The sequence below is a fragment of the Panicum virgatum genome, chromosome 5N (assembly GCF_016808335.1).
Source record: "Panicum virgatum strain AP13 chromosome 5N, P.virgatum_v5, whole genome shotgun sequence".
In the NCBI taxonomy this organism is placed as follows: Eukaryota; Viridiplantae; Streptophyta; class Magnoliopsida; order Poales; family Poaceae; genus Panicum; species Panicum virgatum.
The window spans coordinates 57954393-58024015 of record NC_053149.1 but is presented as its reverse complement, the minus strand read 5'-3'; the positions used below and the strand labels follow the sequence as shown (position 1 = coordinate 58024015).

Genomic DNA, 69623 nt, shown 5'->3' with positions numbered 1-69623 from the left:
TCCAGTAAAACCGATCCGGTATAGCAGAACCGGAGCCCGCCGTAATCGCTTGCGTCTCCGCCTGTCGCCCTCTCCGGTAGTCCGGTCCCGGGCGAGTAGAAAAAAAGAACTGGAACACCGAAAAGGAAGCATCTAGACGTGCGGGGTAGTTGACCAACGGGGCTGCCGCTGCCGCGGCTGCACCGCCACCAACTGGCAACCCACCCGCTCCCACTCCACTCAACAGCCACACCCGCGGCGGCCGCTGCGCCCTCCCAGCCGGTCGCGCGCCTATTAAACGGGGGCCAGGCCCAGAGCGCCACTTTGGGCAGAGAGAGAGAGAGAATCACAGCCAAGGAAGAAGAACCGAGGGGAGGGTCGGAGGGGAAAGGTTCGGTCTCGGAAGGGAGAGAGATCATGGCTCCGATGAAGCTGTACGGCCCGAAGCTGTCGTGGAACGTGACGAGGAGCGCGCTGGTGCTGGAGGAGGCCGGCGCAGAGTACGAGATCGTGCCCATCAACTTCGCCACCGGCGAGCACAAGAGCCCCGAGCACCTCGCCCGCAACGTACGTACCACCCCCCCTCTTTTTTTCCCGCCTGGCAAATACAAGGGCAGTCCTCTGTTCGCGTGCTGATGGCGCTACGGTCGTTATCGTCGATGGGTGATCTGAGAGAAATTTTCCCTCTCGCGCCTAGCCTCTCGTAGTCTCGTCGGGGTTTTAGGATTCAAGGCTAGGGTTTGGGTGGTGGAGTAGGGGATTCAAGATTTAGGAGATCTACCTGATTCCGAAGTTGGAGGACCATAGTATGTGTACTAGGCTACCCATTCCCGCCGCGGTGCGATTTACCGAATTCTTCGGTCTTCAATTCCAGCACCTACCACCGACGCCACTCACCTCTCACCATGGGGTGTAAGTATGTGCGCAGATGTAACTTTTACACTCTTGACCATAGCCAAGATTTGGGCCGTACGAAGTAGATTGAAATTCCTTGCACTCGATTAGGACTAATAAGAATGTCAAAATTATTCGCTGCTCGTCTAGTTCGCCCCTCCTTATCCTGGTCCAATTGTTCTTCGCTTGGTTTTGACTTACGTGCTGGATTGTTGTTCATATGATTTGATCAAGTGCTAGCAAGGGAGGGAGAGGACAATGGGAATTTCAGATCTGAGGGGCTTAGAGCTGAGAAATTGATGACTATTTTGGATAGGTCAACGAACTGGTAACTGGTTTGACACGCAGGATGACTAAAATCCTGCAATTCTGAAATTTTGTTGGGTGCACAATTGTGCATTCTCTTTAAACCGTTTCAAGAAGTAAACTAGTACATGCCAACAACTCCTTTTGTGTACTTCTCAACAATTATACTTCTGACATAAAACTAAAATCTTTTGAATATATGTATGTTTTGAGCTTGTTGATGCATGTATGACCTATCTGAAATTTAACATGATGTACACAATCATAAGCTAATTGGAAATTTTAACTGGCGAGGATGTAATGTATTAGAACATCTGATTTTTGGAACTCTGTCCTGACTCTTAACACAATTATATGTTCCTATGCAGCCATTTGGTCAGGTTCCAGCTTTGCAAGATGGTGACTTGTACGTCTGGGGTATGATTCTATCTCTTGGCGATCCTTTTGAGTTGTTTCTAGTATGTTCCTGTCGCCGCTATTTCATTTATTGTTGGTAATTTTACCCGTTTCATAACATATGGCGAGATTAGCAACAAAAGCTGTTCAGCCATGTGGACATCAGCTGAGGCGCCGCTATCTCAGCTTTTCCTAGAATCACATCAGCTGTTCAGAGTCCTGCACTAAAGGAAATCAACAACTCTCTCACATTTGTAATACGGCATGATGAAAAAAATTCTGCCTGATTGCAAAATGTCATGGTGCGGTAGGAACTACTTAGGTAGTTTGCTTATCTTGTGCTTCATTTTTTTCACACCAGTCCAATGATGATGTTTTTACATTTATATGTTCCCTATAAAAATTAAATTGAAAGGGACCAACACCTTTAAGTGACTTGTTCTGGTTCACCTTGTCCAATGAACGAAGTGATATAATTTTCTTTCTACTCATCACTTTCTGAGAGGGTTTATACTGTCGGATGCTCCTGTAGAATCCTTTTGTATCTGCCAATGATGTTTATTTTTTTTTCTAATTTTGCTATTATTTTCTCCTCTATTAGAATCGCGTGCAATTTGCAAGTATGCAGCCCGTAAACACAAGCCGGAGCTGTTGAAGGAAGGCAATCTTGAGGAGTCAGCAATGGTGGATGTCTGGATGGAGGTGGAGGCCAACCAGTACACCTCTGTGCTGGAGCCCATCCTCTTACAGTGCCTCGTCAGACCTATGTTTGGGGGATCCACTGACCAGAAGGTTGTTGAGGAGAATCTTGAGAAGCTGAAGAAGGTGCTGGAGGTGTACGAGGCGCGCCTGACCAAGTACAAGTACCTGGCTGGAGACTTCCTCAGCCTTGCTGACCTTAACCATGTCTCTGCCACCCTGTGCTTGTTTGCAACGCCCCATGCCTCGGTGCTTGATGGGTACCCCCATGTGAAGGCCTGGTGGTCTAGCCTGATGGAGAGGCCATCTGTTCAGAAGGTTGCAGCTCTGATGACGCCATATGCTTGAAGTGGTTGCTTCGGTGGTTTGCTTGTTCAGGTTCTGTGCTGTTATGATGTGCCATCTATGTGTAAATTGTTCCTGCTTTGTGCTAGGATGCTTGTGATCCGCTGTTGGATTGTACTGAAATGAGCATTCGTCTGCTCTTCTCAGGGGAACGTTATGATAATAAACTCTGCCTGGAGCTAGAGGATTTCTCATTTGTGTCTTCAGTGATGGTCACTGGTCAGGTTTGCAGTTTGCTGCAATCATGTCAAATCCGTTGTTGTGCATGGTCCATTTGGTACCAGCTCCGGATGCTTAGCGGGAACATATCAGATGCAAACCAATCTTTCCGTGCAAATCATGCAAACTCTAATTTGGGCTACTGGATCAACAGCTAGCTTGGCCGTCCTCCGTCCCTCTCGGCGACAGTCCTCCCTCCCTCCTCGCCAAGCCTGAGCCCCCTCCTCCCTCTCCTCGGCCGGCTGCGGCGGCTCCCCTTCGAGTGCCGGCCGCTGCGGGGCGGACCGGCGGCCGTGGCGCGCGGTATGACGCGCGCGGCACGGGCGAGCGGCGGCGTGCGGGACGGCGCGCGCGGCGCGGGCCGCGAGCATCGGGGGCGGCGGAGGTCGAGCTCCATGGTGCTGCGGCGAGCGGCGGGGGGTGGAGCGTCGTCGGCGATCGCGTGAAGCAGCAGCTCTGTAACACCAGGGTGTTTAATGTCTCATGATGGCCATTATGTTGTTAAGTAAGGTATTTGACGATGAATGAGTCATTATGAGCTAAATGTCGTTTTTGGGATCAAAGTTGACCAAGTCAATGTTTAAGGTTCTGAAAGTTGGAAAATTCAATAAAAATATTTGATGGAAATTTTGAAGTATTTATAAGTTAGTGGAAGCAACTTTGGAATCGAATCCAAGTTGTAAGTGCCTCAAAAGAAAAGACAAAAGAGGAGAAATTGGAGTGTGATGTTTGTGGTCTGAAAATTTGAAGTCTGAAAACAGCAGTGATTAACTAAGTTTGGATCCACTTTCTGAATAAATCTATATGCAAACTTTGAGATGTGGTAGAATGAAAATAAAATTGGAGTACCAAGGATTATTTTAGTCAAGTAGTTCACTAGAAAATCTGAAGAATCATATTTTTAATTAAAGCTCCAAGTTGCAATGTTGGGCTGTTTCTGAATTCAAGTGCTAGCTGAAATTGGCTAAGTCTGAATTGCTGAAAGACAGTGATAACTGGCTGAGTTTAGGAGTGAATAAAATGATATTTTATGTAGCAACTTAGTTCAAAAAGTACTAAAATTCAAATTGGGATGTTCAGGATTCACATTGGTACTATTTTTTATATTTAAAATGGCAGAAATCCATTTAAATTGGAATGCAAAAACTGGTAAATGGAATAAGTTTACAGAATTTCTGAAGCTCGTTTGAACCAGCCATGTTTAGAGCAAATTTTGACTATCTTAGAAGCCGAACTTGAGGAGTTTCCTTAAAGTAAAAATGTAGCCTAATGTTAGGGATACAACTTTTGTTTTGGGAGATTTCAATTTACAGTGGAAAGTTTTGGAGATATGTGCACTACAAGAATCAGGTTCAGAAGAGTTTAGTCTGAAATTGATATATTCAGTGATGCTCAGGGCTGATTTTGTGTGTGATTAAGGCTGAACCAAGGAGAATGCATATGGAGAAAAATGTTAAGGAATGTCCCAGCAGCTAGCATGCAAGCATGAGGTGGAGGACCGGAAGGTGGTAAGAATTTGAATAAATACTTCCTCCCGCTCACTTTTTCCCCCAACTCGAGCTCTCTAATCTTCACTAAAATTCGTCGTCCACGTTCGTTCTTGGTTCAATTCCTCGTCACCACAGCACCATCAGCCCTCCCTTGACCGATTTGAGTGGTTTTTAGCCCCTTCCGCCAACCACCGCCGCTGCAGCGCCGTCGCCGTTCCCGTCTGTCCGCCGTCGAGCTGAGAGGTCGGGTCGCCGGTGAGCTCTATGTTGCCGGCGTTTTGGGTCGTTTTTGGGTTGTCCAGGAGGTATTTTAGTGGTCGTGGATCGTGTAGCAATCGCGTTCTGGCCGTTTCGTGGTCGCGGGCGGCCGGAACGCGCGCGCGACGCCGTGGGCGGACGCGGCCGCCGGGGTTGCCGTGGAGCCCTGTGCTACGGCCATCTTGGGGCCCTATTGAGGACAGGGATAGCTTCAAGGCATAGAGGTAATGCTCCTAGGCCCGGGAATTGGGCCGGGGAAGGCCGGGTGTGGCCGGCCGCCGGCGCCCGAGCTCAAGCTCGGTGCCGGCCATGGCGGGCGGCTGCAGGCAAGAAGAAGAGGGGGTTACTGGGGGCTCGGGGGCGCAAGTTATAGGAGGGCTAGGGGCGCGTGCCTGAGCGCGCCTCCGGCCTCCGGCCAGGCCGCTGCCGGCAGGTCGCCGGGGCAGCTGCCCCCTGCCGTGCGCCTGGCCAAGAAACAGAGGAAGCAGGGACCCGATTGAAGAAGAAAAGAAGAGTGGAGGGGGGCTAAGTGAATAAGAGAGGGGGCTGGTTGAGGGAAATAAAAAATTAAAGAAGGGGGTTTCGTGCAAATGATAGTTTTAATTTTGTTTTTAGTGCTAAAAATTGTTTTCGTATCCAAAAATTATGAAATAAATTTTGTTAGAAATAATTAGGAATAATAATAAATAGGTAATTAGGATTTTCTTAGTATAGAATAATTCAAGTTAACCTTAAATAATTGTTAAAATTTTGCTTAGGCTTAATTAATTAGGATTAAATTGTGGTAAGAGTTTTTAAGTGTGTGTTAGGTGTTGAATTACAACTTTATAGGGGTGTAAAGTTGTATTTCCATTCTTCCAAATGGCTTGCATTCATGCACAGACACTGCATATCATCACGATCAAAATTCGATCGAGGTCGTCCGAGCCGAGTTCGTCAAGTCGTTGCCCGAGGCTTCAAAAGAGGAGAAAGAAAGTTAATCAGGATAAAGCTTGTGCAAGAACTTCAAGTTGAAGCTTCACCTTCCGAATCCGACCAAGGCAAGCACCGGAGCATCTACGCCTACTAATTTTTTTAACTTATGTTATTATCTTATGTATTGCATCTGAATGCTTAAGTCTAGGAGTTGTTTGAATACCCATGTTATGCATGTTTAACTTCCTTGACTTAAGGACACGTATGCCACCTTTTCAACTAGTTTAGATTAAACCAAGTGTCTAAAAGTGTCCTACTTTAAAAGCAATAATAGTAAAAGATACTAGCAAAAGGTTCACTCCATTCAATCAAGGAAATACAAGACAGGTATGGTGGTCGTTGAGTGCAGAACAGAAGAGGAGTTCTGATTCTGTAGTTCTGATTCTGTCCTCACTTCCAAAGAAAGAAATAAGGAATTATGGCATGTTTAACCATGATCAAGTATTGAACATACTGATTCGCATGCCGGCTGAATGGGACCGGTAAGCCGATGTAACTTGGTTGACCTAGATTCTTGAATCGAGTATTACCCCACTCGAAGTGGGAAGTTGGCGGGGACGTAGCCTGAAACCCGTGTTGAGATGAGGCCTGACGAGGGGTCCTTCACGGGGGTGCGAACCCGGGTCTGGGTAAGCTCGGTTCAAGGTCTAGTTCTTCCTTGCCAAAGGTTGCCACGTACGGTCCACCCCGGGAACGCGTACGTGACGTGTGATCAGGGATCCCCTACAAGGTGTATAATCGATTCGAATCGCCACACTTCTCGGTTATGAATACCGCTTGATCTCGCTTAAACATCGTAAAGTAAGTATGATGCAACCTTGATAAAAGATATGGTTTGCTGAACCTAGAAGTATCTTGATGAATGTGATAACTAAAGTTTATCTTTCTCTTTAATTAGTAATTGGATCTGTTTGAATAAAAGTTAGTATTTAGTAAGTCCAAATGTTTCCACCAAATAAACCCGTCCACTCAACAAGCCTTTGCATATCCTTGAAACCTATATATTTATACTGGTTAGTCGGGTCAGTCTTACTGAGTACCTTTTGTACTCAGTGTTTGTGCTTTTTTGTGTTCAGCTGCTACAGGAGGAGTCCGAAAGTCAAGATTTCAAGACCTCAAGACCCGGAGTGTATGTTGAGTCCATACACCTCCAGATGCTTTTATAAACTCATGTGAAACAAGGCCTGCATGTTAACCAACCCTACGACCGTAGGATCTACGTGTTTGAAACTCTATAGTTCTAGCATGCATTAAGGCTTGTGCTTGTTATGTTATAACTCTTATCTTGTTTTATGATCTATATGGAACGTCTGTGTGTAATATCTGATACTCCAATGCAAAACGATCCTGTCAGCATGTCAGCGTAATGGGAATAGGGGTCCCCATAAACCTGGACTCATGCGCGATTAAGGAGGACGGGGCCTGCCTGCCGCGTCAGCCGGCAAAGTCATGGGCCCCACCACGAATGTCCACACGCAGGGTGTGGGCACCCACCGAAAGCGGGCCGGGCCTAGCCCGGTGCGCGAGACCCGGGGGAGATTTCCTTCCCCTCGAAGACACCCGCTTGGTAAAAATATCTTTACGACGCCTCACCGCCGGACTCTATGCAGAACCCAAGGGGTGCGCGGCTAGCCCGTGAGCATCATGATTACAAGGGTGCCGAGCGCTCAGAAGATAAGGCGATAGGCGGCGGACAACTTATCTCTGTGCTGCCCATCCCATCGACTTGAAGATGGACGGTGGTTGGGACCCACCTCTGTTTACCGCGCCCCCACCGCGGTAAGAGTCGGAGCCACCCCAGGCGAGCCCCCGGGGTTGACCAGGTCACCCCGGACCAGGAGGGTCCACCGGACAACCTCGGAGGCCACCACGTGGCCACACTCTCGCCACCCCGGGCCCCCCGAGGATGCCTCGGGGTGCTCGGATCAAGCGGACTACCCCGGGGCACCCCGGGATGAAGGCCCATCGGCCAGTGACAACGGCCACCCCGGGGCCTCCCGGGGTGACCCCGGACGGCTCTGACGCCGGTGGGGCCCCAGGTAGCTGCTACAGCAGGCCCGACAAGACGCCTGCCCGCCTAAAAAGGGCAGGGCAGACTGAAAGGCGGCAGTCACCATGCAAAGGGCGTGTTCACATTAGTTAGAGAGCAACAGAGAAGGTAGATGTAGTCTATAAATAGAAAGATCCCAGGACATGTAAGGGGACCTATCTTTTCGGGACCTAACTAGCTCACTAGTTTCAGGCTTGGACTTTCCAACTCGGGATCATCTAAGAGCCAATCTACACACACAGGACGTAGGGTATTACGCCTCCGGGCGGCCTGAACCTATCTAAATCCACCATCTCAAACTCGCTTCCTTAGGGGAGATCCTTGCGCAGTGTATACCCCTGACCAAATCTCTAAACGGGGGTTACCAGTAATCCCTACTAGCGATAATCTTACACCGTCAGCTGGCGCGTAAGGTAGGGGGTATCGTGCGTAAGATTTCCTTTCCACGAAGCTCCACCTCGTAGAGATCCATGGCGAATCACTCTGACCGTTCTGACGGTGAGAGCGGCAACAAACACAGGCTCTCCAGCGCTCCTCCTCGTCTGGGAGCTGAGGGCTCTTCGACCACGATCACGCCCATCCGTCGGGCGGTATCGCACGTTACTGTGCCGCCGCGGCTCGACGCCCCCGCGGCCGAGTCCGGTGGGACGACATCAGCAACGCCCGCATCACCCATTTCCGTGCAGAGGCACGGGGCCGATCCTTGGCTCGTAGCCGCCTCAGCCGCGGAAGCATTCCCCCTAGGGAAGCGCTCACCGCAGCGCGTTTTTTGCTTCGCCACCCTCTGCTGAGGGCGGGAGCAGGCATCCCTGAGGGGGAATGGCTCGACGAGCTGGCCAGCCTGGTGCGGAAGGCTGCACCAGGCCCCAAGGCGCAAAGCTCTAGCGCCACTCATGGGGGACACATGGCGCAGCCCCAACGATCGGCTACCTGCGCCGGGGGAACCCCTGATCTTCGCTCTCACCTCAACGCGGTGTGAGCCAGCGAGGATGCCCGCATCGCTCTGGAAAGAGCGAGGGAGAGGCGGTGCCAAACCCCGACGAGCACACATCATCAGGCGTACCCACGAGCAACGACACCGCCTCCGACAACGACACCGGCCCGTACGGGGCCGGCTGCCGGACATTCAAGGCGAACTTGAGGCGGGTCAACTAGCCCACCAAGTTCCGACCGGACCTGCCCAAGAAGTACGACGGAACCATCGACCCAGAGGAATTCCTCCAGATCTACACCACCGCCATCCAGGCAGCTGGGGGAGGCCCTCAGGTCATGGCAAACTACTTCCATGTCGCCCTCCGGGGCACTGCTCGCTCGTGGCTGATGAACCTCCCGCTGGGTTCCGTCGGGTCCTAAAGGGGGGAGGAGTTATGCGAGCAGTTCATCACCAACTTCTCTAGGTCATTCACCTGACCCGGAACCCGGCGCCAAGGGGAACAAGCGGAAGGCTGCCGCCATCCTGGCCTCGGAGGGGCGCCCAAGCCAGCCGCCTAGAGGAAACCCCGCGGGTGGCGACAGGAAGCCTGCTCCTCCCCGTCGGGACGGCGACAAATGGTGCGAGCTCCACTCCACCAATCGGCACGACCTCACCGAGTGCCGACTCATCAAGGACCTCGCGGCCTGGCACCAGCGGGGCCGTGATGATCGTCGGCCCGACGATTGCGATGATCAAGAGGACCATGACCGAGCTGGCACAGGCGGTGCTGGTTTGGGCATCCAGGAGCCACAGCACGCGGTCACCACCATCTTCGGCGGGGCGAGTGCACCACTGTCCCGGAGGAGGGCCAAGCTCCTCTGGAGGGAGGTTTACGCGGCGTCCCCAATGCCTGGGGGCTCCCAACCTCTCAAGTGGTCGAGCACTCCCATCACCTTCGACCGGAGCGACCACCCCTCTAACACGATGGGCGTGGGCCTCCTCCCGGTCGTCGTGACGCCCACCATCTACAACATCGGGGTCGGGAGGACCCTGGTGGACGGCGGAGCAGGCCTCAACCTGCTATCGCCAGAAGTTTTCCACAGGATGCAGATTGGGGAGCGCAAGCTCACCCCCTCTGCCGCTTTCAGTGGCGTGACTGATGGGAAGACCACCCCGCTGGGGCAGGTCGAGCTGCCTGTCACGTTCGGCAGAAGGGACATCTTCCGCACGGAAAATGTCACATTTGACGTGGCACACTTTGACCTCCCCTACAACACCATACTTAGGCGCCCAGCGCTTGCCAAGTTCATGGCAGCGGTCCACTACGCCTACAACACCCTCAAGCTCCCCGGCCCGGCCGGGGCCATCTCCATCAAGGCCGACGTAAAAGGCTCGGTCCACTGCGCCGAGCGGCTTTACGAGGCGGTGGTGACCGCGTCCTCCGACGACGTGGAGCACCCCAAGTTGTCTGCACCTCCATTGACGAAGCAGTGCCTATCTCCCGACAACTCTACCCTCATCGAAAAAACCGCCTCGGCAGGGGTAGAGCCGGGGGACAAATAGGGAGGTGCACTCTTCACCTTCCTCCTGGAGAAAGTCAACGGGTTCGCATGGGACCCGCCGTTCCCCAGGGTTCCCGAGAAGGTGATCGAGCACAGCCTCACCGTGCACTACGGTGCGCGGTCGGTTCGAGGAAAGACCCGGTGCCGAGCCCCAAAGGGGCAGAGTTTCGTCCATATGCCCTTCGGGCTCAAGAATGCTGGCTCGGTGTTCCGACGGGCCATGCACATCAAACTACGAGACTCTCGGTCCCACAATGTCGAAACATACTGTTGGTGAAAAATATCCTTCGGGGCGAAGAGATCATATCGCAACAGCCCGGTTCGACGAGGGCGAAGCCTCGAGAAACAAGTGTCAACCAATGTAACAGCATGAAAATTAACACACTGGCATAACTGCTTTGTATTCAATGTCCCATCACATAGTTACAGGGGATATTTATAGCCCAACGGCTCACCTACTTATTGACCTAAAAGCCCCTAAATGCCTCTTAACTGCCAGCATCTAAGAATATTCCAGGGGTAATCTAGTAATGTTACAAAACCGACAATGTGTAGTGGATTACAGCTGGACTCAACACTCCATACAATTTCCTGACAGTGGGCCTGCTTCGTTTCGCGCCCCTTTGTCGCTGGAGCCTTCGACAGCTTTATCCGACTCCACCGAAGGGAGGTCCGACTCCACCGGCAGCCGGCTATCTTCGGCGAAGGTGGCTTCCCGAACACATACGTTGGTAACATCGAGGAGGAGGAGTGGCAGGTGCCCTCCCCGCGGGATCTGTCGGAAGTCTTCAGTAACCTATGCATCACCCCGTGACGGTGACGTAGCACAGCATGCTACCGCGCCCCTCCTTGTCCGCCTTTGTCACCGGAGACCGTGTTCATGTCCTTTGGAGTCTTAGGTTGTTCGGCCTGATGCGACTTCGCTCGGTCGCGATTGCGCGACTGTTGACGGTCCTTAACTGCAGAATTAGACCGTCAACTTCTGCAACATTTCATAGCTTTCCATTCACCAAACTTAGTTGTAGGGCTTATAGCTAATCAATTCCACGAGTTTTGGTGAATTGTGACTTGCAGACACCCACAAGTGGATTACAAGGAAAAACACAAATGAACGCAGAAGAAACGCACAGAGGAACCTGTTCTGCGTTACACATCCAAAAGACACACCATTCAAGAGTAGGAGTAGTGCCACATTGTAAAGGCGACGCGCTAGTTCACTAGTGCTAGAATAAAGGAGGAGAGTGAGGAGTAGTTCGGGGAAGCGTTGGGCCTGTCGGTGTTCTTCTCCAAGCTGTACCTCTATGGATATCGGCTTCTTTCTAGTAAAGTAAGTTAGTATTTGTGATTCTCTGTTCTTGCATAGTACTTATCTTTGAGTGAGATTAGTTCTCTTACTCGCGGGTTCGTCGCTCTGTATTTGTACAGAGTGCCGTAGTTTGCTACGGGGTACCAAACATAGTTAGACTATGGTAGTAATCAGTGGTTTAGATGTGGTGTCTAGGCTAAGGGTTACCTTCGTTTGCCTTATATCCCACGGTCTGTGAGGTAGTCCACAGGTGATGACAGCCCTGTTGGTCCTTAGTAGCCCTCCATGCTTGGATATAGCGTAGAGTCATTGGCCGGAGTCTCCTGACCATTTCAGGGGTAAGCCGGTGCCCAAAGCGAGTATCTAGCCCGAGAGATCGACCTTAACTCATCTTTAGTACTACCTCAGGAATCCTCTCTATCCTCGCCACTTATCTTGGTGTGTCCTTGGACCGACTCTGTAGAAGTTAGTACACACACGTTCCCTGAGGATACGATAACCCTTGAATACTCACGGGTGAAAGCTACAACGGTATCCGTGCGCTTGCGGATTTATTCGTAGTCGTTAAAATACCCAACAAGCTTTCTGGCACCGTTGCCGGGGAACGGTTGCTGTATCTCTCTTCGAACCTAGTTGGTCCTCGTATCTTATCTTTTCAAAACAAAAAAACTCTTTTCTTTTGTTTTTCCTTATCTTCTATCCTCATCCCCGATATCATGGAGCAGCCATCTATCCTAAGCTTCTCTGCTCCTAAGGGCAAGCTCCTAGAGGCTCCGCAATCTGAGCACCCAATTCTTGCATCTAGCTATGAGCTCCGCCCCGACCTTATCGCTATGATTCAGAAACTATCCTTCTCCGGGTTAGATAGTGAAAACCCTTACCATCATCTGCGGGAGTTTGAGCAAGTGTGTTCATGTCGCGCCATCGCAGGCATGTCACATGACATTCTCAAGTGGAAGTTGTTTCCCTTTTCTCTTGTTGAGAGGGTGAAACAATGGTACACACATACCGTAGGAAGCATGAACGGAAGCTGGGATGAACTGAGAGACAAGTTTTGTCTTTCATTTTTCCCCCAGTCCCGTATCGTCGCTTTAAGAAGGGATATACTCTGCTTTCAGCAGAATGAGAAGGAATCCATAGGTACGGCCTGGGCCAGGTTTTCACTCCTTGTAATATCTGGCCCGAACCTATCGATATCCGATCATGTGTTGCTTCAATATTTTTACATCGGGCTCGATACGGAATCCGCCCTTTACCTTGACATTGCCACTGGAGGATCCTTTTCCCATAAAACTCCATCCGAAGGAAGGGAAATCCTAGATCGTATCACAGAAAATACCTCCTTTATTGCTAACACCGGATCCTCCCAAGAAGAGCATACGTCAAGCCATGAGGACATTCTAGCAGCCGAATCAAATCTTTCACCTCCCACAACCCAAGATTCAGCTCTAGAACCCTCTTCTGAACCACAAGCTCCGGAGGAAGAAGAAATTCAACCTTCAGAGCTCCCTTTCGAGTTGAAGGATGATCTTTTTGAAGATTTCAGAAACACCTCGAACTATCTCTACACGAGGAAGCCACCGGTTCCCATCCCATCCACAGATCCTATAGAAGCCACATTTCTTAGGGAAAACGTCAAGAAGGTAACGGCCATCATGGCCGGCAAATGGTCAAGAGAGACGGAGCTGTCGCCAGAAGTTCTCCGGATCAACTGCCCTCCGTCAACCATTCCTTGTACGATAACAGGAACCTCGGTAGACATCCTCTACAGTCCCACTATCGGAGCCAACATCATCTCTAGCGAATGTGCTTTTCAACTCTTGGGAGATGAGCCGTTGGTACAAACCGACAAAACCTTCCAGACTTCCTCTAGAAAAATTCTAGAAGGAATTGGGATTTTACAGAATGTGACTGTCAAGCATGAAAATGTCGATGTGATCCTTGATTTTCATGTTTTCGATGTCCAAGACTTCGATCTCATGATCGAGCACCCCATTGAGCAATTGCTTATGGATGCCCCGACTTAAGGTAAACTTGATGTCCGTCTTGGGAAGGAAACCTTTTCGGTCCAAATCTCCAGAGCCGCAAACTCTTTGGCCGAACCTTCCATTGACTCTGAAACGATCATGGAGGTGACGGGAATTCTCCCTTTTGACTCACCAGAATCCCTCCTTGAAAAAGATGCTGAAAAATTCATCGAGGAGGTTGATGATCCCAATGAACCCGTAGACATATCCGAGTTCGAGTCTCCCCCTAGACCTCCGATCGAGTTGAAACCTTTACCCGCAGGCCTCCGTTACGCCTTCCTCCACGGTGATCCTCAGTCTCCCGTAATCATTAGTGACAAACTTTCAGAAAAGGAATCTGCAAGACTAATCACCATCCTAGAGAAACATAGAACCGTTCTGGGATATTCCCTCGAAGATCTAAAGGGAATTAGCCCAACTCTTTGTACCCATCGCATCCCCTTGGATCCAGCTTTCACACCTTCTAGGGAACCTCAAAGGAGGTTGAACAATGCGATGAGAGAAGTCGTTAAGAAGGAGGTCCTGAAACTCCTACATGCCGGGGTTATCTACCACGTGACGTATAGCGAGTGGGTTAGCCCCGTTCAGGTTGTGCCTAAGAAGGGAGGGTTGACGGTTGTTCCTAATGAGAAGAATGAGTTGATCGCTCAACGTCTCCCCACCGGGTGGAGGATGTGCATAGATTATAGGAAACTCAACAAGGCTACAAAGAAGGATCATTTCCCGCTGCCCTTCATTGATGAAATGTTGGAGCGGCTTGCAAACCATTCCTTCTTCTGTTTCCTTGATGGGTATTCTGGTTATCACCAAATCCCCATCCACCCTGATGACCAAAGTAAGACCACGTTCACATGCCCTTATGGAATGTACGCCTATCGTAGGATGTCGTTCGGATTGTGTAATGCACCCACTTCGTTCCAAAGGTGCATGATGTCTATTTTCTCAGACATGATTGAGCAGATCATGGAAGTTTTCATGGACGACTTCACCGTCTATGGGAAAACCTTTGATCATTGTCTTGAGAATTTAGATAAGGTCTTACAACGATGCGCGGAGAAAGACTTGGTGCTTAATTGGGAAAAGTGCCATTTCATGGTCCGCGAGAGCATTGTCTTAGGGCACCATGTTTCTGAACGTGGGATAGAGGTGGATCGAGCCAAGTTTGAAGTTATAGAAAAGCTCCCACCTCCTGTTAATGTCAAGGGAATCCGTAGCTTTCTAGGCCATGCTGGGTTCTACCGCCGTTTCATCAAAGACTTTTCTCACATCGCTAGACCCCTCACGAGCCTCTTAGCTAAGGATTCACCCTTTGACTTTACAGATGAGTGCCTTGACGCCTTTCACACTCTCAAGAAGGCACTCATATCAGCGCCAATCATCCAGCCCCTAGATTGGACGCTCCCCTTTGAAATCATGTGTGCTGCTAGTGACTACGCCGTAGGGGCCGTCCTCGGCCAAACTAAGGATAAGAAGCATCACGCGATCGCTTATGCTAGCAAGACTTTGACAGGAGCTCAACTAAAATATGCTACCACTGAAAAAGAGCTCCTTGCCATTGTCTTCGCTATCGACAAGTTTAGATCTTACTTAGTAGGAGCAAAGATTGTTGTTTACACTGATCATGCTACTTTGAAATATTTGCTCACTAAGAAAGATGCTAAACCTCGCTTGATACGTTGGATCCTTCTACTCCAAGAATTTGATATTGAAATAAAAGATAAAAAGGGAGTAGAAAACTCTGTTGCAGATCATTTGTCGCGTATGCATTTCACTAACATGCAGGAGCTACCGATAAATGACTTCCTCCGGGATGACATGCTCTTGAAGGTAACGAACATCACACCCTGGTATGCAGATATTGTGAATTTTATGGTTGCAGGGTATGTACCACCAGGGGAAAACAAGAAGAAGCTGGTCTACAAAAGTAGACGCCACCTGTGGGATGATCCGTACCTCTACAGAGTTTGTGCTGATGGCTTGCTAAGGAGATGTGTACCCACAGCCGAAGGAATGAGAATCATTGAGAAATGTCATGCGGCACCATATGGGGGACACTATGGTGTATATCATACTCAGGCCAAGATTTGGCAAAGTGGATTCTTTTGGCCAACCATGTACGAAGACACCAAAGACTTCATCCGGAAATGCCGAAGTTGCCAGCACCATGGAGGAATCACTGCAAGAGATGCAATGCCCCTACAGAACAACCTTCAAGTAGAATTATTTGACGTTTGGGGGCATTGACTTCATGGGATCATTCCCAAAGTCCTATGACAGCGAATACATCCTGGTGGCAGTCGACTATGTGTCAAAGTGGGTAGAAGCAATGCCATGCCGTGCTGCCGATGCCAAGCATGCTCGAAGGATGTTCCACGCGATCATCTTTCCTCGTTTTGGAACACCAAGGATGGTGATAAGTGACAGAGGGTCTCACTTCATTGATATGACCTTCCGAAACTTACTGAAAGAGCTTGGTGCAGAGCACAACATTGCAACTCCATATCACCCCCAAACCAATGGTCAAGCAGAAACATCAAATAAACAAATCAAGAACATTCTGCAAAAGACAATACATGAGATTGGCAAATCATGGAAGACGAAGCTACCCGATGCGCTTTGGGCATATCGGACTGCATACAAAACACCATTGGGCATGTCACCCTATCAGCTAGTATATGGAAAAACATGCCACTTGCCTGTTGAGCTAGAACACAGGGCACACTGGGCAATTCAGAAATTCAACATGGACTTTAAGAAAGCCGGAATGATCAGAAAGCAACAGCTATCAGAGTTAGAAGAATGGAAGGACAAAGCATACCACAGTGCCAAAATCTACAAAGAGAAGACAAAGAAGTGGCACGACAAAAGGATCAAGCACAAGGAGTTCAAGCCAGGAGATAAGGTATTGCTCTTTAATTCCAGGGTTAAGCTATTCGGACATGGCAAGCTTCGTAGCAAATGGGAAGGACCGTACACCGTCGTCCACGTTGCGTCACATGGAGCAATCACTCTCCAAGATGATGGAGGTAGGACTTTCAAGGTAAATGGCCATCATCTGAAAATCTTCCTAGAACCCGACAGTAAAGAGTATGATGTGATCAACTTCATTGAAGAAACCTAGCCGTAAAAAAATATAAATAAATAAATAAAATTGGCTAGACAACCCTTATCCTCCTAGGTTCCTTTTGTTTTGCTTTGTCCCCTAATAAAATGCAGGCAAAAGAACAAGTGTGGGGGGTCACCTGACCCCCAGATCGTCTACACAGGACGAAGGTATGCAACCAAAAGCCTCACACTCCTTGGCTCCTGAGTTTGAATGAGTTTTAAAAACTGATCATTTAAATCAAGCTCAAATAAAATGAATCAACATGACCCTCTTGCTCTACATACTTTCTATGGTTGGCTTGCATATGTTTTATTCCTTACTTATCACCTTGATGCTTGTGAACAAATATCTTTAGGATCACATGCTCATCTAAGTAGTTGATGTGTGTGATATGGCTTGATGACATGATCTTCACTCTTAATGTTTATGTACTTGGGAAAAATTATTTGAAAATAATAATAATAATAATAATAATAATAATAATAATAATAATAATAATAATAAAAGACTTGCAAAGCTCCTCTTTGATTTGCCAAAGTCCTACCAGAGCCATATAATTAATTATTTTGAAAATCCCTGCATAGTTGCTGCATGTCTTTGCATTGAGCATTGTCAAATTGTTGTGACCCTTGGAAGAATTCTTTTCATGCTTTCATGATCAAGATTTACGTGACACCATATACCCCCTTGCTATGCTTCCATGAGAAGTTAGCATTGTACCACATTTTACATCCCACAAAATAAAAACTCCATATTATGTGATCGAGGTCTCTCTATCCATCTTTTTTTACAAAAGAGACATGGGCTATAAAAAAAAGAAGTGAAAAAATGGACACATGAAGGTCCAAGCATACAAAAAAAAAGGGTTGGACACATGAAGGTCCATGAAAAAAAATAGACAAGAAAGAAAGATAGCCATGTTCTCAAAATGAGTATACAAATGGAGAGAGACCACACACAAGGAGTTTCCATCCACCATATACCATCCACTATATCCATACACGTGCACATCTTGATCTGATTGCATGACTAGTTTTTCTCTTTGGATCCGGTTTTTGACTTTGCAATATATGTGATGCAAGTATGCCTTTTCCTTCATACCTACGTTAAAGCTCCACATATGGCCATCATTAGAAGTAGGATGAAGAATTAGGGCAAGTCAAAATGCCTTGGTGAGGACTTATACACCTTGAGTGATCCGAGAGTATCAAATGAGGAGCTAAGCAAGGTTTGTTTTTGAAAACTCTTTGAAAAATCCCAAGCTACTTAGCATGTAGAGTTGAGGTGACTTGATTCATGACCGTTCCACTCCTCAACTACCCAAGATGGCATGATAGACACTTTAATGTTCACAAGTGCAAGGTGAGGTTCGGAATATCTCTTATGCTCGCTTCATACCTTTGGAAGTTATGTTTCACCTTAGCCCTTTCTCCTTCACTCGAGGACGAGCAAAGGCTAAGTGTGGGGGTGTTGTTGACGGTCCTTAACTGCAGAATTAGACCATCAACTTCTGCAGCATTTCATAACTTTCCATTCACCAAACTTAGTTGTAGGGCTTATAGCTAATCAATTCCATGAGTTTTGGTGAATTGTGACTTGCAGACACCCACGAGTGAATTACAAGGGAAAACACAAATGAACACAGAAGAAACGCATAGAGGATCATGTTCTGCGTTACACATCCAAAAGACACACCATTCAAGAGTAGGAGTAGTGCCACATTGTAAAGGTGACACGCTAGTTCGCTAGTGCTAGAATAAAAGAGGAGAGCGAGGAGTAGTTTGGGGAAGCGCCGGGCCTGTCGGTGTTCTTCTCCAAGCTGTACCTCTACAGATATCGGCTTCTTTCTAGTAAAGTAAGTTGGTATTTGTGATTCTCTGTTCTTACATAGTACTTATCTTTGAGTGAGATCAATTCTCTTACTCGCGGATTTGTTGCTCTGTATTTGTACAGAGTGTCGTAGTTTGCTACGGGGTACCAAACGTAGTTAGACTGTGGTAGTAATCAGTGGTTTAGACGTAGTGTCTATGCTAAGGGTTACCTTCGTTTGCCTTATATCCCACGGTCTGTGAGGTAGTCCACAGGTGGTGACAACCCTGTTGGTCCTTAGTAGCCCTCCATGTTCGGATATAGCGTAGAGCCATTGGCCGGAGTCTCCTGACCATTTCAGGGGTAAACCGGTGCCCGAAGCGAGTATCTAGCCTGAGAGATCGACCTTAACTCATCTTTAGTACTACCTCAGTAATCCTCTCTATCCTCGCCACTTATCTTGGTGTGTCCTTGGACCGACTCTGTAGAAGTTTGTACACACACGTTCCCTGTGGATATAATAACCCTTGAATACTCACGGGTGAAAGCTACAACGGTATCCATCCGCTTGCGAATTTATTCGCAGTCGTTAAAATACCCAGCAACGACCTCTTCTCATTCATCTCTTCGATTCTTCGGCGCATACCCTTGTCAGAAATGCAATATTCTTGCATAATCTCGAAGAGCCTGTTAAGGGTCTTCGGCTTGTGGCGCTCGAGGTATTCCCCGCATGGGCCGAGGCTTAAGCCCGCGATGGCATCTTCGATGATGGTCTTCTCCACTACGTCCGGAGCCCTTGCGGGGAGCCTGACGAGGCGGTGTAGGTACTCTTGCAGAGTAGATCCTGCTTGCTTCAAGTTGTGGAAGTCACATGAGTTGACTTCGTCGAACTTCGGCGCTCGGAACGCTGCGGTAAGCTCCGCTCGCAGCTGATCCCAAGTGTGGATGTGGCCGCTTGGGAGGTTGGAGTACCAATGTTGAGCGAGGTCCTTCAATGAAAGAATGAATGCTTTGACCTTGCAGGCTGGACCGCCTCCGGTTGCTTCGATGGCTGCTTCGTAATTGAGAAGGAATTCTTTTGGGTAGGAGTCTCCGTCATATTGCGGGAGGATAGCTGGGTTGAAGCGTGGAGGCCACTGGAGCTCTTCGAATTCTGCCAAAATAGGAGTGCCAAGGCCTTGTTGTGGTCCATGCTGATGTGGAATTACATACTCGCCTTCCTCTTTGTCAGAGTACAGCTCTTCCTCGATGAGAATGGGTTGTTGGCGAAGCCTTTGGGGCTGAGGTGCCTGCGGCACAGGCTTCGGGGCCTGGCGAGGTGGTTGATTCTGCTGCATCATCGCCAGATGATCACAGATGGTTTGCCGCATGGCCTTGCAGTGAAGCTCTTCTTCTCTGAGCTTGTTGAGTTGCTCTTCCAGCTCATGCGTGGTCAGTTCCCGCTCCTTGCCCTTCGATCTTATTGTTATTGGTGCATTCGATGTGCCAGCCTGGGTTGCTTGCTGCGCGTGACGCATATGCTCGGAGAGGCGTGCGTTGATTCTCTTCATGGCCCATACGTCTTCGGTGGTAATGCCCAAGTCGAGGAGGTCGACCTCGAACTCTCCTTCGGCGAGGTCTTCGACCGAGATGTCTTCGCTGTGGTCTTCTTCATTGTTGTTGTTGCCATTGTTCGTCGTGATGAGGGCGTTGTTCGTCGAAGGCCGGGCTTCAATCAATGCGTTGGCCTCCTCCGAAGTGCCGGGGTTGGGTTTCTTCTTTGCTGCCATGTGTTCGCTTCGGAACGAACCGCGTGTGGGCACCAAAACTGTTGGTGAAAGATATCCTTCGGGGCGAAGAGATCATATTACAATAGCCCGGTTCGATGAGGGCGAAGCCTCGAGAAACAAGTGTCAACCAATGTAACAGCCAGTGGCGAAGCCAGCCCAAGAAATGACATAGGGCAGAGTTCTACATTAAAAATTTTGCACAGCCAAAATGAGGTACCGAGGATTGCTGCCCGGCTGCAGGCGCCCATGGCAGTGGTGCACGGGATCCGCTGACGCGACTGGCGAGTGTCGAGGCAGGGTTGCAGGTCGAACGGACGCGGAGTGCCATCGCGCAATGATAGCAACGCGTCGGCGTGAGTGCCTGAGCAGGACTGCAGGCGGAGGGGGGTGGATGGTGAACTGCCAAAGACGGAGCGTTGGGCTGAGGCTAGGCTGAACCTCTTAAGAGGTTGCAGCCCACTCGACTAGACGGCCCACGAGATCACGAAGTCCTCTGGCCCAGTGCTCCAATGGCCCAATCTGAGTCTCGCGACTCTCGGCAGTAGAGGACAGTCGTCCTCTAGTTCGGGGGAGGGGGCGCCATCGCACCATCATGAGCCCCGACCGAAGTTGAGAATGGGGGATATTGTCAGCATTCATGAACTGGAGAAAGCATCTACTACTATAGGCCGCCGCACCAGAAAGCCTAGTGTTATTTTTGGTGGCAGCGGATGGGTTTGCTGGATGTGCATGCGCGCACGTATCAAGCCCAGCCCATATAAATGCAAGAGAGTCGCTGATTAAAATACTAAGTGCATACGAGGAGGAAGGGTATCGAACAACTTGTATGAACTCTTACTCCTTACTCAAGTAATCTGTCCTCTGAAAGCTAATTCTTTGTTCTCCCCTGTTCTTTCTATGTTCCTCAAATCCATCCTACTTTTTGTTCCCCGCTACCTTTGCTGTTAACAGTATGCTCTGGACCTCGCCTAGAAGGACCTAGGGCGGCTGCCTAGGCTTGCCCTAGGGGTGGCTCCGCCACTGGTAACAGCATGAAAATTAACGCATTGGTGTAACTGCTTTGTATTCAATGTCCCATCACATAGTTACAGGGGGTATTTATAGCCCAACGGCTCACCTACTCATTGACCTAAAAGCCCCTAAATGTCCCTTAACTGCCAGCATCTAAGAATATTCTAGGGGTAATCTAGTAATGTTACAAAACCGACAATGTGTAGTAGATTACAGCTGGACTCAACACTCCGTACAATTTCCTGACAGTGGGCCCGCTTCGCTTCGCGCCCCTTTGTCGCTGGAGCCTTCGACAGCTTTATCTGACTCCACCGAAGGGAGGTCCGAAGAAATTGCTTTGCTTCGCTTTCCGTCTTCGTCGAGAACTCCGTCCATTCGACGGTCTTCGGTCACCTTCACTCTAGGGTCTGCGGACGAGTCCCCCTTCGACTCCCTTCGACTCCGACACTAACTTTGCCAGACTGGATCCCTTCGTCTTGCCGGCAGTCGGCTATCTTTGGCGACAGGTGAAGGTGGCTTCCCGAACACATACGTTGGTAACATCGAGGAGGAGGAGTGGCAGGTGCCCTCCCCGCGGGATCTGTCGGAAGTCTTCAGTAACCTATGCATCACTCCGTGACGGTGATGCAGCACAGCATGCTACCGCGCCCCTCCTTTTCGGGAACTCGGCACGGCGCCAATTCCAATCACGCGAAGGGATGAACAAAATTCCCACCCGCATGGGAAAGAAAATCCCCTTTCGTGTGACGGAGAAAAACCGGCCCGGCGTGCCCAAAGCCACCGACAAGGGTGGGTGCGAGAGCCCAGCGCCGGGAACAAACCGAGCACCCCTATAAGTCCTGTATGCAGGTCGGGAAGAGTCTCCATGCTCTGGCATAAGGACCAAGTGTAACACCCGGTTTATAAAAGAACATAAACCGAGCAATCATATACGTGCCAGGATCAAGTCACACGTATATACAACAGAATGAACAGTATATCATAGCACGTATCACGTAAAAAGATATAATAAAGCGAATACGAATGTTATTTATTACAATAGTGACAAAATGTCTGATACAGCGGAAGCGAAGTACAAAATACGATAAAAGCTCTCCGAAGCTGAAGCAGGGCGCCACAGGGACGTCGACTGGGAGACGAACACCTAGAAGTCCTCGTAGTCCTGGTAGCGCTGGACGAACTCCCTCGTGTCGGCAGGAACTGAGCAGCAGTAGCGTAGCCAAGAGGAAAAAGTAGAGAAGAGGCAAGAGTGAGTACACATCTTGTACTCAACAAGTATAACACAAACTATGAGGCTCTAAGGTTGGCTGACTCAACTGCATTAGCTTTTAAGTGTTGGCAAATTTTTATTAAAGATATTTACTACGAGTTGATGAGTTACCATTAACCCAGTTACATAGTAATTAATCAGAATTAATTATACCACTACTGAGAACCAAACCACGACCAAGCCACCAAGGTAACCCCGAGAAGCACCTCCCTCGTCGGAAGGAGATAACTTCACTAATCAAAAGGAGGATCTGGGCCGCTCATAACCGTGAGCACGGCTAGTATACCAGTTTTACACTCTGCAGAGGTTGCACATCTTTACCCACAAGTCGTGAGCTACGCCAGTTGTTCATCACACTTCCTTAGGTGAGATGACTAGCAAACTCACTACGAGGCCGTTACAAAGGACACATTGGCAAGGTGTAACCGCTAAGGAATCAGGCTCCGCAACGATGGTAACCACCTCGAGGGGGTACAAGACACACAGACCAGCCTCGTAGCCTGGCCACCATTGAAGCTCACCACCCCCCATGCCCCGTCGGTAAGTTACTCCCGAACCAAAATGGCCTAATTAGTAAGCCAAGACCGTCCCATTCCAGTCTTGTGGTAGCGCTGTTGTCCCAGGTTGTCACTCTATGAACCGGTCCTTATGGAGAGTGGCCAACCAAGCACTAAGCACCGTGCTGGCCCCCTAAACCATGTTTCTAACAAAAGCCAATTTTAACGAGACGTGAGCCACTCAAGCCACACAGAGTGCCACTCTCAGAATTAAGTTCAAGTAAACCATTAGTCAAATTAATTAAAAAGGACCAGAGTGTGTTATAGCGCAGCAACCTAGCACAACTAACCAAAATGCAACCCAAGGGTATATTTAAAGGATATAAACTGGCTAGGAAATCCTTAAAGGCATACAGTATTAAAATGCAGTATGAAATTGTATTTAAAGATGATAGGTTGTTCATGTTATACTTGCCTTCCTCGTACTGCTCCTGCTGCTGCTCAAAGTGCTCCGAAGACGGCTGCTCCGGGTACTGGTACTGGGGCTCCTCAGATGGATCAACGTCTACTCACGAACACATGGCCAAAACAATGCACAAAAAAAAATAAGCATACAAGCAAACACTGGCAAAAACTAAGAAACAGTACAACAACACATGAAAACAGCGCACAAAACTATTCTAGAACTATTCTACACGTTACAACGATCGCGTGGACATAAAGAACGCTAAAATCGGAGCTAAAACGCATTTTCTGGGCTAAAAACAAGTCCTAGGGGCTTATCTGCGAGAAAAACTAAGTTTCAGGGGGTTTTCTGCAAAAACCGAGGGCCTAAATGTAATTAAACCTTAGTTCTAGGGTCTAACTCGCAAAAATGCCAGGGCTGGACCGCGTGTTCAAAATTTAAAGAGTTCAGGGGGCTGGGCGCTAATTCCTGGACTAATCTGCAAATACTTTTAACTAGAGGTAGACTGCGGGTTGATTTCTAACAAAAGGAGGGGCTCTTTAGAAAGATTGTCAGCCGAAACGGTATCTTTGATTCAGGTCCGCTGGATCGCGATCTGACGGCCCAGATCCGATCGATGGGGGTTCTAATCTCCTGCGTTCATTTTAGATCTAACGGCCTAGGGCCATCGGGCGTGGGGGTGGCGGCGCTGACCGCCGGAGACCAAGCTCCGTGGCGGCGCTGCGCGGGAGCTCGCCGGACCTGGCCAAACGTGGCCGTCCGGGGGTCAAATCGACCCGTTTTTGGGTCTGCGACGATCTACGAGGCACGCGTGGTCCACCTGTATCTAAGTAGAGGGTTGACGGGGCTCGGAGCGGCGATTCCAACCGCGGCGGCGGATCCGTGCGGCTACACTCGCCGGCGTGGGGCGTTCTAACTGCGGGAGCGGCTACCGGCTCCGAGAACTTGCCCAAAAGGAAGAGGGTCACGAGAGGTATCTTACCACGGCTAGAATTGGCCGGTGATGCCGCGCAGAGAGGCCACCGGTGAGGTCGTGCGACGCCGAGGCGGAGGCAAATCGCGGAGGCGACGGAGAAGGACACCTCGGGGCTTCTGGACCCGATGGTCGGACGCAGCAACCTCGGGCGGTGCTGGAGGACTGGGCAGCGCAGCCGGAGTGACACGGGCGGTGGGGAATTGAGGCGGCGGAGCACCTCTGCTCGTCGGGGCGATGGCGGAGCAAGATGTGGCGCGGTGGCCAGGGTTTCGGGGTGGCGGCGGGGTGGATGGGGAGTGCGGAGCCCAGGGAGGTGCGGGGCGAGTTAAGAAGGCGGCGGGGGTCGAACTTGGGCAAGCGTGCCGAGCGCGGAGGTCACGGCCGAGAATCCCGGCCGGAGTTGCGTGGCGCAGCGGGGAAGGCGGAACTGACGAGCGGGGCCGCGCTGTCAGACACAGGACGGGGCAACAGGCGCGAGCGAACGCAGGCGAGAGCGGGCAGAGCGCGCGTGCGGTTGGAGTGCCTGTCGGGCGGGCCCGTCTTGTCAGCGTCGCGGAAGAAAGAAGCGCGTGTGGGCTTGGGCGTTAGCTGGAGCGGTCCGGGCGCGGTGGAGTGCTGGGCCGCAGGGTGGGACGGGGTGACGACGCGCGGACGCTAGGAGGGCTGGGCCGAGTCGAACGCGGGAGAGAGAGGGCGAGCGGGATGCGGGCCCGGCTGGGAAGCGAAGTGGTGAGCGCGGAACCGTGAGCGGAGAGGTAGCGCCGAGCGGACCGGGCCGCGTGGCGCGGGGCAGGCCGGGGAGCGGCGGGGCAGGCCGCGCGCGCGGTGAAGCGGGGGCGTGCTCTGCTGGCAGCGGGTCCGTGCGGGGCGTCGCGCGCGAGCTGAGGTAGCGGGGCTAGCGGGGTTGGTGCGGGAGGAGGGGAAAAGGAGGCTGGGCCGCTACTGGGCTGGGGCGGTAGCGGGCTGAGCGGGAGATGGTGTCACGGGCCAGACGCGGGAGAGTAGGGAGAGGGCTGGGCCAGCTGGCGAGATTTGGTTTGGGTTTCCAGGGCGGTTTGGGCTGGGCCAGGTTGGGGTTTTGGGTTCCTTTCTTCTTTCTTCTTTTCTTTTCAAACCACACTCAACTAATTTGAATTCAAATTCAAATTTGAATTCAACCCTAACACTCAATCAAATAAAAATTATGCACCAGCATGAATGCAGCAACAAAGTTTTAATCTAGGAAAATTTTAATTAATTTAGGAACCAAAAATTAGATTAAATGCAAGTCTAATCACCAAAAACCTTAGAAATTTAATTAAAACCAATTAAATTTATTATTCAAGCTGAAAATTTGAATTAGGGTGTTACAAATCCTACCCCCTTACAGGAATCTCGTCCCGAGATTCTGGGCTGGCTAGCAAAGAGATCAGGATAGGTCTTCATCAACCTCTCTTCCTTCTTCTGATAAGTTTTCCGGAAAGACATCCGGGCATTCAGCTACGCGAATATCATCCGTGGGTCTAGCCTCCATCTGATGAAGAAAACCATAAGGCTCTGTAGCACTGACTGTCATCTCTTGGCCATCAGATGCTGACAAGTGAACTGTCCGCTGAGCACAATCAATACGGACTCCCCATCTGGTAAGGGTCTCCATGCCCAAAATCACATCTATCTCTGAGGAATCAATGACGATCAAACCAGTGCAGAATTCTGCCCTCCTTATAACAATTCTAACTCTGGAGCATATAGAGCATGTGTGTATCTGGCCCCCAGGTGAAGTAACTATCATAGCTGTCCTCATACAAGAAATTGGTATACGATGCTGCTCGGCAAATGACTTGGAAATGAAAGAATGGGTAGCACTGGTATCGAAAAGCACCATAGCTGGATAAGAGTTGACCATGAATGTACCAATAACCACATTAGGAGCCTCAGCAGCTGACTTGGCCGTCACGTGGTTCACCTTCCCCTGTCGTGGTGCCCTGGGTTGGGCTGGGCGCCCCTGCTGTCCTGCCTGCCGTGGGGCCTGAGGTGCTGGACAACTTTTAGCATAATGACCTTTCTGCCCGCATTTGTAGCACATGCGGTGGCGGTGAATGGCGCGACTTCGTTGACCTCCCTGTGAACTTATCTTCACATCTTGCATTATTTCTGCTGCTTGCTCTTTGGACTCCTTGCGACCGCGTGGCTGGATCACATTCATAGTGATAGTCAACCCATCAACATAATCATAGAGTGCTTGGTTCTCGACCTGTGTATCTCTAGAGCACTTAGGATCCTTTCTCTTTGGCATGGTCTGTAGCTCTCCGACCGATGGACCGTCAAGGAAAAGGGAATCCTCCGCTAGCTGCCCTTGATGAGACCTCTTTCTCTTTGTACTGGAGAACAATCTCTGGTTCCCCCTAGTTGTGGCTTCATCTTCAGTCGCACGAACTTGACGACAAGGAACACCATAGAATTGGCAACACTGGCAAGTTTTCTCACCATCTCCCATTGCACTGTCTCCAAGGTCTTTTTGTTCTGCCGACATCTGAGCTGGGATAAAAGGAAACACAGATGGGTAAGGTCAAGGAAGAGAGAAAAACTCCATTATTTAAGGTTCTATCCTATTTAGATAACACTGCTCAGGCATTACTGCTGATAACTCCAGATAAATGTCACATAAATCCGGGAACTAGGAACTAGAGCATAACTCTTCGGTTTGGTCTGAGAGATTCTCAACTTCCCTTGTACTAGTTGTAGGCCGGGGTGTCACATCCCCTACCCCCTTACAGAAACCGACGTCCTCGTCGGTGACGTCCTTGTCGGTGATCCCTGGATATCACATCCTTTTCGCACTATCCTTCTTCTCAACAAGTAAGACAGAAGAAACCCAAGGCAGGATAAGGTAGAGAGGATAGAGTGGATGGTTTTACCCCCAACGATCTAACTCATTTTATTAATTAGTTAACTTTAACATAAAAGTGATTTTCTTTAAACAAATTTAAACTACTAGACTATGCAATTCAGTCAAAAATCCAAATCAAACACGTAGCATAATAACAAGCAGACAATTTTCACAACTTAGCCGAGTTTAGCAAAAAGACTCGACTAACACCACGCGTCGCAGAGCGGGCTATCGTATTATTATAAAAGGGTCACCTAGCTAATACTCATGGTGGTCAGATAACTGATTCAGGCCAAAAACTACGAAATCTATTCTTCAGAGAGGGAAATCAAGGCAAGACGGGTAAAAAGTCAAGGAAGTCAAGGGGTATAATAGTAAAATAGTTGCAGCAGGCAAGGATTAGAGAGAAGAAGTCCTAAAACTCGACCAGTTCTATCTAGGCTTCGTCCTACAGTCGATACGGCTCTGATACCACTCTGTAACACCCGGTTTATAAAAGAACATAAACCGAGCAATCATATACGTGCCAGGATCAAGTCACACGTATATACAACAGAATGAACAGTATATCATAGCACGTATCACGTAAAAAGATATAATAAAGCGAATACGAATGTTATTTATTACAATAGTGACAAAATGTCTGATACAGCGGAAGCGAAGTACAAAATACGATAAAAGCTCTCCGAAGCTGAAGCAGGGCGCCACAGGGACGTCGACTGGGAGACGAACACCTAGAAGTCCTCGTAGTCCTGGTAGCGCTGGACGAACTCCCTCGTGTCGGCAGGAACTGAGCAGCAGTAGCGTAGCCAAGAGGAAAAAGTAGAGAAGAGGCAAGAGTGAGTACACATCTTGTACTCAACAAGTATAACACAAACTATGAGGCTCTAAGGTTGGCTGACTCAACTGCATTAGCTTTTAAGTGTTGGCAAATTTTTATTAAAGATATTTACTACGAGTTGATGAGTTACCATTAACCCAGTTACATAGTAATTAATCAGAATTAATTATACCACTACTGAGAACCAAACCACGACCAAGCCACCAAGGTAACCCCGAGAAGCACCTCCCTCGTCGGAAGGAGATAACTTCACTAATCAAAAGGAGGATCTGGGCCGCTCATAACCGTGAGCACGGCTAGTATACCAGTTTTACACTCTGCAGAGGTTGCACATCTTTACCCACAAGTCGTGAGCTACGCCAGTTGTTCATCACACTTCCTTAGGTGAGATGACTAGCAAACTCACTACGAGGCCGTTACAAAGGACACATTGGCAAGGTGTAACCGCTAAGGAATCAGGCTCCGCAACGATGGTAACCACCTCGAGGGGGTACAAGACACACAGACCAGCCTCGTAGCCTGGCCACCATTGAAGCTCACCACCCCCCATGCCCCGTCGGTAAGTTACTCCCGAACCAAAATGGCCTAATTAGTAAGCCAAGACCGTCCCATTCCAGTCTTGTGGTAGCGCTGTTGTCCCAGGTTGTCACTCTATGAACCGGTCCTTATGGAGAGTGGCCAACCAAGCACTAAGCACCGTGCTGGCCCCCTAAACCATGTTTCTAACAAAAGCCAATTTTAACGAGACGTGAGCCACTCAAGCCACACAGAGTGCCACTCTCAGAATTAAGTTCAAGTAAACCATTAGTCAAATTAATTAAAAAGGACCAGAGTGTGTTATAGCGCAGCAACCTAGCACAACTAACCAAAATGCAACCCAAGGGTATATTTAAAGGATATAAACTGGCTAGGAAATCCTTAAAGGCATACAGTATTAAAATGCAGTATGAAATTGTATTTAAAGATGATAGGTTGTTCATGTTATACTTGCCTTCCTCGTACTGCTCCTGCTGCTGCTCAAAGTGCTCCGAAGACGGCTGCTCCGGGTACTGGTACTGGGGCTCCTCAGATGGATCAACGTCTACTCACGAACACATGGCCAAAACAATGCACAAAAAAAAAATAAGCATACAAGCAAACACTGGCAAAAACTAAGAAACAGTACAACAACACATGAAAACAGCGCACAAAACTATTCTAGAACTATTCTACACGTTACAACGATCGCGTGGACATAAAGAACGCTAAAATCGGAGCTAAAACACATTTTCTGGGCTAAAAACAAGTCCTAGGGGCTTATCTGCGAGAAAAACTAAGTTTCAGGGGGTTTTCTGCAAAAACCGAGGGCCTAAATGTAATTAAACCTTAGTTCTAGGGTCTAACTCGCAAAAATGCCAGGGCTGGACCGTGTGTTCAAAATTTAAAGAGTTCAGGGGGCTGGGCGCTAATTCCTGGACTAATCTGCAAATACTTTTAACTAGAGGTAGACTGCGGGTTGATTTCTAACAAAAGGAGGGGCTCTTTAGAAAGATTGTCAGCCGAAACGGTATCTTTGATTCAGGTCCGCTGGATCGCGATCTGACGGCCCAGATCCGATCGATGGGGGTTCTAATCTCCTGCGTTCATTTTAGATCTAACGGCCTAGGGCCATCGGGCGTGGGGGGTGGCGGCGCTGACCGCCGGAGACCAAGCTCCGTGGCGGCGCTGCGCGGGAGCTCGCCGGACCTGGCCAAACGTGGCCGTCCGGGGGTCAAATCGACCCGTTTTTGGGTCTGCGACGATCTACGAGGCACGCGTGGTCCACCTGTATCTAAGTAGAGGGTTGACGGGGCTCGGAGCGGCGATTCCAACCGCGGCGGCGGATCCGTGCGGCTACACTCGCCGGCGTGGGGCGTTCTAACTGCGGGAGCGGCTACCGGCTCCGAGAACTTGCCCAAAAGGAAGAGGGTCACGAGAGGTATCTTACCACGGCTAGAATTGGCCGGTGATGCCGCGCAGAGAGGCCACCGGTGAGGTCGTGCGACGCCGAGGCGGAGGCAAATCGCGGAGGCGACGGAGAAGGACACCTCGGGGCTTCTGGACCCGATGGTCGGATGCAGCGACCTCGGGCGGTGCTGGAGGACTGGGCAGCGCAGCCGGAGTGACACGGGCGGTGGGGAATTGAGGCGGCGGAGCACCTCTGCTCGTCGGGGCGATGGCGGAGCAAGATGTGGCGCGGTGGCCAGGGTTTCGGGGTGGCGGCGGGGTGGATGGGGAGTGCGGAGCCCAGGGAGGTGCGGGGCGAGTTAAGAAGGCGGCGGGGGTCGAACTTGGGCAAGCGTGCCGAGCGCGGAGGTCACGGCCGAGAATCCCGGCCGGAGTTGCGTGGCGCAGCGGGGAAGGCGGAACTGACGAGCGGGGCCGCGCTGTCAGACACAGGACGGGGCAACAGGCGCGAGCGAACGCAGGCGAGAGCGGGCAGAGCGCGCGTGCGGTTGGAGTGCCTGTCGGGCGGGCCCGTCTTGTCAGCGTCGCGGAAGAAAGAAGCGCGTGTGGGCTTGGGCGTTAGCTGGAGCGGTCCGGGCGCGGTGGAGTGCTGGGCCGCAGGGTGGGACGGGGTGACGACGCGCGGACGCTAGGAGGGCTGGGCCGAGTCGAACGCGGGAGAGAGAGGGCGAGCGGGATGCGGGCCCGGCTGGGAAGCGAAGTGGTGAGCGCGGAACCGTGAGCGGAGAGGTAGCGCCGAGCGGACCGGGCCGCGTGGCGCGGGGCAGGCCGGGGAGCGGCGGGGCAGGCCGCGCGCGCGGTGAAGCGGGGGGCGTGCTCTGCTGGCAGCGGGTCCGTGCGAGGCGTCGCGCGCGAGCTGAGGTAGCGGGGCTAGCGGGGTTGGTGCGGGAGGAGGGGAAAAGGAGGCTGGGCCGCTACTGGGCTGGGGCGGTAGCGGGCTGAGCGGGAGATGGTGTCACGGGCCAGACGCGGGAGAGTAGGGAGAGGGCTGGGCCAGCTGGCGAGATTTGGTTTGGGTTTCCAGGGCGGTTTGGGCTGGGCCAGGTTGGGGTTTTGGGTTCCTTTCTTCTTTCTTCTTTTCTTTTCAAACCACACTCAACTAATTTGAATTCAAATTCAAATTTGAATTCAACCCTAACACTCAATCAAATAAAAATTATGCACCAGCATGAATGCAGCAACAAAGTTTTAATCTAGGAAAATTTTAATTAATTTAGGAACCAAAAATTAGATTAAATGCAAGTCTAATCACCAAAAACCTTAGAAATTTAATTAAAACCAATTAAATTTATTATTCAAGCTGAAAATTTGAATTAGGGTGTTACACCAAGCAACCAAAGGCAACCTCGAGAGGCTTGGCCCAGGGGCTCCTTCCTACCTATGTATCGGTTTGCTTCATAAACATGTTTTGAATTCCTTGCAAATTCAAAAACTTTATGTGCCTCGGTGTGTGGGGCGCCCAGTATCATGAAAAAGGACAGCCTCGGCCAGGTCGGCACGCTGGTCGCGAGGCCCACAGGCTCTTCCCGGCCAACTTCGACTCCTTGCTTGGTCTCCGGACTCTGGGATCAGTTGCCTGTTGGGAACCCTACACCCCCACCAACTCCTCGCACTGAGAAGCTCCGGAGTAGTGATACAAGCAAACCACCCCGAAACATAGAATCTTTTCGCATAAAGAACAAATTTCCATGAATAAAGTTTTCCACAAACAAGAAAGGTCGAAGCCGACCGGGATCTCACGATCCCAAGAAAGGAAAAACTTTATTACTTTTTTTGGCGTATACCCATGCGCAGGACATAAGCTCGGACAGGCAAAACAGTAATGGTACATCTCCTACCATCATCAGGCACCAACGGAAGTGAAAAGCTCTACACTCCGGCATAAGGACCAAACAACTCGAGGCCACCTCGAGAAGCTTGGCCCGGGGGCTCCCTCCTACCTAGGTACCACTTTGGTTCCCAGCTATGATAAACATGTTTTGAATTTCCAGCAAATTCAAAAAAAATTGTGTCTTGGCATGTGAGACGCCTAGCATCATGAAAGAAGGACACTCTCGGCCGGGTCGGCATGCTGCTTGCGGGGCTCACAGGCTCTTCTTGGCCAACTCCGACTCCCTGCTTGGTCTCCGGACCCCGGGATCAGTTGCCCTCCGGGAACCTTACGCCCTCATCAACTCCTCGCGCTGGGAGACTCCGGAGTAGTGAACGGGCAGCCGCCCCGGGACACAAACAATTTCAGTATAAAGAACAATATGGTAATAAGTTTTCCACACAGAAAAGGTCGAATCCGACTAGGGTCTCAGGATCCCAAAAAAGAAGAACTTTATTGTTTTTTTTCTTGGCATATACACAAAATGAGTGCTTATCTGAATACATGAAGCTGCCGTGAAGAACATCCTGGTCCGCCAGGAGCACCACAGCGCGGCGGAAGCGGGGCTATAGTGAGCCAAAAGGGCCTCGCCCGCTATAGCCACGAGCACGAAGGGGCACCGGGCCAATCTGTAGCTCAGGGGCAAGGGAGAAGATAAGCTTGACTGCTTGTCCACCCCCCCCCCAACCTAGCAGATTGGAGCAACTGCATGCAAAGCAGTGGCCCCCGCCAAAAATGCTCCCGGAGGCGCCTGTCGACCTTCGGACGACCAACGAAGCACACGACGCCCTCCCAAAGGGCGTCGTTGGAGGAAGTGTTGGCGCTGGGGAGGATGCGAAAGGCTCAAGGCCCCTCATCTGCACTAGCAGCGACAGCTAGCACCGCCCCCCAGGGGAACTGCCGGCTGACGAGGGAAACAAGGTTCCCTCGTCGGTTGACGGAGACCTCCATCAAACGGCGGCCGGCCAGGTGCTGGTGGCCCCCGGGAAGGCAGCAGCAGAGGCGAGGCAACACAGGCATGAGTGCTCTGAGATAGAGCACTCGCGGCCGCGCTCTTTCCCCTCTTCTCGGGAAACAAGCCCTCCTTCGACCCCTCTCAACTACACTCGAGTCAGAGGGGGATGCTTCAAGGGGAGGGCCTCCCGGGCTGCCGCCGGAGGACTCGGAGGACCACCTCCTCCATGCTTCAGGAGTGCTGTGGGCGCCCAGGCCCACGGCGCCGTTTTGACCCGACTTCACTACACTGGAAGGGTGGGGGGCAATCGCACGCCCACGCTCTCCGCCAACCGCGGAGGGCAAAACTGCAAGGGAAACTCCAGGGAGGAGCCCCGGGGCCCATCCATGGAACTCAGGTCCGGTGGCTTGGCCATTTCTTGGCTAGGGATAGGAGGACTTGAGCTTGAAGAAGCCCCCTGCCTAGCCATTTATAGCCCGGCAAGGGTCACGAGCGGTACGACCAGGGTCTCCCAGCAGGACCGTAGATGGATCCACCGATCTCCAAGAAGTACCCCCACTACAACACACTCTCTACCCCGTTCAGCTCCTCGGGCGACGCGGTGGCAGGGCAGGGCGGGCACGCCAATGGCTCCGGCCCCGCCACGCGCCCTGATCAACAGGATTGGCAGCGAGGCTTGGGCATCATGGGGGTCCAAGCACCTGGTCGGGCCCAGGGCATGCGCGCCACGACGGCAACCGGTCCGGCCCGACTCTCTCATCACCTCAAGGGTGAAGGCCCTCACCCCACCATTGAGTACCCCCGGGGACTCCATCACGACAGAGGAATGTGCGTCGTGCAAGTCACCCCCAATGACGCGACAACTGGAAAACAAGGATTACAGAAATTAAGGTGAGCCGGCTGGACCGCTCATCACGAATGAAAGTGCTCACATCAAAGGAGTTCATTACAAGCGCACGGAGGTGCTTAATATCTACATCATGCAAAATAAGGTGGAGGGGGGCCTTCGGGCTGGGCCTCCGGGTCCGCTGCGTCCCCAGTGGAAGGGCCGTCGGCAGGCACCGAGGCAAAGGTGCACACCACCTTCCTTGCCACGACTTCAGTCCGGGCATGCGCCTCCACCTCGAGCCCGCGGACAATGCCCTCCGCGGCCTCCTCCACGGGGAAGTCGGGGATGCGGGACCACAGGCTGCCCAGCGCAAGCTGCACCGCCTCCATGGCCAGTGACTAGGAACTCTCCTCGATGGCCTGCTGGAGAAGAGCTCCCCCAGCCGGACACCCAGGAACTCCATCTTGGGGAGGAGGTAGAGTTCACCCAGGGCAGGATAGCCCCAGGGAGCGAACTCGACCTCGCCCAATCCTGTCTGCTCCCAGACCTCCTGGAAGCGGTGTGTCAGGGCGTGCACGCCATCAGCCAGCTGGCAAAGCTAGCCCAAGGCCCAGGGCAAGTCCGCCGAGGGGTCAGTGCGGACGGCCTCCTGGGCCGCCGTCTCCAGGCAAGTGACCCTCTCCTCGGCGGTCGCCGTGCGTGTCTCGGCGTCAGTAGCCGCTGCCTCCGCAGCGACGACGCGACGGGCAGCCTCCTGCAGCTCGCCCTCGAGGAGTGTCTGGACGTCCTTCACCTTAGTGGTGGCGTCCAGCACCGCAGCCGTGGCGCTGTCGCGCGCCTCCTGCTTGACCTCCGCCGCGGCATTGGCGGCCTCACGATGGGCGGCCTCCTCCCGTTCGGTCAGGACCCACGCACGCGTGTCCAGGGCCGCCTTGCAAGAGGCGACCTCCTCCACCCTCCGTGCTAGCTCAGCCTCCCTGGTGCGCGAGAGCTGCCGCCTCTGCCGCGTAGCGCCGCTCCTCTGTCGCCGCGGCCTCCGCCTGATGGTAGGCGTCGTCCAGGGCGAGCTGGAGCTGCTCGCTACGATGCTGGAACTCGGCCTTGCGCCCATGGAGGTTCTGCTCCCAGGCCTCCAGGGCGGAAAGATCAAACGCGGCCCCATGCGCTTGGAGCTCGCGCAGGCCCTGGAGTGCCACATCCATCGTGGCGACGATCTGCGCCATTGGCAAAACGGCGGTCGGCGCCTCCCCGGCTTGCCCAGAGGCTGTGCGGGCCCTGCGTCCTCCTGCTCTACCGCCCCGGCGGCCTAGGGCTGCTCCGTCGGTACAGGCTGGGCCCCCAGGGGGCCAGTGCCGTCGTCGGCATCGAGCACCACCACCTGTGCTAGCCCCAGGGCTAGCACGAGCAAGTCTGCAGCGGGTGTCGCCGCCGTGTTCGCCGATGCCTCCATGTCCGTGGCCTCGACATCGACCATAGCTTGCGTCGCGGTGGGCGCCGCAGCGGGTGCGGATGGCATCCCCGCTGGGAGGCCCGCCCCCGGCACGACAGCCGAGGTGGTGGCCGAGGGGCCACCGGCGGCACTCCTATTCAGGACAAGGGGAACACATCAAAGTGTTGCCCTAGAGGAGAATAAAACAAGGAAATCGTGAAACCGGGGAGTACCTGGCACCCGCCGGGCGTACTTGCCGCCATGTCGAGGAGAAAAGCGTCGACTGCTTTCGGCTCGACGGTAGTCCACCGGCGGGGGGAGAGGCCGTATCCGAGGAAGCACCGCTGGACGAATAGTCCACCAGGATGGGGGAAGGCGTGCACGCGCGTTTGATCCCTCCCCGGCTGGGCTCCGGCTCACTCCCGCTCGCACCGGTGTTACCGCCACCTCCGAGCGCCTGGCCAGGACCACCGCCCCCACCGGGAGGAGGAGGTGGCGGCATCTGGGCCATGCCGCGCGCGTCAGTCACCGGCAGGCTGCTGATGATGATCTCCGCCACTGGGTCCTCGCACAGGGGCACCACCCCCTCGGGGAAGAAGGCCATCGCCGGGTCCCTCTCCTCCAAGACCTCGCCCAGCCACAATGCCACCGTGGCAGCGCTTGGGTTGAACTCCGCACCGTGTGACATGCGGCCGGCGTCGTCGTCGCTGGCATAGTGCAACGCCAGGTGGGGACGAGCTTGGAGCGGGGTGATGCATCGGCGGAAGAAATCAGCGGCCACCATGGTCGCGGTAAGACCCATCCCCCGGAGCACGTGGATCCGGTCCAGCATTGGCCTCCAAGCGGCTCCCAGCTATGGCATCTCCGACCACCGGGAGTTGCTGGGCAGCGGCCCCTGGGGAAGGCGAAGGCACGCGGAGGGGGCGTCCACCCCACGTACAGCCACCGCCTCTCCCAGTTCTCCCACTTGCCCTTCCGGGCAAGGGGAAAGAAGTCGTTACCGCGCTGCCGATCGTGCGGTTCTGGAGGGCGACGCCGTGGACGGGCGAGGGGGAATGAGACCTCACCGGGCTGAAGTGGCAGAGCAGCGCCACCGACAGGCTCACCCCCACGAATGCCTCACACGCTGCGCGAAAAGTGTGAGGGTGAAGATGGCGTTGCGGGTGAGGTGCACGAGGTGGAGGCCATACTCCTAAAGCACCGCCATGAAGAACGGGAAGAAGGGTGGAACCAACCCCACCAAGAGGAAGGGGAGGAAGGACACCACCCCCGCGCATTCTGGAACCCAGGGAAGCTCCCCCTCCCCCTCGGGCGCAGCACGGTGCCAGCCAGCACCAACTTCGTCGCCACCCTCAAGGCAGCCTCATCGTCCGCCACCGAGGGGACGAAGTCCAGCATGCGCGTACCGCTAGCTTGTGCGCCGCGGCGAGCCATGGCGAGAGCTGTGGAGGCTAGGGACAGGAAGCGAGGAAGGCGAAAGGGTTCGAGGGCAAGAGGAGACCGTGGCGGCCAGCTGTGTCTGCCTCTCCGCTTATATACTTATGGGCGGGGAGGGGCAGGTCTGCAGGAGGATCCGCTGCCGAGGCGCCTCAACTCCCCCGACGAATTCGGCAAGGCCTCCCACGACGACAACGTGGGGAGCCGGAATGGCTGCAGCATTGATAGGGCTCTTGGCCCCACCATCAACCCACTTCGCGGGTTACTGGTGGGCCCGGGGGCTACTATCGGTGTCATGGGAACAGGGGTCCCCATAACCCCGGACTCATGTGCGATTAAGGTGGACGGGGCCCGCCTGCCGCATCAGCCGGCAACATCAGCTAGGCGCGATCGTGGGCCCCCACCACGAACGTCCACACGTAGGATTTGTGCACCTAGCGAGAGCGGGCCAGGCCTAGACCGGCGTGCGAGACCCGGGGGACGTTTTCTTCCCCTCGAAGACACCCGCTTGGTAAAAATATCTTTATCGGGCGGTTACGACGCGTCACCGCCGGACTCTAGGTAGAGCCCAAGGGGTGCGCGGCTTCCCCGTAAGAGCATCATGATTACGGGGGTGCCGTGCGCTCAGAAGATAAGGTGATAGGCGGTGGATAATTTATCTCTGTGCTACCCGTCCCATCGACTTGAAGATGGACGGTGGCTGGGACCCGCCTCTGTTTACCGTGCCCCCACCACAGTAAGAACCGGAGCCACCCCGGGCGGGCCCCCAGGGTTGACCAGGGTCGACCCGGACAAGGAGGGTCCACCGGACGACCCCGGAGGCCACCACGTGGCCACACTCTCGCCCCCCCCCCCCCCCCCGGGCGCCCCTGAGGACGCCCCGGGGCGCTCGGATCAAGCGGACTACCCCGGAGAACCCTGGGATGAAGGCCCACAGGCCAGTGACTACGGCCACCCCGGGGCTTCCCGGGGTGACCCCGGACGACTCTGACGCTGGTGGGACCCCAGGTAGTTGCTACAGCAGGCCCGACAAGACGCCTGCCCGCCTGACAAGGGCGGGGCAGACTGAAAGACGGCGCCCACCATGCAAAGGGTGTGTTCACATTAGTTAGAGAGCAACAGAAAAGACAGATGTAGTCTATAAATAGAAAGATCCCAGGACATATAAGGGGACCGGTCTTTTCGGGACCTAACTAGCTCACTGGTTTCGAGCTTGGACTTTCCAACTCGGGATAATCAAAGAACCAATCTACACACACAGGACGTAGGGTATTACGTCTCCGGGCGGCCTGAACCTGTCTAAATCCACCGTTTCAAACTCGCCTCCTTAGGGGAAATCCTTGCGCGATTTATACCCCTGACCGAATCTCTAAATGGGGGTTACCAATAACCCCTGCTAGCGGTAATATTACACTGTCAACGCATATCTGAGACTTAGTTGTATGGTGGATGATTCAGGTGAAACCCGACGAACTATCGGATTTGTTCCGTCTTAAGAGTGATAACAAGATTATCTTTATAATAAGGTGATATGGTGCTCTTAAGCCGGAATAAATTGAGTGGTTCCGCCACAAGCTCTCTCTCTCTCTCTCGGCGGAGCAGGGCCCGCGCCTAGCGGTGGGCCTCGCACACGGCGCGCGCGGAGCAAGTCCCCGCCCCGGCGCCGAGCCTCGCGAGCGGCGGCCGCGTCCTTGTCCGCCTCATCGACCTTGGCGTGCACGGGTCTCCTCCACCACGTCCTCCCCTAGCTCGGTCCTCCTCGGCGGCTCCTCCTGCAGCGGCGCCCCTACTCGAGCACGCGCGGGAGAGCTGGGGTGGTTGGCGCCGCCGGCCACGGGATGTGGTAGCGGATGCCTCGATTCTCCCTAGGAATAGCGGACAGCGGCTCATCCACAAGGATACCGGACGGCTTTCCAGTACCCGCTACGGCGTTTTTTCCGCTAAAGCGGTACTGGAGGGTGGCGTAGGGCTTTTTTACGATCTTCACTGCGGACAGCCTTACTGCCTGGCACGGATATCGAGGACACAATCACCCACATTTTTTTGATGGAGCTGTTTAATTTCCGCAGATGGGAACTGGGGACCTGGGTTCCGCAGTTCATTGGCCTTGTTTAGGTTGGAAATTTTTTTGAATGTTGGTATTGTAGTATTTTCGTTATTATTTAGTAATTAATGTACAATCATAAATTAATTATATTTAAAAAAATCGTCTAGTTATTTACAATTAAATTGTGTAATTAATTATTTTTAAAATTGTATTTAATGATTTATGTATATGTTCCAAAATTCGTTATGATGAGTATTGTTGAAATTTTTTTGAAAACTAAACATGGCCCGCCAGCGCGCCACAGATTTGTTCAGGAGCCAGGACAGTGTAGGGTCGTACGAAAAGTTCATTCCGTTTGCATGGTGTCCTCGCCTTGCCGGTGCTCAATCCATCACTACTAGTTTTTAGGTACAGCGCACCACCGATTTGTCCAAGAGTCAGGACCGTGTAGGGTCGTACGAAAAGTTCATTGCGCTTGCACAGTGTCGGTGTCCAATCGCGGCCTTGCCGGCCTTGCACAGTGGGCTGCACACACTGGTCTAGCGCTTGCAAATGCTCGCGCTGTTTCACCGAACATCGGACAAGCTCTAGCGTTTTCCTCCGGGTTGTCTAGTTTTGCTCGCATATGTGCTGCCAATTTGCCACAGAAATGGACCCTTCCTGCATCACGGTTTATTGATCATTCTTACGAAAGAATAGTAAATGGGATTTTTAGAGTTTAAGGTGCCTAGCGGCACTAGCCGGCAGCCAAACAAAAGCCAGAACAGAACCAAGTACCAGCAGAGCTAACAGAGCAAAGCCAAAGCTAAAGCAGATATACATCACCTTAAACTCTGGCTTAAGAAAAAAGTAAAACGAAATTGGAGGATTTTGCAGAAAAAAAATAAATTGGAGGAGACTTGGGGAAGTTTGGATCCAAGTTCTAATGCTCTAAAGCGCTAAATTAGCACTAGTCTATCCAAACAGAAATACTAACAAAAGTAAGCAAAACTTTAGCCGAGATTTAGATTTTTTTGTGAAAATATGGTATTAATAGGTGTTAATGTTTAACATTCAATTTTAATACATCCAAATGTATCTTTAGCCATCCGAATGTGAGGGGGGGGGGGGGGGAGGAAGGTTTCGGTAATGAGCTGCGTTTTTCTTTTCAACAAAAAACAAAAGTGAGCTGCAGCCTGCGGGTACGTGAAATTCCGAATCTCGACGCCTGGGTGGCGCACTACCGAGCGTAATTGCTTTCGTCTCCGCCTCTCGCAGTCTCGCCCTCTCCGGTGTCGGGCGAGTTGGGAAAACAAAAAACAAAAAGAACTAGAACCAAAGCGAAAAGGAAGTATCTAAAGTTCTAGACATCCGGGGCCGTTGACCAACGGAGCTGCCGGGGGACACTCGGCAGCCCTCGTTCGCTGCTAATTGTTGTAGCGAACGAAGAGCCTGTTCTACTGTCTTTCTTCTTTTTCACCTTCTCGTTTCTTCCTTCCAACGACCCCCCGTCGCCGGCGCCGCCCTAGCCGTCTCCGGTGCCGTCGACCTCCCCCACCCTAACTTGTCGCCCCCCTGCCGCCCTACTCGTCTCCGACGGCGTGGGATCCACCATCGCCATCTCGACTCCCCCACCCTAACTCGCCGTCGGAGCTTCGTCGCAGCAGCTCGCCCCCGCCCCGACCCTGCCCAACCGCCGTCCCCCACCACCCGGTTGGCGGTGCTCCCGCCGCCGCGCCTCACCGCCCCCGACCTCCCTCTATAGCCGGGGAACTCCGGCGAACCCTAGCAACCCCAAAACAAGAAGACTGGCGCCCTCCCACCGCCGCCCACGCCCGGTGACGACCTCGCCACCGACCACCTCCCGCCCCGCCCACCTCCCGCCCCGTCCGTTCGCTGCTAGCGCACACGCGCTCTATAAGAAATCTCCGAGGCTGCCGCTGCCGCACCACCACCTACCCACCCCACTCCCACTCTACATCGAATGTTACACCTAAAAACATCATATCGAATGTTTGGATATATGCATGGAGTATTAAATAAAATCTATTTACAATTTTTTTTTACACGGATTTGTTGTAAATCGCGAGACGAATCTAATGAGTCTACTTAATTCATGATTTGCAATAGTAATGCTACAGTAACCATCCGCTAATTATAGACTAATTATGAATTAATTAGGCTCATTAGATTCGTCTCACGATTTACAACCTATTCTTGTAAAATGTTTTGTAAATAAATTTTATTTAACACTCCAAGTAAGATTCCTTTTTAAAAAAATTTGGCAAATTAATCTAAACATTCCCTCAACATCCACACCCGCCGCGGCCGCTGCGGCCGCGCGCCTATTAAACGAGGGCCTAGCCAGGAGCGCCACTTCGGGCAGCGAAGTCGACGCAGAGAGAGAGAGAATCACAGCCAAGGAAGAAGAACCGAGGGCCGATAGGAGGGGGAAGGTTCGGTCTCAGAACTCTGAAAGCGGAGAGATCATGGCTCCGATGAAGCTGTACGGCTCGACGATGTCGTGGAACATGACGAGGAGCGCGCTGGCGCTGGAGGAGGCCGGCGCCGACTACGAGATCGTGCCCATCAACTTCGCCACCGCCGAGCACAAGAGCCCCGAGCACCTCGCCCGCAACGTACGTATCATCCCCGCCCCCTCTTTTCCCCTTCTTTTTTCCGCCTGGCAAATACAACGGCGGTGCTCCGTTCGCGACTTCGCGTGCTGATGGTGCTGCGGTCGCTACCGTCGATGGGTTATCTAGAGATTTTTCCTCTCGCGCCTAGCCTCTCGTAGTCTCGTCGGGGTTTTAGGATTCAAGGCTACGGTTTGGGTAGGGGAGTTGGGGATTCAAGATTTAGGAGATCTACCTGATTCCGAAGTTGGAAGAACATAGTATGTATACTAGGCTACTAACTATTCCCGCCGCGGTGCAATTTACTGAATTCTTCGGTCTTCGATTCCAGCGCCACTAACCTCTCACCGTGGGGTGTAAGTATGTGCGCAAATGTAACTTTTACACTCTTGACCACAGCCAAGATTTGGGCCGTACGAAGTGGATTGAAATTCCTTATACTCGATTTGGACTAATAAGAATGTCAAAATTATTCGCTGCTCGTCTAGTTCGCCCCTCCTTATCCTGGTCCAATTGTTCTTCGCTTGGTTTTGACTCACGTGCTGGATTGTTGTTCATATGATTTGATCAAATGCTAGCAAGGGAGGGAGAGGACAATGGGAATTTCAGATCTGAGGGGCTTAGAGCTGAGAAATTGATGACTATTTTGGATAGGTCATCGAACTGGTAACTGACTTAATACGCAGGATGACTAGGCCGTGTTTGGTTTGGGCTGAAAAAAAATTCGCAAAAACTTTTTGCATCTTTGACCACTAATTTAGAGTATTAAATAAAGACTAATTACAAAACCACCCGCAGGACCCCACGTGTAAATCGCGAGACGAATCTAACGAGGTCTTTGACCGCGTGATTAGCGAATGATTACTGTAGCATTACTGTAGCAAATCGTCAATTAATTACTATCATTAGATTCGTCGCAAAAAAGTTACACCCATCCCTGAAAAGGTTTTGCAAATAGACTTCATTTAGTACTCCATGCGGACATTCGTCTTTTTGTGTAAAGTTGATGGGACTCCTAACCAAACCGTTTCAAGAAGTAATCTAGTACATGCCAATTTAGTACTGCAAGTCTGAAAATTTGTTGGGTGCACAATTGTGCATTCTCTTTAAACCGTTTCAAGAAGTAATCTAGTACATGCCAACAACTCCTTTCGTGTACTTCTCAGCAATTATACTTGACATAAAACTAAAATCTTTTGAATATATGTATGTTTTGAGCTTTTTGAGCTTGTTGATGCACGTATGACCTATCTGAAATTTAACATGATGTACACAATCATAAGCTAATTGGAAATTTGAACTGGCGAGGATGTAATGTACTAAAACATCTGATTTTCGGAACTCTGTCCTGACTCTTAACACCACTTTCTGTTTCTCTGCAGCCATTTGATCAGGTTCCAGCTTTGCAAGATAGTGACTTGTACGTCTGGGGTATGATCCTATCTCTTGACGATCCTTTTGAGTTGTTTCTAGTATGTTCCTGTCGCCGTTATTTCATTTATTGTTGGTAACTTTACCCGTTTCATAACATAGGGCGAGGTTAGCAACGTTTTTTTAAAAAAAAAAAAGCTATCTCAGCTTGTCCTAGAAGCACATCAGCTGTTCAGAGTCCTGCACTAAAGGAAATCAACAACTCTCTCACATTTGTAATACGGCATGATGAAAAATATTCTGCCTGATTGCAAAATGTCATGGTGCGGTAGGAACTACTTAGGTAGTTTGCTTATCTTGTGCTTCATTTTTTTCACACCAGTCCAATGATGATGTTTTTTACATTTATATGTTCCCTATAAAAATTAAATTGAAAGGGACCAACACCTTTGACTTTTAAGTGACTTGTTCTGGCTCACCTTGTCCAATGAACGAAGTGATATAATTTTCTTTCTACTCATCACTTTCTGAGAGGGTTTATACTGTCGGATGCTCCTGTAGAATCCTTTTGTATCTGCCAATGATGTTTATTTTTTTTCTAACTTTGCTATTATTTTCTCCTCTATTAGAATCGCGTGCAATTTGCAAGTATGCAGCCCGTAAACACAAGCCGGAGCTGTTGAAGGCAATCTTGAGGAGTCAGCAATGGTGGATGTCTGGATGGAGGTGGAGGCCAACCAGTACACCTCTGTGCTGGACCCCATCCTCTTACAGTGCCTCGTCAGACCTATGTTTGGGGGATCCACTGACCAGAAGGTTGTTGAGGAGAATCTTGAGAAGCTGAAGAAGGTGCTGGAGGTGTACGAGGCACGCCTGACCAAGTACAAGTACTTGGCTGGAGAGTTTCTCAGCCTTGCTGACCTTAACCATGTCACTGCCACCCTATGCTTGTTTGCAACGCCCCATGCGTCGGTGCTTGATGGGTACCCCCATGTGAAGGCCTGGTGGTCTAGCCTGATGGAGAGGCCATCTGTTCACTTGTTCAGAAGGTTGCAGCTCTGATGAAGCCATCTGCTTGAAGTGGTTGTCCTAGCGCGGGCAGTGCTCGGAATAAGCTGTGCTCTGTTTCGGTGGTTTGCTTGTTCAGGTTCTGTGCTGTTATGATGTGCCATCTATGTTGAGTGTTCATGCTTGTGATCCGGTGTTGGATTATGATTGGATTGTACTGATATGAGCATTCGTGTGCTCTTCTCAGCGGAAAGTTATGATAATAAACTCTGTTTGGTGCCTGGAGCTAGACCATTTCTCATTTGTATCTGTCAGTAATGGTCACTGGTCAGGTTTGCAGTTTGCTGCAATCATGTTAAATCCGTTGTTGTGCATGGTCCAATTGGTACCAGCTCTGGATGGTTCAGTCGATATGCCCTTCTAAAACACGGAGATGGTAATATGGTATGTTTAGCAACATGGATCAGCTTGCTGTTTTGCTTGAAAGACATTGTTATACACCCGCGGAAACTGAAATTAACGGATGGAAGGTCTCCCTCGCGGTTTACGATGTTTTGAGTAGTAGAATCTGTTGAAAACTCCTACAAATGTAATTTTGAGATAACACAACTACTCAGACCCTGTCACTGTTGCTGGATTTGCATCAGATGTTGCAGGTATACTTGAGCAGATTGCAGACATATCTTCCACGAAAGAAAGTATCGGCAGTCTGCATATACAACTCCGTATCTCCAAGGAGAAGCCAACATGTGTGCCTAGCTTTGCTTCCCCCCAAAGAGGAGATAAAAAGCTCCACACTAATGGCCTCGAGCCATCTGGCCAGCACTAGCAGTCTGCTGCATCAGATCAGAGCACACAAAAGCAGCTTTGCGTTGTGTCTTTGCTTTTGAGCACGATGGCCTGTAATAATCCCGCCCCCAAAGCAGCCGGAAAAACAGCCGTCGGCGGACGCCGACGGGGCAGGCGCAGCTCCGTCCAAAGCGCGACAGCCTGCGGGATGGCCGAAACGCGCAGAAAAATGGACGCGGCCGCTGGCGAGTCACCAATAAATGGAGTCTCGCGCCACGCCGCGCTCTACTAGACTACTGCTGCTACTAGCACAGCGCTGAAACCAGCGGCGGCGAGCTCGAGAGAGAAAGAGAGAGAGCTCCCCGTCAGGAGGCGATGGCAACTATGGTGCTCCTGCTGCTCTTGCTGGCCATGGCGTTCAGAGGATCAGGTGAGGCATCTCGCTTTCGTCTTCGGCTACCCGCACAATACTGATTCCTTCCACAAGTTGCGCACGTCGCTGAGCTTGCAGAAACACGAGGCATCAACTAGAGGTATCCCGTACCCCTGTCAGTCCTCAGCACTGTCAAGACTCGAGACGTTTTCGCCGAATCAGACAACCTGCGACCTCATTGTCCAAACATTCATTTCCTGTTCCTATCGATCGATCGATGAAGCTCGTTTGCCAGTATGCAGAACATCAATAAGGTTTGTGCTTGTCCCGTGTGTGGCATGGATGCAGACGGCTCGTGGTGCGTGTGCCGGCCGGACGCGGCGGACGCGGCGCTGCAGAGGACGCTAGACTACGCGTGCGGGCACGGCGCGGACTGCGCCGCCGTGCTCCCGACGGGTCCGTGCTACAGCCCCACCTCGGTGCGCGCGCACTGCTCCTACGCCGCCAACAGCTACTTCCAGCGGAACAGCCAGGCCAACGGCGCCACCTGCGACTTCGGCGGCACCGCCAACCTCACCGACACGGACCCGAGTAACCCTCACGCTCCGATCCCCTTCCCCTTGCCCTTCCTCGCCGTCACACGGCTGACCTTGCAGCATCTTCCCGGTCGTGCCTAACAACTAGTATATTTTTGGTTTTTGCTGCCGGTTTGCAGGCTCTGGAACCTGCAAATACCCTGCGACTCCGAGGTACCTTCTTAGTCGTAGCTACCAAACTCGGTTCCCTGTTGGGAACAAATCGTCACACGGGACTGACGTGTTCTTCTGCTATCGACTCCGTTGCGCGTGGGATGCAGCGAGGCGGGGGCAAGCGGCAACGCGACCGGCACGGGCGCGTCCTCTCCAGGCTCCGCAAGCAACCCGGCGACAACGCCCAGCACGGGAGGGAGCTTCACGACACCGGTCGCCGCGTTCGGCCCCGTGCCCAGCACCGTCAGCGCCGGCACCGCCGCCGCGTTCGCTGGCCGCCACGTTCTCCTCCTCGCCGTCGTCTCCGTCCTGGCGTTCTTGGCGCGCTAAGGCTTTCCGCACTCGTCACTCTCTAAATTCACTCTCTAAAAGGAATATTCCTGCCTGGTCATCGAGATTCTCCTCTCCATATTCAGTTTCTCCGCGTTCATTCACTCTCTATATCACTCTCTATACCAACTACCACACCGTGGGGCCCACGTGTCGGTAATTTTTTTTCCTTTTTTTTACCCCCCGCCCTCCCTCCCCGCTCTCTCTCCCCCGCGCCCCTCTCTCTCTCTCCCCCCGCGAGGCGCGGCGGACCCATGGCTGCGGCGGCTGGGCGAGCTCCAGGAGCAGGATCGGAGCTCCGAGGCCCGGCGGCGCCCTGCTCCTCCTTCCCCCTCCCCTGCGCGCGCCGGCCGCCCCCCTTCCCCCTCCCCTGCGCGCGCCGGCCGCCCCCCTTCCCCCTCCCCTGCGCGCGCCGCCCCCCTTCCCCCTCCCCTGCGCGCGCCGGCCGCCCCCTTCCCCCTCCCCTGCGCGCGCCGGCCGCCCCCCTTCCCCCTCCCCTGCGCGCGCCGGCGGAGGCCCTGGCGGGTCGCCATGCGGCGGAGGAGGCCGCGGCCGCGAGCCCCGCGGGGGCGCAGGCCCTCCTCGCCGCCGCCTCGGCCACGCGGCGGAGGAGGCCCGCGACGCCATGCCGAGCTCGCTGCCCCTCCGCGCTGGCGGCCGAGCTCCGCCGCTCCCTCCTCCCCCCCTCCCCTGCTCGCGCGGCCGGCCGCCGCCCACGCTGGCCGCCGCCGTCGGCGGAGGAGCAGGGCGCCGCGCCCCACGCCGGCTCCCTCGATTCGACCCAGCGGCGGGAGCTCGAGCACCTCCTCGGCTCCGGGCGGGGCCGCCGTGACCCACCCCTCGGCCTACCTCCCTCTCTCCTTCATCCTCGGCGACGGCCTCCCTCCCTGGCTGCGGGTGTGGCGTGGAGGTGCCGGCAAATCGGAGGAGCAGAGGCCATCTCGGTTTCCTCGGCGAGGCCCGCGCCGGCAAATCGGAGGAGCAGAGGCCCGGCTCTCCTCCCTTTGCGGCTCCCTCCCTCCCGGCGCTCCGGCGCAGGCGAGCTCCTTGCCGCCGCCGTGTCCTAGCAGCGGGGGAGGAGGACGGGGTGCAACGGTGGTGGCAGGGCCCACGCCACCTCCCCAGCGCCTCCACGCTTGGCGGGCTTGGCTTGGCGGGGCGGGGCGGAGCGAGCAGCGCCGCCGCGGGCTTGGCTTGGCGGGGCGGAGCGGCCAGGGCGGGCCGCCGCCGGACGGAGGCCGCGACGCCGTCGCCCCCACGCGCGACGGAGCAGGGGCGGAGGGGGCAAGCGGGGGCCGCGCGCACCGGGCTCCCTCGCGGCGGCGGCGGCGGGCGGGCGGAGCTCCGGCCGCGTGGCCATGGCGCCGAGCTCGTGCGGCTTGGCGGGGCGGAGCGGGGCGGGAAGGACGAGCGGGCCCGCGCGCGTCAGTTTCCAGAGCGGACCGTACCGCGCCACGGTCCACTCTGGGAACTGACGCGCGCGGGCCCGCTCGTCCTTCCCGCCCCGCCAAGCCGCACGAGCTCGGCGCCATGGCCCCACGGCCGGAGCTCCGCCCGCCCGCCGCCGCCTCCGCGCCTGCCTCGCCGGTGCGCGCGGGCCTTCGCCGGTGCGCCCGCCTTGCGCGCGGGGGCGTCCGCCGCGCCCGCCTGCTCGGGCCAGGGTGCTCCGCGCGGAGGGGCAGCGGAGGGAGAGGGGCCGGCGAGAGCAGGGCGGAGGGAGAGAGGAGGGAGGGAGGGAGATAGAGAGAGCGCCATGGGCCGGGCCTCCGCGCCTGCTCGCCACGCCCCCGCGACCGGCGTGAGCGGAGGGAGCCGGGGACCGGAGCCGAGCCGGGCCGCGCGCCCCCACGGCCGCGGCGGCGCTCGAGCAGGCCCCGGCCGCCGGCCCGCCGGATAGGGAGGGAGGGGGCGAACGCCGCGGCGGAGCTCGAGCAGGCCCCGGCCGCGCGAGCAGGGGAGGGGGGAGGAGGGAGCGGCGGAGCTCGGCCGCCAGCGCGGCGAGGAGGCCGAGGAGGAGGGGCTCGCCGCCGAGCTCGACCCCGTTCGCCGCCGTCCGCGCCAGGGCGGAGTAGCCGGAGAGAGGGGAGCCGGCGAGGGAGGGGCGGGAAGGCCGCGCTGACGGCCGCCATGGGAGGGGGCGCCGCCTGGAGGAGGCCCCTGCTCCCTTGCGGCGGCAGGCCGGCCGGAGCACCGGGGAGCGGGGAGCATGCTTGGATCCGGCCGGCGGCGGAGGAGCACGCGGCGGAGCGGAGGCCCCTGCTCCCTCGCGGCGCGTCCGTCTGAGGGGAGAGGAGAGGGCGCGCGCGTGCCGCGCGTCCGCCATGGCCGCCATGGCCACCGAGGTAGGGAGCGGGGAGGAGGGAGGGGGAGCTCCGCCGCGCCTCCCCTCGCCCTGCTCCGCCGTCGAAGCTGCCGCTGCCGTGCGCCCCGCGGCCCGCGCGCCCCGCCCCGGCCAGATCAGGGGAGGGGGGGGAGGAGGGAGCGGCGGAGCTCGGCCGCCACCGGCAGCGCCACGTCCCCGCCGCGGAGCTCCAGGGGGCGGCGCGAGGTCCAGGGGGCGACGGCGTCGAGGTCCAGGGGCGGCGGGGAGAGGAGAGAGAGAATGGAAGGGAGGGTGCGGTAAAAAGAAAGAGATAAAAAGAATTCGACGTGTGGGTCCCGCGGCTGGTAGTTGGTATAGAGAGTGATATAGAGAATGGATGGGCGCGGAGAAACTGAATATAGAGAGGAGAATCTCGATGACTAGGCAGGAATATTCTTTTTAGAGAGTGAATTTAGAGAGTGACGAGTGCGGAGAGCCTAAGTAAAACAGACTCGCTGGATCACAACACAAGGCGGCCGAGCGCGAGCGGCGTCAGGAAGGGTGACTCTTCCGTGATACTCCGCGCGCACGAGGGCTTTGGTGTGAGTGGGGGCTTTTGGCTATTGTTTGTTCTTCTCTTATTACGCTTCTTGCGGTTTTCTTCTGTTTTTGTTTTTGAACAACAACACTCGACGAGTGCGTTTCTATTGATATAGCAGAAAAAATACAAAATTATGTCCCTAGGAGGCCATAATCAGGAAAAAAAAACATCACAGTAAACAACACCGACGGGTTGGATTGGGACCTCAACACACGCCAACTCAACTCGACTCAACTCAGTCCGATCGGATTGGGACAGACTCGGACAATACACAAGGCAACAGAGGCAGAAAAGAAACATAGCCGCTGCAGCTAACAACCTTTCTCATCTTCTGAAGTCACCGTCGAGCCATGGACCTAAGTCGATAGGGAAACGAGATGAACGGACAGCACCGCACTGAGAAGACCACCGCCATGCGGGACTTTCGCCGTAGTGCCGCTGCAACATCGTAAGTCAACTGGCAGGGTGGAACCACCGAACCCAGATCGCACGCAGGCCGTCTCGCAGACGCCGCCACGAAAACACAACACACAGGGGCCTCGCCACATCCGCTGTTGGACTCCTCCTCGCTCTAGTCGCCTCGCCGAAGGCACCGCACGCGGGGGCCTCGCCACATCCGCCACAGTACTCCGAGTCACGCATTCGTTTAAAATGTCGCCACCAGGATGAAGAACAATGATGCCCCACTTCCATGATCTCCATCGACAGCCGAACCACGCCCTCCGGACGATAGCATCTCGTTGCGAAGCCCGCGTACCAGCCACTGCCGCCATGGTAGCAAACCAAGTTGTCGCTAGCGCCGTCTTCCGACGATGTACCACACCGAAGTCGCCGAGCAAAGCTGAACGACCTGCCGTAGTCCGCTGCAAGCCAAGTTGTTCCATGATGTTGGTGCCGCAAGCGCCGTCCTTTGACGCAGTCCCATGCCGCACTGACGATTGCCAGGCAATGCCAGCCGCATGTACCACACCGAAGTCGCCGAGCAAAGCTGAACGACCTGCCGTAGTCCGCTGCAAGCCAAGTTGTCCCGTGATGTTGGTGCCGCAAGCGCCATCCTTTGACGCAGTCCCATGCCGCACTGACGATTGCCAGGCAATGCTAGCCGCATGTACCACACCGAAGTCGCCGATCAAAGCTGAACGACCTGCCGTAGTCCGCTGCAAGCCAAGTTGTCCCATGATGTTGGTGCCGCAAGCGCCGTCCTTTGACGCGGTCCCATGCCGCACTGATGATTGCCAGGCAATGCCAGCCGCCGCGGTCCGCTGCAAGCAGCCCAAAACCAACGCTCATACGACAACCCCTGGCTTCCAACATGATTTCGGTCGCCACCGCTGAATTCAACAACCCCCTTCGAGCTTGCCACTTGCATCGAGCCGCCCCGCCAAGCCACCGTTAAGGCATCCACCGGTTAGCCAAGATGGGTCTCCACCAACGACACCTCCAAGAAGGTAACGACGCCAATGGCGCCGCCGTCGCTCGTCCCACGAGTGGACAGGGTTTTCACCCAGAGAAACAACGCCGCAGGGACGGGCTCCAAGATGACGCCCACAATAGGGGAACGACGCTCTCAGGCGCCGTCGTCATCGCCGCCGGCAGGCTTTCGCCCTGAGAATCCCGTTCTGGCTGCGTGCCCACATCCCGGCAAAGCACAGTAGCATTCCCGGGGCTGGCATTGCCGTCGTGCCTCCCTGCACCGCGGCCATCTCGCATCATCACATTGCCTCCTCGCAGCCTCGCTCCACTACCGTCAAGCAGGCCCCAGGCCGCCGCCAGCCGCACCTCCATGGCACCGTCGAGGAGGCCACGCGCACCACGCCACTGCGAAGGGCCATGCCCAGCAGCACGCCGCCGTGCGCGGCCGCAGCCTGCTTTGCAAGCCTCTTGCCGCCGCCGCCCCCACCACGCCAGCCCGTCGCGCACCTCACCGGCCGCGTGCTCTGACGTGGGCTGCCGCCGGACAACCGCGCCGACGATGCGCACCCGCGCGCCGCTGCCCTGCCGTCGGGCAAAGCGACGCCGCCCGACGCATCGAGGCCCGCCGGGCACATGCCGGCCCCGCACCGCACACCCCGTCGTCGTCGCGAGCATCCTCCACAGCTGCAGCTGCCGCCAGATCCAGGCATAGGAGGCCTAGATCAGCTCAAGGCGGTGCCAGATCTGCAGACGCCCCGGTAGTAGCCTTCGCTGGAGCCGCCGGCCATCAGCACCCCACGGCCTGCCTCCAGCGCCCGACGAGGATGGAAAAAAGAAGGGGGAAGCTCCCCGCCGCCGCAATCCTTGCCCACGAGCGGGCTTCCGCCGAGGAGCTCTGGCGGCGGCAAGGCAGGAGCTAGCGAGAGGTGGGCTGGTGGCGCTAGGGTTGGTGAGCCGCCCGTGCCGCCCCAGGCCGGAGCGACGCGAGGACGAACGCTGAGGTTCCAAATTGGGTTCCGAAACTTTTGTCTTCTTCTGCTTTTGGATATGAGTATGAACCGAATTTGATTGCTTCACTTGAACTCCAAATTCTGTTGCGTTTCACCACTCGAGTCGTAATTCGTATTGAATATAGCTACTCCTGTTTTAAATTATTAGTCGTTTTGACTTTTCTAGGTGTATAAATTTTGCTATACATCTAGATATATATTATGTCTAGATGCGCAGAAAAAATTATATATCTAGAAAAATCAAAATAACTAATAATTCAGGTTGGAAGGAGTAGTAGTAAAATTGAATAATTAGCGTGCAGTGCTCCAAAAATTGGCCTGGCTGTCCACGAAAAGCCTGACCCGTTTCGAGTCCATAGAGGCAGGATGCATTGTGGGCTGAATGGGCTGAAACGGACCGAGTTTTTTAGAGCTAGCGGGCTGATCCATAGCTAGTGGTCTGATTTCTATGCATGGCCAAGGGCGCGGAGCCGAGGATGCTGTCCGCCGCGCGTCATCAAGCACAAAAGCAGGGGCGCCTGCGTTCACCTCCGTCCGCGCACCTCTAGGCTCGAGCAGCACTAGCTCCTCGACACAGCGCCCGTTGTTTGCGCGATCCACTTATTCCTCGCTCCCAATGCATGCCTCGCCATTGACACCTTCTACATGTCCGGGCTCCTGGCCTCCCGTTCTACCGCTTGTTTCTCTCTCTTCTCCCTCCCCCGTCTCCGGCAGGCGCGCGCTAGCTTAGCTCTGCTCCACCCGCCCCGTCGGTCGGCGTTGATGCGCGGCGAGGCGACGCGGCGGCCGTGTCATGAGGAAGCTGTGCCCGAACCTGGACCGCGACGACTCCCTGGACACCGTGCTGGAGGTGCCCATCCCCGATGAGATGCTCATCAACGCCCCCGGCGCCGACAAGCGCCGCGGCGCCGGGGGCGCCAACATGCGCGCCTGGCTCAAGAACCAGGCCTTCGACCGCGCCACCGTCGACGGGGCCGCCCCCGCGACCGCCGAGCTCCAGCTCTTCCTCAACGTCGTCGGCTCGCCGCTCATCCCCTGCCCCGTCCCGCACGACCGCGCCTTCAGCCGCTCCATCCGCGACTCCTCCATCGTAAGCCGCCCATCGGCCATGGCGTGCACGCTTCGCTTCTGTTACGCGCGCGCGCATCCAGACCAGAATCTCGGAGAACAACTGATCCGGTTGCGTGAACGATCCATTGCAGCAAGCGTCGACGGCCAAGTACATCATCCAGCAGTACATCGCGGCGACGGGCGGGCAGGCGGCGCTGCAGGGGGTGCGGAGCATGTACGCCGTGGGCAAGGTGCGGATGTGCGCGTCCGAGTTCCACCTCGGCGACCAGACCGTCACCGCCGCCCAGGGCCGCGCCGAGGTCGGCAGCTTCGTGCTCTGGCAGAAGACCCCCGAGGTCTGGTTCTTCGAGCTCATCATGGGCGGCCACAAGATGAGCGCCGGCAGCGACGGCAAGGTCGCGTGGCGCCAGTCCGCCGCCGATCAGTCGCACGCCTCCCGCGGCCCGCCACGCCCCCTCCGCCGCTCCCTCCAGGTAAATAAGGCATCCGGGCACTCGCAGCCAGGCATTCGCGTTCGGCCAGATGCATCTCCGATCGTGCTCCTCGCCGTCTCGTTGCAGGGCCTGGATCCGCGCTCGATCGCCAACCTCTTCTCGGACGCGGTGTGCATCGGCGAGAAGGTCCTCAACGGCGAGGAGTGCTTCATCCTGAAGCTGGAGGCCGGCGCGATGACGCTGCGGGCGCGGAGCGCGCCGGCGTTCGACATCATCCACCACACGGTGTGGGGCTACTTCAGCCAGCGCACGGGGCTGCTCATCCAGCTCGAGGACTCCCACCTGCTCCGCATGAAGTCCGGCAAGGGCGCCCGCCGCAGCGAGAACATCTTCTGGGAGACCAGCATGGAGTCCGTCATCTCCGATTACCGCTACATCGACGGCATCAACATCGCGCACGGCGGCCACACCACCGTCACCCTCTTCCGCTACGGCGAGGGCTCCGTCAACCACAAGCGGAAGCTGGAGGAGACGTGGACGGTCGAGGAGGCCGACTTCAACGTGCACGGCCTCACGACGGACTACTTCCTGCCGCCGGCCGACCTCAAGAAGGACGTCGACAACCAGAATAAGTGATCGGCTAGTGTTCGATTGATTGTTGCTATCAGTCCAGGACATGAAATTCACCCAGGCAAAATTTTTGATAGGGGTGGCGGTAGTTCTATGTTCTTCCATTTCTCTCCTTTTTTCTGATTGAAATTGCAGAAGATATGAGCATGCATGTGTTCTTCCAGAAATAGAATTACTTAATGATTATTTTTAGGAGAAAACATGGTTACATCATGTACAGAGTGTAGAAGCTATGAGGGGTGGGAGTTTTGATTAAATTCTTCGATTTTGGTTGGCAATTTCTGTCAAACATTTGATAGTGTACCAAATTGGTTTCATCCTTCACTGAACTCTTCAACCGTGATGAGCTGCTTTCATACTTTACACTTCTGTATTCCATGAAGCAATCTATTCAGTTCTGAAACGGTAGAGCAGCACATATCTCGTTTAGTGCAGGAAAGTCATTAAACGGATCAGGGATGCTAGATTACTGTATTATTACCAAAACATTCAGAAACTATACATACTCAGGTACCAAAGTTTTGGGAACAATAGATTGCTATTCCTAACATCCTCTGAACTTTTGCAATGTTGCAAGGAATTCTATGCAGCAAGAGGAGCCGTGAAGACACGGCAAACCGATGCAAGTTGGGCAGAACAATACATCACTATAATAATTCAACTGTACCATTCTAATGCAAACCAAAGAAGAAAACCAAAAGGTGGAGGGTGCTGAGGTTGTTGAAGCTTCAAACTCGGCAAGAATGCTGCAGTGACTTTTGAGTTCCTTCAAAAAGATCAAGCAAAAGTGTCTCCAAATCCTCGGCTCTATACTTGATGTAACGATCTCGATGCCTTGATCCATCAAGGAGGCTTGAATATCTTCCCACGAATGTCCTATAGGCCTGTATAACTTTCAGGGATATTGAAATCCGGACATCATCACGAAGTTGGTCGTCTGGGACAGACCATGCTGTCTGAACTCGATAAACCTCTTCAAAGGACAGGTTGAAATTTTTTATCTTCTCCCTGATGGTTTTGCGAGAAGCAGCATCACCAGCAGCACACAAGCCATCATCACTCAGGTAAGAGAGGACATTGTTCCATGACGCCCTCTCATATCTCATAGCTTGCTGCTGAAACTTCCTGTTGTGGATCCGGATCCAGTCATCACCAAGAAAACTTTTGAGATCCGAGTTCTTCACTTTCTGGACCATGTAGTGGATGTTGTTCATCATAAAGATGTTCTGCAACCGATCATCTCTGTACAATCTAGACCCAGCTTCAAGATTTGCCTCCAAAATGGCAGCAACAGACTGTAGATGCAAAGCTGTTGCTGTGAAATTAGGACATGTGTTTGCCATCACCTGAATATCAGAAGCAAGATGCAGGTGTCTTCGATCTGTGTCCTTGAGAAGTGAATCAAGAGGTTTGCTGTATGCTGTGAGAGCCCTTATGTAGTTCATAACATACTTTGTAAGTGGATGCACTTCTCCACGAGCCACTGCATTTGATGAACTGTATGATTGGATGGCATACTTGAATTCTGCAAATGTCTTTCTTGCAGATTCTCCCAGTTGAAGTAGCACTTCATGATACTCATTCAAGATTATATCATCATATCCTGATTCAAACAGGGATTCAGCTTCAGGGAGAAGATCATTCAGGACCTCATACATATCGAGCAAACGAAAAAGCTTTTCCGTTTTAGGAGGACCAATTGCTACAGATACATAAAAGCTCAGATGTTGCATGACTGAGTTAAATGAAATCTCATAGAAGCACGAGTCTGCAGTTGAATCTGTAAGTTCACCAAAGACATGATTGCTAAGGCGCTTCTCGCTTACAAGGTAGACTCGGATAAAAACCCTCATTGCTCGGTTCCATCTCCTTATTAATGTATTCAGTTTGTACCAACTTGTGTTCATAAGCTCTTCTATACTGAGCTTGTTCAGACGAAGAGACCCAAAGTACTCATCTATTGCATTCTGCCGTGAGTTTATATAAGCCTGGCAACACTCCTTATCATAGCCATTCAGGAACATAAATTTAGCAATGGACTTGACAGCAGAGAGTGCACCAGGTTGAATCAAATCAGGAACAAAATGTTCCGGTCCTCCAATGATATCATTTGGTGCTGCCTTCCCTTCTGATTGTTCCTCACTGAATGAGCTGCTTGAGAAGTCTTCCACACTGCCATCCTCTGTAGAGCGAAAAGAGAGAACTTCCTGTTCTAATGGCTGTTTGTAATGTGTAAGAAGATAAACAAATTCCTCTTCAAGCCTTGCCATTGCCATTTCAGAAAGGTCATTAGCATACACAGTGAGTTCATTCAGCTGTTTGGCTTCTCCACAAGGGTCCAAGCCCCTTAACCTTTCAGAAAGTCGTCTGATTTTGTACAGCACTTCCAAGTACTCAAATGAGTCCTGTGGATCATGGACATGCACGGAGTTGTCAAAATCCAAAGTAAGGATCTTCTTTCTCAATGCCTTAAGCGCATGTTTAATATCACATATCTCACTGTCTTCTCCCAGAGTGATGTTTGAGTATTGCTTAACCAACTCTCCAGCCATCATGTTATGGACCTCCCCTGCTTCATATGTTTAACACAAAGATCAGGTCTAATTCCAATATACTTCAGACTTGATAATTGAATTTCTGAAAGCTACTGATGCAAATAGCTAAATATAATAAAAATCATAAAGTGCTGAATAAATGGAAGTAAGCAATTGAACATTGATCCAGAAAAAACAAACATGCTTTTCAAGCAGAACATCTTTGAAACTTGCAAGCACAGACATATAAATAGCAAAAGAGACGTAGAAATTGAAAAAAAAGGTAAACAAATGTAAATTCACAGTTAAAGGTGATAGGGACTAATTATCCTGTTGGTCTTCATGTAGTCATTTCCCTTTTCTCTCTTCCTTATTTCTTTCTTAACAAAATCAGTGGTGAAAAAAATTGATCATATAAGATTAGATTCCACCAGCCCGATGGTTTAATAACCCAGTTTGTTCTGGGTCAACAGCAAGAACAGGACAGGGTCCTCTTATTTCGTAGAACAGTTTGCGCAGGTTCTCACACTAGCTAGAGGCTTAAAGCAGTTCTTGGGGGTAAAAATGCCCACACGAGCAAGAAATAGCTAAAATAATTTGGCCAAAAGCATCTGGTATTAAAGCGAGAGCGCGAGACCAAACTCGAGCAGATATTAACTGACACACAAGAAGCAATCGATAAGGAACTCTGCAAGAACCCCTCACAAAGCAAGGATAAGAGACTCACCGCCGGCACCGAGGAGCTCCCGCTCTTCGCGTACTCCGGCGGCCGCCAACGGGACCTCCGGGATCACAGATTCAGACCTCGGACCGAAGCAAGCTCGAGGAAGAGAGGCCGGCGGAGGGATGGGGAGATGGAAAGAGAGGAAGAGGCGCAAAGTGCAAAAGCGAGGAGGAGAATGGAATGCGATTATTGTGGGGGTGGTGGTCCGTGGAGCGGTGGAGGGGGTGTGGTGTGGAAGTGGAACAGTACAAGTCAAGTCAACCCGAGGGGAAGCGACGGCGACGGGGAGGGGAAGGGGGCTCTGCGTCTGCGGAAGACGCCGGCGAGGGGATGGGGACGGGGGTGCCGTGGCGCCCGGGTCTCCCGCTCTCTTGCTCTCTCGCTCGCCCCTGTTCCTGTCCGGTGCCCCGCCCGCTCTGCCTCTGCCTGTTCCTCTCGCCGAAGCAGGCAAGGGCCATCGCGTTCCGTTCTAACGGGAAACGAGACCGTTCCGTGGAAACGGAGAGGGGGGGCGGTGAGTTTGGTGGGATGGGAGCAAGGTTGACCAAACCGGTGGGAACCGGTCCGGTTTGACCGGTTACCGGTCAAACCGGTCCGGCCCGGTTCCGGTTTGGTCCGGTACCCAACCGGCCAAGATTTAAAATTTAAATTTAAATTCAAAAAATGAAAAATTCTTAAAAATACTTAAAGGTGCAATGAATCTAATAGTGTTAAATTTTCTCAAAAATTCGTTCATTTAGTATAGTTTGCGGGGATTTAAAGTTAAATCAAAAAAGAAAAAAGAAAAAAATGGGCCGGCCCATTAAAGCCCACCGGTTAAACCGGCCGGTAAACCGGTTGCACGGGAGCTTTTGAATTTGAATTTGAATTCAAACCGATCAAACCGACCGGTAAACCGGTCAAACCAGCCGGTAAACCGGTCGGAACCGGTTGCATGAGATTTTTTGAATTTATTTGAATTTGGATTTGAATTCAAACGGTTTCCACCGGATACCGGTCAAACCGGTCCGGTAAACCGCTACCGGAGGGCGGCGGTTTGACCGGACCGGTCGGTTCGGTTAACCCCGGCTTGCGCTCTGTAGCGAGTAGCGACTGCCTGTCGCCAGCTCTCCCTGCCCTGTTGTAAATGCCCCGGTCCCACCACTTTTTGGGGGTGCTATCACACCATCAAAGCGCTCCAGCCATTGATCTTACCATTTTTTTCTACGTTTTTGACTGGCGGAACTTTTTTAACTCAAATCTGAACAACAATCCTAACGAACCAAAGCAAGAACTTGGCGAAAACATGCGTCACCAGTTGACCCTCGCAATTTGCTCGGTACTGCATGTTACACCCAGCAAGGAAGGACGGCAAGAAGGAACACACAGCCATGAACCCGGGCTATTCCACTTCGACCTGGTACCACTGCACGGACCCGACATCGCCCTCGATCTCGAGCACGCACACGGACCTGACGAGGTAGGAGACGGCGTCGTCGACCGTGTCGAACCTGGCGAGGTCGGGGGGCAGCGCCTCCCCCGGCCACCTCTCCAGCCAGCCCTTGAGCCTCGCCTCCAGCTCCTCCCGGGACACGAACTCCTCGTCCCTGCCGGGCTCTATCAGCACGTACGTGTCCGACTGGATGTCCGCTCGCCGCCTCCGCGCCGCGCAAACCTGCCCGAGGAAAATGACGGTTACTTTCTCTGCAGTAGAGACCAAGTTACCAGTAGCTCGAGCAAAATCACTCCGTGGCAAGACTTGGACCTGGGGTCCGTGGCGTTGAATTCCCGGTGGTCGCTTCAACGAGGCCGTGGAAAAGCTCGCGGCGGCGCTAGCCGGGAACGCTGCTGCCGCTCTCGTCGATTGCCGGCGGGGCAGCAGCGACCTCCGCCTGCCTGCGTGGGAGGAGACAGGTCAGGTACAGATGCGCAGTGGTGGGTGTACGGAAAATGCCAAGAAAAAACTTTGAAGTGGTAGCGCTGCTTGACTACTCGTGGAAGAGCGTTTTGTTTCACATGCGGGACCTTTCCGGTTTCCACCATGACCCAGGAAGTCCCCGCCCCCGCCCCCCCCCCCCCCCCCCCCCCCGCTCCCCCCGGGGGGCTTTTTTTTTCGAAAGGTTGTCCGGGTCAAAAGTGGACTCTGTTTGGGTAGCCAGGTGAGGATTTCCGTGCCAAAGCTGGGGATCAGCGGAAACCTCTTTCCAAACGTTTCCATGCTGGAAGATGCTAAATATCGGAGGGTTTGATTTCTTTGTTTAGTCTGTGTTTTTCAAAGCTTACCTACTTCGGTTAACAACTGCAGGACGAAACTAATTTTCTTTGTCTTGCAAACTCCTGGTCAAAAGGGTTGTGCTTGTGCACACAATCAGTCCAATCACAAAGATATTATGCGATGAAATTGTAGCAGGGTCTTGCTAGAATAAAATTGCAATATCCCTCGGAAGTCGTCCTAGACTTTCAGCGATGCAGCTAAGTTACAAGTGTGGACAGTTTTGTATTATGCTGACTAGATGACTTGTTCAAGATGCCGATTAAAAAAAACTCTACAAGATCAGTCACCAATCCAGTAACAATCTAGTGTGCATGCATACAGTTTGTTAGTTGAACTACTATACTATGGCATGTTGATGTTGGCCCTTGTATGCAATGAGTCAGTGACTGATGCTTCAACAGGGAGAGGAGGAGAGCCATGGTGTGCAGTGCAGCGTGCTACTTGAGCAGAGAACAGAGGATAAGAGTGGTTGGGAAATTGACTTTACCGCTGAGCAGTCCGCCGGAGGAGCTGCACTCTGGCGGCCGGGCTACCGCCGCCGCCGCCGTTTCCATTCTTCCTTCGCTCAGGTTGTGTGGCCTGAAATCTTCTTTATCCCTTCACCGGCTCCCACACTTGAAGCTTGAGGTTATCCTCCGCTGCATGGAGATTGGTGACGAGAGCCGAGAGCGTCTATCTAGAGAGGTGGTTCCTTCCCAGTGAGGACAGATAGGGACATGCTACCACTGAACCACTAGTATCCAGTTACATTTCAACACACTCTGGCAGATGAGTACGACTGCAGGACGACTGTGCAACCCCTAATATCCAATTCAGAAACCAATTCAACTGGTATAATCCCCTCCACTATTCATAGCGCACGCAAGCTGAGGAAAAAATCCCGCATGCATAAAGTACTAAACGAAGTCTATTTGTAAAATTTTTTTAGGGATGGATATAATTTTTCGCGACGAATCTAATGATAGTAATTAATCGATGATTGGCCCCAGTGATGTTACAGTAACCATCCTATAATCACGCGGTCAAAGATCCCATTAGATTCTTCAAGGTTCCTAGCGCAAGGGGTTCTAGAGTTGATTTTGTAAATTGACTTAGTTTGATACCGTAATTAGCGGTCAAAGTTAGCTAAGCGCTAGAAAACCAAACAGGGCCAATATGATGATATGATATGAGCACATGCCAACTTGGCAACTTGTTCATCGTTGGATGAGCAATGAACCATGAACCATGGTACAGAATCTATCAAGTACGACTCGTGCTAACAACTACCTACTAGAAAACAACTCGTTTCTTTAACCTTCCAAGGTCCGAGTAACACCATGACACACTTGTGTAGTCTTGCAAGTACAAACAATCACAGACCTTCATATGCTGAGATCATTTGACTAATTTTTACTAGAAGGCTGTTTGCGGTCTCATCCTTCCGGTGTGGGGATGTCAATTCCTGGTACCGGTGAAGGGATCCGGTGAAATCTGTAAATAGACCATCAACCCCCACAGTGTTTATCCAGAAATCATATTCAGCGTAGGGATCCTGATGAAAGTTGAAGTGCAGGAACTGGTTCTCATTCCTGTACGTGTATGGGTGTACCTGCACAACAACAAATGAACAGACTACCATTTAACATGTTTCGGGGTACATATTATCTGAAACACATTCTGTGGGACAAACCAAGTGTAAGAAAGGTGCGCATAGCAAAGTAATAATTTGCTCCGCATGTTATTTGCATCAGAAAGTTTGCACTGTAATGCACAGCTAAACACAGGTTTAATGAGAGCTCACCAAAGTGACTATAATTCAACCAGAATTTGACTAAACTAGACCACTTATTACTGGGGAATGGAGCGCATTCCTCCCAATTCAACACATAGGACAAGGTGAGGATCAGGACACAGCTGTAAGTAACCTTAAAAAAAAGAGCTGTGCTTTGTTGAAGGTGTTGACAGCTACGTGACGTGTTGTGTCCCAACCCAATTCATTCACTGATTGGCCAGAGTTTTAGTTGATGTAAATGATACCAGAACTACAAGGCAGCCATGACGTTTAATAGGATACTTCTGGTAACTGGTGACCAGATGCATTTAGATAGACAAACCTAGAAGACAGCAGTTAACAAATGGAAGTTGGTCCAACTAGCATCGATTACTCTACAACAATCCATGTAAAATCTGAACTTAAGATAATTGCAATGGTTACAAACAAATGGTGTACCTGTAGATTATGAGCATGTGCCCGCGCAACAAGATCACTTGGTGGCATCAAGTAGTTTCGTGCAGCTGGAACAATGGTATCTTTCCATGGACCAAGGCCTACTACGTATTTCCCAATGTATGCAAGGTAGTCATCTGAAGTGATTTCCCAGTATGACTGCAAATGAGAAATGACATACATAAGTATATCCAAACTCCAAAGGTGTTTTACTGAAGTTGCAAAAAATGAACTCCAAAATCTCAGGGATTGGTTTTTCTATCCAAGCTGTTTTTCTTTCTTAGCATTGGTTCAAAAGGGTCAGAGACACTGTTACATAAAGGTTAGTACCTGGTTCGTGTCTTGTGTTCTCACTGTTATATCATCAATCAAAAATACCTTGGGAGAGTCAATCAATTTTGATACATGTACAATGGAGGTAGGAGCAAAAGATTGTATAAACAATGGCTGCTTCATCCAATTCTCTGACATGTATTGACCTTTGTATCCATATTTAAGCAAGGTATCCACAAATTTGTCCTCAAACTTTTTTCCGTCAGCCCACTTCACCTGTGCAAAGTAACACAAACTCATTATGTTACACCAGAAATTGAGAAGTTAGATCCTTACATTGTGATGGAAAAATACAATGACGAAGTTTTGCACTATCCAGCTCATCATAGTCAAGGATAACTAGTTAAGACATATCAACCACGACATTGGTGTCACAACTCGTGCCAGAAGACGGAAACATAACAGCAAATTGATCATGTTTGTGATAAAAAGAAACTCTTTTTATGAGACATAAACAAGATATAAAGCAATATCTTCAGTCCTGTTCATTTGGTAGATAACGGTTACTTTGATATGCTATGCAACCAGCAGCTGTTACGATCATTCTACAGAACGTTCGTATATAACTTCTAAGCAGAAGTTTTTGGTGGCAGTGACATAACTAGAGAATACCGCAAATCATAATGAAGTGCATATTTCTTCATAAGAACAAGGGGACTTACATGCTTGTTGATAAAAACAGGATCTTTCATCTCTGGATATATGCCGACAGTTCTGTCTGCGTCTAGGGCAATTGAAATGAATTCTTCAAACGTAATGATTGTAAACATACCTGCATGACAGGAAAACAATGGATTGCTATTGTTAATCCCCAATCACACTATTTCATGTCAGTTCATGGAAATGAGCTCATTATTCAAGTCAAACACAAAATAATAAAGCTGTAATTGTTCTAAATAAACTAGGGCTTCTTAAAGGAAATTGATTAAGAACAACTATGCTAAATCAACAAATAAGAATCCTAGATTTTATTAGATGATGGGAAGAAATGTTATTGAAAAAGGAGCCAACAAATCACATCCTATACATTTCTGAGCTCTCTAATTAAATCAACAGAATCCCTTCCAAGAATATTATTGCACTCATATAGCTACTAAGCTACAACAGGGTATGTTCTTTACAACGAATAGAAACATATCAAAATACTCCCATGAAGAAAAAAAATGATAATATTTTGCCAGTCAAATGATGAAAAATTAATTGTTCCAGTGCATTGCCATGTTTTGTAGGTAAGCAGCAAATAAACCACCACCAGCAGGGCATTTCAGCAAATGCATGTGCCAATAATCGCTTCAAGGATCCTTAAAGAGCAACAGCATGGTCGTCGAAGATGAAGTATCACATGAACACAAATATAATAAAAAAAATGCAAAGGGTATCCATACCATTGTACTGTTGATCTCGGAACGAGTATCTCTGCTTCACTTTAAGTGTTTTAAGTTCCTCCAGTGTGAAGTCCACTGCAAACCAAAACTTCAATATTAGTTTAAATAATCAAGAACACTTATCATTCTCATTGCACCCATTATAGCAACATGAAGTTGAATCTTTCAATGTATTTCCTGTAAATAGTGTTCGAGTCCATTAACAAAACACTTATCATTCTCATTGCACCCATTATTATATCTGTATTGCTTAATTACTTTTCATGCAGGCATGTAGCAGATATTTAAATTACAATGGCAACAAAATGAGTGAAGGAATAAAGGTTGGTTGTAAGATGCAAACCTACAAACCATCCAGTAACATTAAACCACTCCACTTCATAGGTTCTTCTTCGATTGGCAAACTCCTTACGCTTGGCAACATCAGTTGTTTCATCAAGTGTAACATCATGAAAACAGATCAAGGCCCCATCTTTGCTAGCAAGGATGTCAGTCTCTATAAAATCTGCACCTTCCTCGATAGCCCTCTGCAATAGGATTTTTTTCTCTGTTAAATGTAATTTTCATTTTATAATGCCATATTGTTTGTACACTACAAAAATGTATAAACTTGTCATAATTCAATAGTCATATGCAGTGATCAATATCTGCAGGCCCTTTAGTGTTTAGGTGTATCTGCTTATGAAAAAAATTCTTATTCCATTAGCAAATAGAAAAATGAAATCCTGCTACAATTATACGTGATTGCAATTTTCTGAACAGTACCAGGTATGCAGCAGCTGTTTCTTCAGGAATTTCCCCGTTTGAGCCACGATGAGCAATATTGTATGGTCGAAATGTCTGCAAGGGCCTTTTCTCTTCATTCTTCGTCTTACTTGGTAGTGGAAAAAGAGGTCTAGCAAATGCCAAATGTAATAGTAGCAGAAGAAAAGGAGGCACAAAACCTGTCAGGGATGTTGATGCAGATAAATTAGAGATACACCAACCTGCATAATGCAAATGCAAGTAGAGGGAAAGTTTAAAATGTTCTTTTAGCATATTTGCATGCTTTTTAGATATATGCGACCACAAAACTATAAGATCATATTTGTGCTTTTTTGTAGTTCGAAGAGTACTATTTGATTGTAACATTCGCGAGAAACACTTGTAATTGTATTCCGCTAGTGTGTAAACAGGGTCATATGTAACACTTCTACTATAATTTTTCGAATCAATACATGGGCTAGAGCAGAATGCTTCAATTTTGAATGAGGGTATATGTAAACTATTAGCTACACAACACAGCTTAAGGGGATATGTAATTCAGAAACATTAATCATGGTTCAAATACACATCCTGTCAGGGTTGTCAATCAAAGATATGCACATCAGTTACTCATTGAGATCGGTTAAGAGATTTAGCTTAGAGCTGTGTGGATAGAATATGCAAGAATGTCAATTGCTATATGGAGAGAACGTTGAAGAAACAGCATTTCACTTGTTCTTCAACTGCAACTTTGGTAGAGCTTGCTGGGGCAAGATTGGCATGCAATGGAATCAGAACCTTCCATTCTTCAGAATGATGAAGACAGCTCAAGAATTAAACAACAACAGTTTCTTCATGGAGATTTTTATTATAGCTTGCTGGAATATATGGAAACAGAGGAATGCTTTGATATTTGAAGGCATCAGGCCATCCATCAACTCATGGACCTTCCACTTCGTTGAGGAGGCCAAGTTACAATCTCACAGACTAAAAGATAACAGTAGAGAGGAATTCCTGAATTGGGTCAATTCTGTACAGTAGTTACCATGTGTAGCATCTGAAGTTTCTTTTTTTATATGGGGATCATGCCATCCCCATGCTTTGTACAGTTTCTTTTTTACTTATTTTTATTAATATTAATATATTACCACAGTGGGGGTCTCCCCCGCTGTACAGTTCAAAAAAAAAAAGAAAAAGAAAAGAAAGAACAAACCTAGTTGTCACTGCCTTTGTTTTCTACTTCTTTTGCACATGCATATAAGAATAGGCATGTTTGTGCTTTGGAACCTTAGCCAATGAAAGATTCCTTGCAGTTTAAAAAGAAAGAAAAAAAATCATCTACATTTACTTTATAGTTTTCTTTCTTTTCTTATCTGTCATGCAGTCATGCTCCTCCATCCACTGTCTACTTGGGGTCATAACTCACACCTATCGAATTTCATTACCTCACAAAAAATAAGTTTTCGAATCGCGTTGAGTGTTGATTCAGAATAGAACGTGCGATTCAACTCTTCTATTTCCACATAGGGCGGCATATGAAGTCAGAACAAGTCTTAACACATCAGAGTATATCTCTTCAGTAGTTCAGTGTGAAATTAGTACCATGATCTAATTTGCCCCCATCAACCCATCAATTCCCCTATTAAGCAGCCTCGAAGGCACCAAATCCACGTTATACCCAATCCAGCCGTATCAACCTCAGAAAGGCATACCAAATACACACAGCATTAGCAATAGATAGGCAATTCAGAGCAAGCTCATTCTACATCCAACTCAATGCCGCCCCCCTGAAAATTCTAAGGCGATCCCACAAAGCTAAAAAAAATAGAGAACGCCCAATCATCTACAGCAATCAGTACAGAGACACCGGGTTTATCAGATCGGCGGGCAGTTGCCGAGCACTACAGCGATCATTCGAAAATCAGGAAGAGCACGCCAATCTAGGAGAGGGTCACTTACAGATAGAAGGGCGCATGGTGCAGCGGTGCTCCCTCCCCCTCTCGCCCACACTCTTCTTTCTCCACTTCCCTCCCCCAGCTCCCCGCTATATGTGAGCGAGCGAGGCAGCGAGCTACGGTTTCCGGGGAGAAGAAGCGGAGACGGCGTGGCTCCTCGCTCCGTGCTGTGCGCCTGTGCCTGTGCCTGCGCCTGAGCCCCCCCTCCTCTCTCCAGTCTCCACTCTCTCCCGCTTTTTCTTTCCGTCACGCCATCACCCCTCAATCGCCATTACCACGACGGAACGGAAGCAACTATCCAGCCAATCAATGCACGCCCCAACCAATGAGATCGCCCTACGGCTGCGGCCTACAACCAAAGCTACCGTTCACTGACAAGTGGCCACAACGTCACGCTGCTTCTCTGGGGCCCACCCGTCTGTGAGAGTGAGTAGACGCGTGCGGTTACACGTTTCCGGCGCGGCTGACGGAATATTCTGGGGCATAACTCCGATCGCGCTGACGAACGTGGGAATCTGCTGCGGTTTCTGGGCTCCCGCGTCGGCCTGCTGCCTTTCTGCGCCTGCATGGGCTGAGCCTGCTCCGCACGGCCCGCGTAGGCACCAGGTTCCATCTGCGGCCCACGTTCTCGGCCCAACAGCACCCGTCCAGAGCCCATCGCCATTTCCAGCGTGTTCTCGGCTTCTCGCCGCATCGCCGATCTCCCCAATTCCCCCTCGCCTCTCCCGTCGATCCCACAATCGCGCCGACCCCGATGGCATCCGCCGCCTCCTCCGCCGCCGGCGCCGGCAAGTCGCTGTTCCAGGGCCTCCGCAGGTTCCTTAAGAAGCCGTGGGAGATCACGGGCCCCTGCGCCTCGCCGGAGTACCGCAGCGCGCTGCCTGGCGCGCTCGAGTACCGCGTCAAGTGCCCGGCCACCGTGCGCGATGAGCGCGACAAGGCCATCGTGCCCACCTCCCACCCGGAGACCGTCTACGACATCAAGTACTTCGTCCGCGACCGCCGCCGGAACCGCCCGCCCGTGCGGCGCACCCTGCTCCGCAAGCCCGACCTCGAGCGCTACATGGCCGCCAAGCAGTTCGACCCCACCAAGGACTTCCCGGTGCCATACGTCAACACCACCGTCGAGGAGGACGACAACACTTTGGGCGGAGGCTACCAGAAGTGAGCCAGGTGAGGAGTGTTGTTTCGTGCTTCTCTTAGATCTGTGCTTGCAGCTAGGGCTTCGTCGTTGCTGGTAGTTACCCAGATGTTCATTCTTTGCGATTAGAATCAGGTTTGCGATTAGAATCAGGGATATATTCATGTTTGCAAAACGAGCTATCTCGCGAGCCAGTTACCCAGGCAGAGTACACTTGAATTGCTGCGTGACGCCTATGTCGTGCTGCCTGATACTTGCATATGGAATAGCTAATTTGGTAGGCGTGCAATGTCATACAAGGCATAGTTTCATATCAATCAAGCTACAGAACTTGACATGATTACAGCATTAGTATTGAGATAGTATCTTTACAGCATTAGTCTGGATGGAGGGATGATTATCTGTTTATGCTAGCTAGTAATTTGATATATGTCCTACATTCTTAATTCAGTTGGTCAATGCTTGTGATTTCTGTTGGCGTAAGCTTTCACTGTTGAGTTGTCATTTTCATTAAGTTGAATTGCTTCACTTCAGTCTGTCACTCTAGGGAACCTCTGTTGTTATATCTTATATTTGGGATTTGGTACTTGTTGTGGGAGGGAATTTAGCTTGTGATGTGTACTGCAGTGACAAAATTGTAGCATAATCTTTCCACATCAGATGAACAATTTTCAGAAACTGGAATATCTGTTTAGGGAGGAGGGGGGTCACATGTTGCTCTTCCATGTTGTGCAAAAAGTTTAAATATCTTAAAGGCAATAGATACTGTCACTGTTTGGGTTGGTCCGGTATGCTGATATGTAGCGTGCTGATTTTGCTCGCAAGAATCTCAAAACTTGTATGTAGTATGCTGATTTTCATCCACCAATGAGGAAACTTCATATGGAGGTCAGCTTGCATGATAAATAGTCCATCAGTTGTCAACTGCTATCATTGTAATATGCTAGTCAATGAATAGGCAATATTTCATGTCTTGTGTTCAGAATCTCTGGCGTTCGACCTGCTTTTCATGTCAACTGCAGTATCCCATTTGCTTTCATGAATAACCTCTTGGGATCTTTTGTCAATGCTTGTCATGTTAGCATAGCAATTTTAGCACCACAGCAAAGTGGAGTCTATTTTCTGAAGTTTGCACACATTTACATTGGGACTTTGGGAGCAATGCAGTTGCTATTTATCCTTTTTTTTAAAAAAACTTTTAGTTCCCAATGAAACTAGACAGTTTGAACTACTAGCTGAGGTTTGGGCCTTGAAGGTTTGAACTATAGCTATCCCCATGGTTTTTATGGCATCGCCTAGGCGTCCAGGCGAGCTCCCAATCGGGGCGTCCTGTACACCACGGCCTTCCTGCCTATGGCTTTGCCTCGCACAGGAAGTCTTCGCCAAAGCGTCGGACGGACGCCACACAAGCGGGAGGCGGATGCGCGCGCAGGGGAAAAGGCGATGCACACACGGGAAGGGAGAGGGAGCGGTGCGCACGCGGGAAATCGTGTGTGTATACTCCCATGGGCACGCCCCCTAGCTGCAGCGCCAATTGAGAGCGGAGGAAAGGGAGGAGAGTGGGGGAAGAGAAGAGGGTGGCAGTGGGACCTAGAATCCGGTGGCGCCCTGCCTCCATCAAGCTGCTCCCGCTTGCACGCATCATCTCCTGCTGCTACTCCATGCCTACACAGCCTTCGATCGTCGTCTTCCGCCTCTCTGCTGGTACTCCCTCCCACAGCTGCATCACACGGACATAGGTTCCTCTGTAGTGCTGTTAATCTGATATATAAGTAGATAGCTTTGTGTGGATGTGATGGTGTCTGCCGGATGCATGTGCTTGTTGTTCAGTTACCTACTTGCTTAGGTTTGTGCTGTTCAATTATAATTGAGGATATGTGTATGGCCTCGCAGCGTGCCTAGGCGTCCAGAAGGGGGTGGTTCACCGCGCCTCGCCTTACCGCCATAAAAACAATGGCTATCCCAGATTTGAACTTTGAAGTGTGGAAGTCATGCCTAATTATTGTCCTCTTTTATACGGTTATGTTGCAAGCAAGGTTTTAAAAAATGCTAGACGCTAGGTGAACGCTAGCCTATGGTTTAGAGTTTTTTGTGATTAAACGTAGATTAAACGTCTTTTGTGATTAAACGACACTGTGATTAAACGACACTGTGATTAAACGCAACGCTAGGCCAAAGTTTAGAGTTTAATCAAGATTAAACGTAGTTTTAAAATGTTTTTTAAAACAGGGGTTGCAAGAAATATTACTGATTTGTTGCTGTTTTGTTTGGCAGGCATCTACGTTGCTGTGCTCGAACTCCCATCTTGATGTTGAAGCCCATTTTCATTTCTATTTTTAAATATCCCTTTTTCTCTTGTTCCCAGTGAAAAGTTTCTGATTGTAAAAGATGATGGCTGCAATAATTTGGCACTTGTGGACCTCAGCGGATGCACCTTTCTTGCAAGTTGAATTCCAAAACTCTGCAACCTGATACGGATGTTATGACTTGATGCAGAAGGTTTTTGTTCAAATTATAGATATTAAACTATCACTATATCGGATTGTCCTTTCGCTTAGTCTAAGTGGAACTTACTTCATGGTATTGCTTGTGCCAATTAGAAAATACAAGTCATGGTTTAGAAAAGACAAGAAAATTGTGAGCGAAGCACCGACCAAATCTACGTAACAATCGAGCAGTAGGTGATGACATTATACTGTCCTTGAACTATCACACCTACAGCAAAAATCTGCACATTTTAAGCTGGTTGAAGTTCCCGGCCCTAGACATTTATAGAGTGTTTGGCATAACTCCAGTTTCAGAAAAATAGCTCAAGAGTAGCACCTCTACGTTTTTACAACTCTACTTCATCAACTCCAGGAAAATTAATGTGTTTGGTTGATTGGCTGACTCCGTCTCTAGATAACGGGAGAAATTACGAAGAACCGATTGAATGGGCCGAGTCTTGGCCGACACCCCGGCCCGACCAAGGGCCTGCTAGCTGGTCCGGCCCGCAACCTTCCCAACTCCCCTTTGATTCCCTAGCCAAGCCACGCCCGCAACATCTTTCTCTTCTGATTTGG

General features: G+C 51.7%; 5 protein-coding genes and 2 pseudogenes across 6 annotated transcripts; 5 read left to right on the top strand and 2 right to left on the bottom strand.

The window, feature by feature from the left end:
• The first annotated feature begins 135 nt into the window (after positions 1-135).
• LOC120672958 (glutathione S-transferase 1-like) lies at positions 136-2813 on the top strand. The gene is made up of 3 exons (XM_039953602.1): positions 136-546; positions 1548-1596; positions 2177-2813. The coding sequence occupies exons 1-3, from the start codon at positions 397-399 to the stop codon at positions 2620-2622; spliced, it is 645 nt and encodes a 214-aa protein (XP_039809536.1). The 5' UTR covers positions 136-396; the 3' UTR covers positions 2623-2813.
• Positions 2814-40917: 38104 nt separating this feature from the next.
• LOC120676341 lies at positions 40918-43881 on the top strand (annotated as a pseudogene).
• Positions 43882-44518: 637 nt separating this feature from the next.
• Positions 44519-48804, top strand: LOC120674242 (PLASMODESMATA CALLOSE-BINDING PROTEIN 3-like). The gene is made up of 5 exons (XM_039955387.1): positions 44519-44799; positions 45091-45333; positions 45458-45491; positions 45599-45822; positions 48626-48804. Exons 1-4 carry the CDS (start codon positions 44745-44747, stop codon positions 45819-45821), a joined length of 555 nt encoding a protein of 184 aa, XP_039811321.1. The 5' UTR covers positions 44519-44744; the 3' UTR covers position 45822; positions 48626-48804.
• A 2345-nt stretch (positions 48805-51149) lies between these two features.
• Positions 51150-53604, top strand: LOC120674241. The gene is made up of 3 exons (XM_039955386.1): positions 51150-52237; positions 52350-52691; positions 52779-53604. The coding sequence occupies exons 1-3, from the start codon at positions 51941-51943 to the stop codon at positions 53286-53288; spliced, it is 1149 nt and encodes a 382-aa protein (XP_039811320.1). The 5' UTR covers positions 51150-51940; the 3' UTR covers positions 53289-53604.
• A 121-nt stretch (positions 53605-53725) lies between these two features.
• On the bottom strand, positions 53726-57008 carry LOC120674239 (exocyst complex component EXO70E2-like). Of its 2 annotated transcripts, none has more exons than XM_039955385.1 (2): positions 56544-57008; positions 53726-55851 (listed from the first exon to the last, which is right to left on the bottom strand). In XM_039955385.1, the coding sequence occupies exon 2, from the start codon at positions 55835-55837 to the stop codon at positions 54011-54013; it is 1827 nt and encodes a 608-aa protein (XP_039811319.1). In that variant the 5' UTR covers positions 55838-55851; positions 56544-57008; the 3' UTR covers positions 53726-54010. The 2 variants fall into 2 exon arrangements, with proteins under 2 accessions (XP_039811319.1, XP_039811318.1); XM_039955384.1 differs by having other exon boundaries at positions 53726-55854; positions 56544-56856.
• Positions 57009-57724: 716 nt separating this feature from the next.
• LOC120674243 lies at positions 57725-65685 on the bottom strand (annotated as a pseudogene).
• Positions 65686-66100: 415 nt separating this feature from the next.
• LOC120674277 lies at positions 66101-69093 on the top strand. The gene is made up of 2 exons (XM_039955431.1): positions 66101-66593; positions 68836-69093. The coding sequence occupies exon 1, from the start codon at positions 66175-66177 to the stop codon at positions 66586-66588; it is 414 nt and encodes a 137-aa protein (XP_039811365.1). The 5' UTR covers positions 66101-66174; the 3' UTR covers positions 66589-66593; positions 68836-69093.
• The last annotated feature ends 530 nt before the right edge of the window (positions 69094-69623 follow it).

Coding starts and splice junctions, on each gene's coding strand:
- LOC120674239 (XM_039955385.1), bottom strand. CDS start 55,837: ATGATGGCTGGAGAGTTGGTTAAGCAATACTCAAACATCACTCTGGGA.
- LOC120674277 (XM_039955431.1), top strand. CDS start 66,175: ATGGCATCCGCCGCCTCCTCCGCCGCCGGCGCCGGCAAGTCGCTGTTC.
- LOC120674241 (XM_039955386.1), top strand. CDS start 51,941: ATGAGGAAGCTGTGCCCGAACCTGGACCGCGACGACTCCCTGGACACC. Junction 52,238..52,349: donor CCATCCGCGACTCCTCCATC/GTAAGCCGCCCA, acceptor GATCCATTGCAG/CAAGCGTCGACGGCCAAGTA. Junction 52,692..52,778: donor CCCTCCGCCGCTCCCTCCAG/GTAAATAAGGCA, acceptor GTCTCGTTGCAG/GGCCTGGATCCGCGCTCGAT.
- LOC120674242 (XM_039955387.1), top strand. CDS start 44,745: ATGGCAACTATGGTGCTCCTGCTGCTCTTGCTGGCCATGGCGTTCAGA. Junction 44,800..45,090: donor CATGGCGTTCAGAGGATCAG/GTGAGGCATCTC, acceptor GCATGGATGCAG/ACGGCTCGTGGTGCGTGTGC. Junction 45,492..45,598: donor AAATACCCTGCGACTCCGAG/GTACCTTCTTAG, acceptor CGTGGGATGCAG/CGAGGCGGGGGCAAGCGGCA.
- LOC120672958 (XM_039953602.1), top strand. CDS start 397: ATGGCTCCGATGAAGCTGTACGGCCCGAAGCTGTCGTGGAACGTGACG. Junction 547..1,547: donor CCGAGCACCTCGCCCGCAAC/GTACGTACCACC, acceptor GTTCCTATGCAG/CCATTTGGTCAGGTTCCAGC. Junction 1,597..2,176: donor TGGTGACTTGTACGTCTGGG/GTATGATTCTAT, acceptor CTCCTCTATTAG/AATCGCGTGCAATTTGCAAG.